This window comes from Panicum virgatum, chromosome 4N (genome assembly GCF_016808335.1).
Source record: "Panicum virgatum strain AP13 chromosome 4N, P.virgatum_v5, whole genome shotgun sequence".
NCBI classification, from domain to species: Eukaryota; Viridiplantae; Streptophyta; class Magnoliopsida; order Poales; family Poaceae; genus Panicum; species Panicum virgatum.
Genome location: NC_053148.1, coordinates 30,110,523 through 30,181,301, shown reverse-complemented (window position 1 = coordinate 30,181,301; position 70,779 = coordinate 30,110,523). Strand labels below are relative to the sequence as shown.

Genomic DNA, 70,779 nt, shown 5'->3' with positions numbered 1-70,779 from the left:
ATTAAACAAGTAACTAATGCAGAAAGTAAAGCTAGCGAGATATTAAAGTTGAGACGAGGAACTTACTCAAGATATATTCCTCCAAGGTGGATACAAAAGATGGAGTAAGACCCGAGAGAACTCGAGCCCGCTCCTTTAAGCCCGGTTTGCACCAAAGCTTCTCACCTCGCTCTCTCCCTATTCTAATACAAAGAGAGCTTAAAGAGTGAACACTTCTCTCAAATGATGGTGTGTGTTACAAGTGGGAGAGTGAGCTCCATTTATAGTGCTCTGAGGTCGGTTCAGCATGTGGCGTCAGTTGTAAGCCGGTAAGGCGGTTATGCTTAACTTCAACGCCAAGGGGGACCTCCGAAGGCTGCCATGTGGGGCCGGCCAGCCTCCCCTAGGCTGGCTGGCCTGGGGATCGTGCCATCTGGCACCAACCTTCCTCTGGATGGCTTGGATTCTCTCCTGGAGTTGGTTGTGAGCTACTCGGCATTTTCCACGTGGTTCCTAGGCCGGCCGGCCTCACCTTGGCCGGTCGGCCTGGCTCTGGCGCATCTCGGCCCTCCGTTGCCGTGTCACGTTGATCCAGGGCATGTTCCTCAAGTCGGTTGGGTGTTGGTAAAGTAGTTCGTCACTGAATTGTGGATCCGAATAGACTTGGTTCATGCCTTTCGATCTTGATTGATTGCAATCATATTGAATACTTGATCTTTGCTTGATATCTTGCTCAGGACCATCTCCGAGAAGTCACACAACAAAACGGTGCAGGGGTAGGCCGGCCGGCCTGGCATTTCTCCCATTTCGGCTCAAATTTGTACAATGTGTTCCTGAAATCAAATAATCACCAAAACTTGTGGAACTCATTAATGTTAGTGAAATTCGATGTGTTGTGGTCCTGAGAGCCTGAAATCCAAAGGAATGTTGGCATTAGAAATCACTGAAAACAACCGCCAACACTCCTCCTGGTCTTCGTCTACAGCAGAGGAAACCTCAGTAAGTTGTTGTGGGATTCGAGATGGCCTACATCAGAATTAACACTGTCTACCTCAGTAAGGGAAAATTCTTGGAGTAATAATAAAATATGATAAAAGGTTTCCCTGCTGGTTTACATGTCCCATCCAGAGCCATAATGATATTTCATGCATGAACTACCATAGGCTATCTTGATTTACTTTGAGCTTTGTCGAATGGTGAGTTTGCTTGAGAAAGGAACTTGTCATCTACCGGTCTTTCTCCTTTACGTACCCATTTCATTGCTAGCTTCAAAATGTCTGGTGTTGGTGGAGAGTGTCTCCGGAACGGACGAAAACGACAACAGTAAAGGACAACACGGAAATCAAGTGATACAGTGCTCTTTTTCTATTTTTTCCAAAATCCCCCATCAATGAACATTACACAGGGTATTTATAGGTGCCGTTACACCTTCAATGTACAATTACCCTTCTGCACCCCAACAACGATCATATTCTTGGAATATTCCTAGGCGCAAGCGTAAATTGCCCGTTACAGTTTGAGTGCGCCACATCTCATCAGCGGGACCCGCGCTGACCCAAGTCGCTTCGGCGCATACGACGAAGCTCCAGGACACGCCGCTAAGTACTCCCCGGGACTTACGTCGTTGTGTCTTCGCACCTCTTCGTCTTCTAGTCCAAGGAACGGCGAAGACGGAATACCTCCGCGGTCACTCCAGGCGTCGGCTCCAAAGTTCCAGTTGCCCCATCTTCGCTTTCTGATCCGAAGACGAGCGAAGATGCTTCAGCCTGCCCTTGCAGTTGGCGTCAGCTTGTCCGTGGCTCCACGCCTTCACGTACCATCAAGGAGGCGTCCTGACTGAAGGTGGTGGCCCCAACAGTAGCCCCTCGGAGCCTCGGCCCGATCTTCATTAGGGGCGTGGCTTCGAACCTGTGGGCGCCGTCGGCGTCCCGAAGCGCCACCCTTCGGTCTGGGCGCCGCGATGGTGGTCGTCGAAGCGTAGCCCGTGTTCACCTGTAAAAAGTTGTGCTCCCACCGAAGAAGCAAAAATTTTCATCTTCATGACTATTATTTGGCGCGCAAATTGCTGGGTTTAAAATTTGGCGGGAGAGGTTGCGTTGGCGCGAAGAATAGAAAGGACAATAATACCCTCGGTGTTCCGTAATCTTGAAAACGCTGCGCGGGGCTTTGGCGTCTTTTCATCTTGCGCATAGTGAATTTATGCGCTCGCCACTTGCCTATATATAGTGGCCCTGTTACTCTTCATTTTACTTTTCACCGCCCCTGCTTCCTTGCCTCTTCGCTTCTTGCTTCGTGAAGGTCATCTCAGAGCTCAAAAGTGGCGCTCTCAGAACCCTCGGCATCTTCGGGAATGGCGCCGAAGAGAAATCAACCGGGAGATCCGACAACCACAGTCCTCGGTCTGTCCAAGATGACTTCCTCCCTCCTCAATGACCTGGCACGTCGGGGTTTCGTCTCTACTGACGATGTCCGTGGTCCACTGACGGGTGAGACTTCTGCACGTCCCCGCGCCAATGAGGTGGTGGTCTTCCGCGATTTGTTTACCGCTAGCCTTCGGATGCCCTTGGACCCTGTGGTAGTGGATATTTTTCGTTTGTTCAGAGTGTATTTGCATCAGATGACACCTACTTCGGTCGTTTGCCTAAATCTGTATATGTGGCTGGCGAAGACCTGCCGCCTAGCTCCGAGCGCAGAAGGCTTCGCTCGTGCCTTCCGAGTGCGTTACCAGCCGAAGAAGATTTATGTGGAATTGACCGGAGGTGCGGAGATATCAGCTGTTCCTCAGTACGGGTGTTATACCTTCGCATTTCACAAAAATCTTCCCAGCCCGGTCCCGGCGAGCAAGAACAAATGGGCCAACGACTGGTCCTCGTACTGGTTCTACCATAATGTTACTTTGGACTCCGTCACGAGGACCCATCCTCTCGTTGTCGACCATATCTCTGATCTTGGCGATGTTCCGAAGGCCTCCTCCAACGTCCGCACCGAAGATGAAGCTCTTCTCGCCCTTCTTCGGAAACTGTCGAAGACCTTTAGCACCCGCGACCTCGTCGAAGAATTCGTCGCATGTGGCCGTTTTCCCGTCAGGGCCGGCTGGAGCATCTCCTCCTGGTTAGCCGAAGACCGCTGGATCGAGGGTATTCCGGTACCTACCTTCGCGACCGTTTTCAACCTTCGGAGCGACCGTGAGTTTTCGAACATGATCTCATTAAGGAGGTGCAATGCTTCGTGTTTTTGCTTACAGTTCTTGCTACCTCGGCGATGCAGGGGTGGACCTTGCTGTCATCGAGACTTGGGCCGATGAGTTGATCGGGTCAGTGTCGAAGGACGAGTACAAAGCCCTCGCCGGCCATCTTGGTGGGGCCCGACGGAACCGGGTGTTCCACGCGTTGGGCCTCTCGGCTCCTCCTCGATCGGCAGAGTTGAAGGTTGGCGAGGGTCATGGCGGCCTGCAGAAGGCAAAGGCTCTTGAGAAAGCAAAGCGAAAAAAAACTTCTTCGTCCGCGGATCCGAGAAAGAGAAACCGGCTGCTCGATACCATTCTGCAACAATCTCCTCTGCGGAGCAAGGGGGCATCCGAAGATGGCGGAAGCGCGGACAGCAATCGTCCTCCTCCGGAGGCGACGCCTCTTGACATCCCTCAGGTGGCGGTACCCCTGAGGGCGGTCCGTCCCGCCTGGATCTCGAGTTCAGCACTGCCCAGCAGAGCGACAATGAGGGGCACGTTGAGGAGGTCAACATCGTGGCTGACTCCCCCCGCCGCTTGTCCCCCCCCTTGCGTAGCACCTACCACCGGCGAAGAAGCCGAAGTGTCTTCTGGAAAAAGAGGGGAAGCTGCATCCTCATCCCGGAATACCGCTTCCCCCTCCGAGGCGAAGAAAAGCAGCAGCGAAGGTTCATCCAGCTCGTTGGACGGCAGTAGTTTCTTCGTCAGTGATGCTGATCCCGAAGCTACTTCTGTGGAGCTCGGTGCGAAACCCACCGCTGTGCTTCTTGGTGGGAAAATTGTGAAATCTCTTTGTTTTGAGAGCCGGGACTGCGAACGTGAGCTTCTGGCCGCGGCAGGCGACTCCTTCTGCTTTCCCCTCATGGAAAAGGACTTGATGGGGAGCGGGCTAAACAACATCCTGGAGAGTGCCCAAGATTTATCGCTGAAGGCCTTCGTGGCTACGCAGTGTGCTGCTCGGCAATTGGCGGCCGAAAACAGTTCAAAAACTGCTGTTGCCTACCTGGAGGCGAAGGTGGCGTCTCTGGAGAAAGAGAAAGCAGAGCTGGAGACGCGCCTCGCCAGATCTGCCGAGGAGAAAGCAACCCTCACCACAGAGCTCCTCGCGTCCGCTGATCGAGCGGTGAGAGCCGAGGACGCCGCCAAGGCCGCGAAGTTGCTTGCGGAAGATGCCGCGAAGCGCCGAGATACAATGCAACAGCGGCTTCGCACCTTCAAGGAGGCAATAAAGACTGGGTCAGAAAAGCTGCAGGAAGAACTGCCTGACCTCCTCGCCCGTTATGGGCTTGTGGCTCTGGATATGTTCCCGGAGGGTGCCGACTCCATTGGCCTGGGCTCCTTCTTCTAGTGGCTTCGAGCATGCGTCGCCATGCTGGATGCTGGGGCTCACTTTCACGAAGCCATCAGCGCCATGGTCGCCTTCCGTACGCTCAGCGCCGCCGTGTACAACCTCTTCCCCTCTGAAGCTGGTCAGGCTAGCGTTGTGACGAAGGCTCAACTTCGTTCCCTTCACGACCCCTCATTCCGCTGGCCAGGCGAGGATACTGTCAACCCGGACGCACTCCATGCTTTGGCGAAGAACATCGCTGTCAGCTTCATGGAGCGGTTTTTCAAAGGTGAAGGTCGTGCCCTTGTTCAGCGCGAGGTCGAGCGGATGAAGAACCAGGTGACTTCTGAACTGGAATCTAATATTGTGTTGATTCCTTGACGGAGAACTTGCTGACTTCTGAACTAGAATCTTTCAGCTCCAGTCTAAGGCTGATGCTATTGCGGAGCCCATTCTCCAAGAGGCTGTGCCCGCGGAAGAGAGACCTGGCGGCGAGGATACGAACGGCGACAACGGGCGCAGCGGTGCTGATGCAACCCCAGGGCTCCAAGACCAGACGAGGGCGTCCTCTTCCCGTCCTCCGGTTGGTGAGGTGCGAGGGTCGCAGTAGGCTGTTGTATAGGGTCTCAGTTGTAATGATTATTTTTGTACTCTGACACCTTCGGTGCCTGCGCAGGCGGCCGAAGATGTTGTTCCTCACCGGCTGAATCGAGGGAACTTTTATGTTGCTGGTGCGTCTTGGATGAAGTTCCATATTCGTTATCCTACGGTTTTGTTTGAAGCATTTTGGGCAAATAGGGCGCGTGTGTATGATCAACGGAACAAACAAACGAAGCATTTTTTTGCCGATTTTCAGCGTGATCCGGCGAAACATGTGAGGACCCTTGCTAACCGCAGGCTTCGTCGTGAAATAAAACGGATTCTTGACACCGATAGGCCGTATAGTTCTCCAGCTGGTCTGCGCGAGCCGAAGCTGGAGCCAGAGCCAGTGGACGAAGAGCCCCTGGCGCCTCACGAATTTATGTGTCGACGCAAAGGCATCTTCGCCGATAGCTCTAGTTGATGTGCGTTGCCCTCGGTTTCAGGGGACGACTTTGAAAAGTTTCTTCGGCGGACGACCGAAGAGATAATAGATGTGGCGGTCCGAGACGTAATATCCGAGGTGGACCGCCTAGTCTTCGAAGAAGAGGCCTCGGATGTGAACATGTGATTTGTTTCTTCGTGCCTTCACACGAAGTGTAACTTCGCTTTGTACCAATATGTACTTTGTAATTTATTTCGTGTCTTCGGGCGACGTGTATCTTCGCGGTGTAACAACATGTACCTTGTAGTCTATTTCATGTCTTCGGGCGAAGTGTAACTTCGCGGCGTAACATGTACTTTGTAATTTTTCATATTGTCCTGTGTTTTAACCTTCGATTGTGCACAAGTGTGGTTTGCGTAGTGCCACCCCCCCTTTTGCACGGGAGAGGTTACACGTTTTTTTTTGGCTGTTCATCTTCACTGGCGTCGTGCGTCTTGTTTTGCGAAGCGCCACCCCCCCCTTCGCTCGACTGGCGGGGATGATGACCTCCGGCCTCTTATTAAATGTTGCATGCCTGCGGGGACTAGTTGCGTCGCTTCGGCGACAAGGCTTTCCACCCGTTGCTCCGGCGGCGGGATTTTTGTTAAGGGACCTTCAGCTCTTTAGCCGGAGAGGTTCGCGCCTAGCCTTCGGCTTTCGCGCAACAGGACTTTCCACCCATCGCTCCGGCGATGGGATTTTTGTTAGGGGACCTTCAGCTCTTTAGCCGGAGAGGTTCGCGCCTAGCCTTCGGCTTTCGCGCGACAGTACTTTCCACCCGTCGCTCCGGCGACGGGATTTTTGTTAGTTTTCTAGGAAGTGGAGCTAAGGGGAGCGAAGACCTCAATTGGGTTTGCTCCTCGTGCTCACTTATTTTAAGCGTTAATGGCTTGTTTTCCGCGCCAATGACTCCCCTCTTCGCGTTGAGGAAGAGGGATAGATGCTTTGGCACCTTTGTAATGCGCTCGTTTATTGGGGACTTTTTCTTTTTCTTTTTTCGGGGGCCTTGTTTATATTTCACAAGGGGTTACATAGGGTTCCGCCTCATTAAAAACCTCACACCTTCGGTGCCCGAGTGGACACTCGAAAGTTTCCCCTGTGAGGAAAAGAGTACGGGCCCTTTGGTACATTGTGCTGATTTACAGGAAAAAAGGAGAAAATTTATTCTACGAGCCCCTTCAGTTATTTCCCTCAGGTGGCTTTTACACACTTCCCTACACGTAGTATCTTTGTAGCATGTCCTTGTTCCATGAGTATGGGTCTTCGGTGCCTCCTAGCGTTCGGAGCCTGCAGGTCTCTGGTCTTGCCATCGATGCGACGATAAACGGGCCTTCCCACTTGCTGTACATCTTCCCTTTCTGCTTGGCCTTCGGTATTCTTCGAAGCACCAAGTCACCCTCTCTGATATTCCTGGGCTTCACCTTCTTATTCCTCCATCTTCGCGTTTCGTCTTGGTATTTGCCCAAGTTGATTGCTGCTTTTATCTTAACAGCTTCGATTGTGTCAATTTAGGGCTTGATGTCTTCTTCGATGTTTTCTGCCCCTTCGGCTGTTCTCCAGGATTTGAGCTTTATTTCCTCAGGTGTTACGGCATCTTCGCCGTATAGGAGCTTGAACGGTGTGAACTTTGTGGTCCTAGACTCTGTCGTGTTATGAGACCACACGACCCTCGGCAGTTCGTCCACCCATTTTCCCTTCGGCAGCTCAGTGGTGTTTTTCTTGATGCCTGCGAAGATGATGACGTTGGCCCTTTCCACCACGCCGTTGGACTGCGGGTGGTAGACCGATGCGAAGCATAAGTTTGTGCCAAGTTGTGTGGCGAATTGTCTGAAAGTTGCGCAGTCGAACTATTTGCCGTTGTCCACTGTGACCTCCTTCGGGACCCCGAAGCGACAGACGATGTTCTGCCAGAAGAATTTTTGCAGGGCTCCTGCTGTGATGTCCCTGAGTGCTTTGGCTTCGACCCATTTGGAGAAGTATTCCACTGCTACAGTGCATACTTGTAGTTTCCTGGAGCCGTGGGCAATGGTCCGACTATGTCAATTCCCCATCGCGCGAGGGGCCACACCGGAGGCAGTAACTGCACCTCATCGGGTGGGAATTTGCTGTAGGGGGCATGCTTTTGACAATTCGGGCACGTGCAAACCACCTCATGAGCATCTACCACGGCCGATGGCCAATAGAAACCTTCACGGAAAGCTTTGTCGACCAGGGCCCTCGTCGTGATGTGCGAGGAACACATCCCTGCATGTATCTCTTCAAGCAGCTGTTTTCCCTCTTCGCGTGAGATGCACCTTAAGAGTGGTGCGCAGACTCCCCCTCGATATAACTCTTCGCCTATGATTCTGTAGTTTCTCGCCCGAAAGTGCCATTCTTTTTTCTTCTTTCTCATCCTCCGGGACAAAGTGTCCGCGAAGATAGGCCATTATGGCGGCCCTCCAGTCTTCGCTGGTTATGGCATTGATGAATTTAGCTGGTTCTTCGGCACAATTTACGGAGGCCTGCTTTAATGTTTCGAAGAAAACATCTGGCGGTGGTAATGGATCAAACTGTGCTGCTGCCTTCGCCAGTTGATCAGCTTGCTTATTTTTTGTTCTGGAGAAACTACGGATGCTGAACCCGAGGAAGTGTTTCTCCATGCTTCGCACCGCTGCCAAGTACTTTGCCAGCTCTGGCTTGAGAGCCCTGTTGGATTTGTTTATTTGACCTGTGATCAACTCTGAATCAGACCTGATAGTCAGTCTTCATGCGCCCAGTGCCCTTGCTTTGCAAAGACCCAGGAGAAGGCCTTCGTATTCTGCTACATTTTTTGTGCACCCAGTGAAGTCAAGACTGACTGCGTACTTCAGTTGTGTACCCGAGGGTGCTGTAAGAACTGCCGAAGCCCCTGCTCCGTCTCTCTGGTAAGCCCCATCACACTCAAGTTGCCATATTGCATCTATCTTCGGCTGCTCTTGCGAAGGTGCGACTGGTGTCCAGTCTGCGATGAAATCTACCAAGACCTGTGACTTGATTGCTGATCTGGAGACGAAGTCAATGGTGTGCTCGGCTAGTTGCGTAGCCCATTTGCCTATCCTGCCGGAGGCTTCTCTGTTCTCAAACATATCCCGAAGTGGGAAGAGGTTGGAACCTTGATTTTGTGGCTCTGAGAAGTAGTAACGCAGCTTGCGTGATGCCATGACCACCGCATATGCCATCTTCTCCATTTCCGAGTATAGCAACTTTGACCCATTTAGGGCTTCGGAGACGAAGTATATGGGCGACTGGGTTAATGCCCCTTTGACCATACGCTCTTCGACAAGGGTGGCACTGACGGCTGCGCCTGATGTGGAGATGTATAATAACAACTCCGCCTTCTCCGAAGGGCTTCTCGATATACTGTTTGAGGTCTTCGAAGGCCTTCGCCTGTTCTTCGCCCCATTCGAGTTGCCTGATCCTTTCAGCGCCTTGAAAAATGGTAGGCACTTCTCAGCTGATTTTGATATGAATCGATTAAGCGAAGCCAACCTGCCCGTCAACTTTTGTACCACCTTTCTGGTGGTCGGTGGCTTCATCCGCCTGATCGCTTCTATCTTCTATGGATTTGCCTCTATTCCCCTTTCCCATTGTCATGCATCCCAATAATTTTTCCTCTTCGGACTCCGAAGACGCACTTCTTCCGAGTTCAGCTTCAAACCATGGGCGGCGAAGGTTCGCGAATGTTTCACAAAGATCTTGGATATGGTCCTCCCTCCTCTTGCTTCGGACAACGACATCATCAAACATACGCGGAGATATTCCTTCCCAGTTGATCTCCCAGTACCTTCTTGATCATTCTATTGAAAGTGCATCCTGCGTTGCGGAGGCCCTCCGGCATTCTCACGTAGCAATATGTCCTGAAAGGGGTGGTGAAGCTGGTCGTTTCTTCGTCCGTCTTGTTCATGAATATCTGGTGATAACCTGAGAAACAGTCCAACATACTGAGCATCTCCGAACAAGATGCTGCATCGACCAATGTGTCAATTCGCGACAGTGGGAATTCGTCGTTCGGGCACGCCTTGTTCAGGATTGTGAAGTCAATGCACATTCGCCACTTCCAGTTCTTCTTTGGTACCATTACAACGTTTGCTAGCCATTCTAGGTACTAGACTTCGCGGATGACGCCCGCGTCCAGCAACTTTTGTACCTCGGCCTGCGCTGCTTTCTGCCTTTCTTCGGACATTGATCTTTGGCCCTGCTTCACGGGTTTCGCCTTCGGATTCACCCTGAGCTCATGCTCGATGACTTCTCGACTGACCCCTCGCAGATCCAAAGAGGACCAAGCAAACACATCTTGATTGTAGCGGAGAAACTGTATAAGCCTAGCCTCTTTGGCCTCTTCAAGCCCTTTTCCGATGATCACCATTCGGTCAGGCACATCTTCGAACAAGGGCACCTTCTTCGTATGTTCCGTTTGGGATACACCCCCTAGCTTCTCAGGCTCTTCGCAATTTTCACCATCATTGACCTCATTTGGTGCTTCAATGATATGGACGTTCTTGTCTGAGGTTGATGCGTTGTCCTCGCACCTTCTTGCTTCTTCTTGGTTTCCAAAGACTGTGATAATTCCTCCAGCCGTGGGTAGCTTCATGCACAGGTACGACTGATGAATTACTACTGCGAATTTGACCAAGGTGTTGCGACCGAAGATGGGCGTTGTAGGGATAGTTAATGTCAACCACATTCGAATGTGATTGCTTCAGATTCTCTGTCCTTGCACCTTCGCCATAACGTTACGTTGAGCTCTATCTTTCCAAGAGCTTCGATTCTCTTGCCTCCGAACCCAATAGTGGATACTGTGACTTCTTCAGCGCTGCTGCTTCAGTGAACCCCATTTTGACGAAGCACTGCCAGACGAGGATATCTGTAGAACTCCCGTGTCCACCAAGATCTCCCTACATCATTCCCCGCGAAGTGCACTGAATTCTTGCCAATGTTCGCCCTTATGACGAGGGGGTCATTATGTGGGTAGTAGTGCTGCAGCCGAAGGTCTGCCTGGGTGAAAGTTATTGGGACATGCGACCAAGTTGTCCGGAAGCATCTTGCCCTCGCTGACGTGGGAGACCGTTCTGAAATATTCTTTCCACTGCTTCTTCGTCTCATGAACTGGTTCGTTGGATCCTCCGGAGATGGCATTGATGATGTTGAAACCTGCTGACCGAAGGTGTGTCGATTGCTCGCTCAGGGATCTGCCCACGGCTCTAGTTTTGGAGGTGGAGGTAAATTTGTTGTGTCGCAAGAGAGCGGTGTTGAGCTTCTGGACCATGTCTGATTGTACTGTGGAGGTGGGTAGCATTGGAATTGATTGTTGCGGAGGTGGTGCATATGACAGTGGGTTATAATTGAAGACCGGGTACGACACCGGCCAATTTGGTGTAGGAGCCCAAGTATTTGCCGTTGTCGAAGACTAAGGCGGCATCTGCGAGGTATGATTGACTGGTTTTGCTGGCTGGGAATTCTGCTGATCAAACTCCTCTTTCCTTTCAATGGCGAAAGGGCACTCATTTGTCCAGTGGCCTTTGTCCTTGCCGTGGAAGAAACAGAATGGAATTTTCTCCCTTCGACCACCGCTTGTCCCTTCGGCCTTTGTTTTGTCGATCTTCGCGATGGTGACGATCATCGCGGATGGATCTTTCTTCGTGTCGGTCCCTTTCGCCTTTGCCCTTGTGACGGTGTCTATCCTCTCGGGGTCCCTCTTCGGATATGTTGTTCACTGTTCTTTTCTGCCTCGGCTCATCGACGTGCCATGGTTTCGAATGGGACCTCTCGCTGCTTCGCGATTTCTTCTGCTCGTTCTTCTCCTCGAGCCTTCTCCTCTTCGCCCGGTCGGATATGCAATATTCTTGCATTATCTCGAACAGCTTCGTGACTGTCTTTGGCTTACGCCGGGATATGTATTCCCCGCATGGTCCCAGATTGATCCCCTTCAACACCGAATCGATGATGCTCTGGTCGGCAACATTGGGTGCTCTTGTGCGAAGCTTCATGACACTCTGGAGATATTCTTGCAAGGTCATGTTTCCTTGCCTTAGATCGTGGAAGTCGCGAGATGTGACCTCGTAGGGCCTTACGGCGCGGAAGCTTGAACATAACTCAATGTGAAGCTGCTTCCAAGACAGAATGGTTCCCGGGGGGATGTTTGCATACCAGCGCTGCGCCAAGCCCTTCAATGCGAGGATGAGCGCCTTCGCCTTACATGCGGTGCCTCCTCCTGATGCTTTCGATGGTGGCTTCGTACTTGAGGAGGAACTTTTCGGGGTCTGACTCTCCATCGAACTGAGGCAATATTGCTAGGTTAAGACTGTGAGGCCACTGTACCTCCTCCAGCTCTTCGGACAATGGTGATATCCTGTGATGGCTTCTTCGGTAACACTCTTCGCCGTCTGACTCAGAATGGTCAGAGATCTCTTCGACCGGCATGAACTTCTGGCGGGACCTCGGTGGTTCTTGCTGTCGCGGGTTGGCCACGACTGCCTCCCTCTGGGGTGGTTTTGGTGGAGCCTGCAATTGCTCCAGCTGTAGCCTATGGGCGCGGAGCTTCTCCTGCATCGCCTTGCAACGAAGCTCCTCCTCCCTCAACTTGTTGTACTGCTCTTGACGCTCTACTTCGGTGAGCATGGTCTGCTTCCCCTTTGCCCTTGTCATCACTTGGGGCTCCGATGGTCCTGATTCCAATGCCTGCTGAACCCTTCGTGTCTCTTCGATGCGAGCGTCGATGCGACGCATCGCAGCGATGCCTTCGGTTGTGACACCAATGTCCAGAAGGTTGACTTCAAGCTGGCCATCTGCGAGGGCCTCGACGGAGACACCGTCACTGCTGGCCCCGTTCACCTGTGTTGCTGCCGCTTCGCCCTGCGAGGGCATTGTCGTCGTCGTCATCGTCGTCGTCGTGTCCTCCGAAGTGGCTCCGGTGGTCCCTTCTTCTTCGTTGCCGCCATGTAGTGTATCGAACTGACGGGTGGGCGCCAAACTGTTGGTGGAGAGTGTCTCCGGAACGGACGAACGACAACAGTAAAGGACAGCCCCATCCATTATGTCGTCGCCGTGTTGTCCACCATCCCCGTCTCGCCGCGATACCATCTTGTTGTCCGCCGTCGCTAGAGTTCCCGTCCGCACCTCGTGAGGAGGCGCGGGTCCACGGTGGCCCCTCGGCACTCGCCTACTCCGCCGCAGCGGCAACCCCTCCTCCTTAGAAATGCTGGGGCGCGAGGTGCGGGAAGCCTCTCCCATGCATCACCGCGCCGTGGCCTCCAGCACCCCGCCCGCTGCACCCCTCTGAACCCCCCCCCTCCCTCCATCGCTAGCTGTGGCCCCCCCTCTTCCACCATGCGATATTGGTTTGTAATCATGCAGTTCATTCATTAGTAAGAAATAGAGCGATGTGCTGGGGGATTTAGCCTTATTGTAGAATTTTCAAGAATAAATGGTAGTATAACATTTCTTACACGGTTCAATTTTGTGGGGTTACCTACTTTGCTGAAATGGCAGGATTCAGATTTAAGTTCTGCGAAAATTGCCTGAATCCTGATATAGTTAGCTCCTATGTAAATAAGTTGCTTGGATCCTGGTACATCCACTGTCACTACTACGGAAAATTATTGGAGGCGGGCAAAATGCATGGCATAACCGAGGCGGGCAGGCAAACTGCCTCGGACGCAAGGTCACAGTTAATCGAGGCATTTACCGATGCGGTCCTCCAACCGCCTTGGTTAATCATTTAACCGAGGCGGCTGACCTAACTTGCCCACCTTCGTTAACGTTGTTTAACCGACACGTCACTTGCTATGTGACAGCCTCAGTTAAGGTTTTGCAGAATGAAAAATAAAGCTTACTTGTCTGGAAACAACTTATGTGGATGGGTATCGCAATATTTTTTAATCACAAGTGCATTAGTATTAGAAGTAATTGTAATAGTTAAAGTGTGTATAAATATAACATATACAGTCGTTGCTTTGCTAGATACAAATACAATACGCAAATGACTACGAATATGAATAAGAATCAACTAAACTAAAAAGGAAAAGAAAAAGAAACATAGGGAATTAAAAATATAAAAAACAACTTAGTACTAAACTGCCGCACCAGAGGCCCTACGTGGCAAGCCATTTAGTACCGGACGCCATTTAGTGCAAGGCATTTTCACCCGAGTGCACGTGCACGTAGTATGGACCAGGCAGTACTGGGCAGGGCCGTTACTAACTAGGGTCCCCCAGTACTAATGACCATATCTCTAGCATTGTACATTCCTAATATGTATAATTCTTAATCTCCAACCTGGAAATAATATGATTCCTCATTTTGTAGTCTTCAATACAATTTATTTCGAACGTCATAATAGTGCCATGCATGTATATGTATCCCGAATCATAAAATTTCAGAAAATACGGTGGGAGCATGAACATTTGGATGGAACGTTTTTTAATTAGGCAGGAAATTAATGTAATTAAAACCTAGATTAATTCGCACATATTTATGACAAAGGTTTGAACATAATTCAGCAGAATCAATGCGCATTTAAACAATATATTCCAATAGCACTGCCATACACGGCCGGCACTGGCCTATAAATGGAGCCATGCATCGTTTGTGTCCTATCCCATCCGATCAAGCTCGATCATTTGATATATATATACTCCTGCTTGTTACCGATTCCAATCAGCACTCATGGCCAAGCACACAAATTCTCCTCCTCATCCTTCGTGGCTTCCATTCACCATATTGCTTATCGCCGCAGCAGCCGCTACAACTTCAGCAAATTTGACTGGCAGACTGCAACTACGATCAGCCTACGACATTCTAGAGAAGGAACAACTTCACGCGTGTTGGACCTCCTCCCCAAGGGTGTTGACGGTCGTACTATCCTCACCCAGATGGCCAATTGGAGGGACCTCTCACGCGCTGTGCAGGTTCCCTGTTAACCTCGGTGGCAAGAGATTCAACCTTGCAGTTCGCCAGCACCTTCGGCCGGAGTTCATCCATGCTGGGTCCATCACCGAAGTTGTACGGCTCGATCTGATGTGCAGGTCCAAGTACTGCTTGGCTCGGGTTCAGCCAAGTCGACGTGGCCGGTTGACCAGCTCACGTTTCCATGTTCAACGTTCACGCAGTCCTTCCCGTAAGCGGGTTTGCTGAGAGCCCCTCCTGCACCTAGGCACCACTATAGAACGTAGGGCCACGGCCACATGTTATGCATGGCATGGCATTTGTGTTGGTTTTTGTTTCACTTTAATTTCTGCATGAGTTAATAATGTAAAGAACACACCTGCTGTATTCAGGGTGAATAATTGACAGAATTAATGACAAGACAGAACATCTGACGTTCCATGGAAATTTGCATTCAATCAGTCAAGCCGCTGAGTGTGTGAATGTTTTGGTTAATTTTGATGGAGGTATATATTGTTTAGAAAATAGACAAGCCATTCATTGATCAAATGGTGCTTCATTAGGCTTAAAAAAATACTGTTAAATATGACCGCAGCCAAACATGGCTGGCCGTACGGCCGCGATGCTTCCATGTGTGCTTGTGTTTATTTCATGTTATCTGATAATCTAAAGAACACTTCTGCTTATTCGTGGAGAATAATTTGGATCAAATTGGAGTCAGGGTGTATTACATTCGTTTGATAGAAATGTGACCCCATGGTCAAAAACCATAGATGCTCGATAGAAACTTTAGTACAGCGCGCAGTCAGCAGTCACGAACAGTCGTCATTGAATTGAAAATTAAATTATAATAAATGTGTCAAGGCTAAAATATGCTACTGCTAGAATTTTTAATCTATTAAATTGGCCAGCTTACCTTCAAAAAAAACTTTTAATCTCGCTGTATATATGGATTGTCTATAACCTAAATACAATACATATATTTTTTGAAAAAGTATACACTCTGTTAACATCTCGTGAGTTTTTTAAACTCAAAAGGAACCAGATATGTTGTGCTATTTAAACTTTGATTTCTTCACAACAAACTGGTACAATTTTTTAAATACTCTTACATTATTTCATAATTTTAAAAGTGCATTTGAAGCCACATATTATTTGCAAAGTGTATGCTCTTCTATTCTTTAAATAGTTAACGAATTTGGACAATCTAAAAATATAAACAGTTAGGTTACACATAGATTATCCAGAAACTCAATCCCTTTGATATACAGAACTAAGGTCTAATCGGCAAGAGAAAAATGGTGTAAATTTACATTGGTTTCAAGTACTCTTTAATATTAGTGGGGGGGTTGTTTTAATGGATAACCATTTTGAATTCATCAATTGGCGAAGTTGCAAAACAAGTATGTTAAAAGCGAAAATGACCCTTAAAATATGAGGGAAATGGATGGTTTTAATTGTCCGTGGTTGAAATCAGAATATTGGCTTAAATTTTTAATTAAAAACTAGATACATAGAAATGAAATTAATTTATAACCATTGAAATCTAATTGTCCAAATTGTTCTTTGTTATGGAACCGTGAACATCAGCAAACATGTATCACGAATGTTAGATTGCTAATAACGTTACAAATGGGGTAAAGTACACTGTGGGTCCTCAAAGTTAACGGAGTGTGCAGTCCCAGACCAGGAATCAAGATCCTCGAACTTGTCAGGGAGTGTCATCCGGGTCCCTAAACATAAAAAACATCCATGCAATAATTTCAAATGGTTCTGAACCATGTTTTTAGTTCAAAAACAAATCCAACAAATCAATACCATAAAGAACGAATAGAAAACAAATTAGCATGTACTAGGGAAAGCACCGTGTAGCCCCATGGCAACCCTAATTGTGAGAACGTGGCCGATCAGTTTCGAGGTGCAGACCCATCAAAAATGACCTTTCTAAAATGTTTCCGCCAATTCCCTTAATCTTTTTTTCACCATGCCTCTCGCTTAACCGCCAGCAGGTACCCACCTCATCAGTCACGCCTCCCTTCTCCTTCCCTACCGCAACGCCTGCTCCCAATCCCCTCCCCTCCGTAGACCCCATCCATTATGGAGCGTCGCCGTGTTGTCCAGCCATCCCCGACTCGTCGCGCGATACCGTCTTGTTGTCCGCCGTCGCTAGAGTTCCCGTCCACACTCGTGAGGAGGCACGGGTCCACACGGTGGCCCCTCGGCACTCGCCTACTCCGCCGCAAGCGGCAACCCCTCCTCCTTAGAATGCTGGGGCGCGAGGTGCGGGAGCCTCTCCCATGCATCACCGCGTGCCGTGGCCTCTCAGCACCCCCGCCGCCGCTGCAACCCCTCTGAACCCCCTCCTCCATCGCTAGCTGTGGCCCCCCCCTCTTCCACCATGCGATATTGGTTTGTAATCATGCAGTTCATTCATTAGTAAGAAATAGAGCGATGTGCTGGGGGATTTGGCCTTATTGTAGAATTTTCAAGAATAAATGGTAGTATAACATTTCTTACACGGTTCAATTTTGTGTGGTTACCTGCTTTGCTGAAATGGCAGGATTCAGATTAAGTTCTGCAAGAAAATTGCCTGAATCCTGATATAGTTAGCTCCTATGTAAATAAAGTTGCTTGGATCCTGGTACATCCACTGTCACTACTACGGAAAACTTATTGGAGGCGGGCAAAATGCATGGCATAACCGAGGCGGGCAGGCAAACTGCCTCGGACGCAAGGTCACAGTTAATCGAGGCATTTACCGATGCGGTCCTCCAACCGCCTTGGTTAATCATTTAACCGAGGCGGCTGACCTAACTTGCCCACCTTCGTTAACGTTGTTTAACCGACACGGTCACTTGCTATGTGACAGCCTCAGTTAAGGTTTTGCAGAATGAAAAAATAAAGCTTACTTGTCTGGAAACAACTTATGTGGATGGGTACTCGCAATATTTTTTAATCACAAGTGCATTAGTATTAGAAGTAAGTTGTAATAGTTCAAGTGTGTATAAATATAACATATACAGTCGTTGCTTTGCTAGATACAAATACAAATACGCAAATGACTACGAATATGAATAAGAATCAACTAAAACTAAAAAGGAAAAGAAAAGAAACATAGGGAATTAAAAACCAAAAAAACAACTTAGTACTAAACTGCCGCACCAGGAGGCCCTACGTGGCAAGCCATTTAGTACCGGACGCCATTTAGTGCAAGGCATTTTCACCGAGTGCACGTGCACATAGTATGGACCAGGCAGTACTCGGGCAGGGGCCGTTACTAACTAGGGTCCCCCAGTACTAATGACCATATCTCTTAGCATTGTACATTCCTAATATGTATAATTCTTAATCTCCGAACCTGGAAATAATATATGATTCCTCATTTTGTAGTCTTCAATACAATTTATTTTGAACGTCATAATAGTGCCTTGCATGTATATGTATCCGAATCATAAAATTTCAGAAAATACGGTGGGAGCATGAACATTTGGATGGAACGTTTTTTAATTAGGCAGGAAATTAATGTAATTAAAACCTAGATTAATTCGTACATATTTATGACAAAGGTTTTGAGAACATAATTCAGCAGAATCAATGCGCATTTAAACAATATATTCCAATAGCACTGCCATACACGGCCGGCACTGGCCTATAAAATGGAGCCATGCATCGTTTGTGTCCTATCCCATCCGATCAAGCTCGATCATTTGATATATATATACTCCTGCTTGTTACCGATTCCAATCAGCACTCATGGCCAAGCAACAAATTCTCCTCCTCATCCTTGTGGCTTCCATTCACCATATTGCTTATGCCGCAGCCGCTACAACTTCAGCAAATTTGACGGCAGATGCAACTACGACAGCCTACGACATTCTAGAGAAGAACAACTTCCCGCGTGGCCTCCTCCCCAAGGGTGTGCGGTCGTACATCCTCAACCCAGATGGCAAATTGGAGGTGACCCTCTCACGCGAGTGCAGGTTCCCTGTTAACCTCGGTGGCCAGAGATTCAACCTGCAGTTCGCCAGCACCTTCGGCGGAGTCATCCATGCTGGGTCCATCACCGAAGTGTACGGCGTCGATGTGCAGGTCAAGTACGCTTGGCTCGGGTTCAGCCAAGTCGACCGTGCCGGTGACCAGCTCACGTTCCATGTTCAACAGTTCACGCAGTCCTTCCCCGTAAGCGGGTTTGCTGAGAGCCCCTCCTGCACCTAAGGCACCACTATAGGAACGTAGGGCCACGGCCACATGTTATGCATGGCATGGCATTTGTGTTGGTTTTTGTTTCACTTTAATTTCTGCATGAGTTAATAATGTAAAGAACACACCTGCTGTATTCAGGGTGAATAATTGACAGAATTAATGACAAGACAGAACATCTGACGTTCCATGGAAATTTGCATTCAATCAGTCAAGCCGCTGAGTGTGTGAATGTTTTGGTTAATTTTGATGGAGGTATATATTGTTTAGAAAATAGACAAGCCATTCATTGATCAAATGGTGCTTCATTAGGCTTAAAAAAATACTGTTAAATATGACCGCAGCCAAACATGGCTGGCCGTACGGCCGCGATGCTTCCATGTGTGCTTGTGTTTATTTCATGTTATCTGATAATCTAAAGAACACTTCTGCTTATTCGTGGAGAATAATTTGGATCAAATTGGAGTCAGGGTGTATTACATTCGTTTGATAGAAATGTGACCCCATGGTCAAAAACCATAGATGCTCGATAGAAACTTTAGTACAGCGCGCAGTCAGCAGTCACGAACAGTCGTCATTGAATTGAAAATTAAATTATAATAAATGTGTCAAGGCTAAAATATGCTACTGCTAGAATTTTTAATCTATTAAATTGGCCAGCTTACCTTCAAAAAAACTTTTAATCTCGCTGTATATATGGATTGTCTATAACCTAAATACAATACATATATTTTTTGAAAAAGTATACACTCTGTTAACATCTCGTGAGTTTTTTAAACTCAAAAGGAACCAGATATGTTGTGCTATTTAAACTTTGATTTCTTCACAACAAACTGGTACAATTTTTTTAAATACTCTTACATTATTTCATAATTTTAAAAGTGCATTTGAAGCCACATATTATTTGCAAAGTGTATGCTCTTCTATTCTTTGAAACTAGTTAACGAATTTGGACAATCTAAAAATATAAACAGTTAGGTTACACATAGATTATCCAGAAACTCAATCCCTTTGATATACAGAACTAAGGTCTAATCGGCAAGAGAAAAATGGTGTAAATTTACATTGGTTTCAAGTACTCTTTAATATTATTGGGGGGTTGTTTTAATGGATAACCATTTTGAATTCATCAATTGGCGAAGTTGCAAAACAAGTATGTTAAAGCGAAAATGACCCTTAAAATATGAGGGAAATGGATGGTTTTAATTGTCCGTGGTTGAAATCAGAATATTGGCTTAAATTTTTAACTAAAAACTAGATACATAGAAATGAAATTAATTTATAACCATTTGAAATCTAGTTGTCCAAATTGTTCTTTGTTATGGAACCGTGAACATCAGCAAACATGTATCACGAATGTTAGATTGCTAATAACGTTACAAATGGGGTAAAGTACACTGTGGGTCCTCAAAGTTAACGGAGTGTGCAGTCCCAGACCAGGAATCAAGATCCTCGAACTTGTCAGGGAGTGTCATCTGGGTCCCTAAACGTAAAAAACATCCATGCAATAATTTCAAATGGTTCTGAACCATGTTTTTATTTCAAAAACAAATCCAACAAATCAATACCATAAAGAACGAATAGAAACAAATTAGCATGTACCTAGGGAAAGCACCGTGTAGCCCACATGGCAACCCTAATTGTGAGAACGTGGCCGATCAGTTTCGAGGTGCAGACCCATCAAAAATGACCTTTCTAAAATGTTTCCGCCAATTCCCTTAATCTTTTTTCACCATGCCTCTCCGCTTAACCGCCCGCAGTACCCACCTCATCAGTCACGCCTCCCTTCTCCTTCCCTACCGCACGCCTGCTCCCAATCCCCTCCCCTCCGTAGACCCCATCCATTATGGAGCGTCGCCGTGTTGTCCAGCCATCCCCGACTCGTCGCGATACCGTCTTGTTGTCCGCCGTCGCTAGAGTTCCCGTCCACACTCGTGAGGAGGCACGGGTCCACGGTGGCCCCTCGGCACTCGCCTACTCCGCCGCAAGCGGCAACCCCTCCTCCTTAGAAATGCTGGGGCGCGAGGTGCGGGAGCCTCTCCCATGCATCACCGCTCGCCGTGGCCTCTCAGCACCCCCGCCGCCGCTGCAACCCCTCTGAACCCCCTCCTCCATCGCTAGCTGTGGCCCCCCCTCTTCCACCATGCGATATTGGTTTGTAATCATGCAGTTCATTCATTAGTAAGAAATAGAGCGATGTGCTGGGGGATTTGGCCTTATTGTAGAATTTTCAAGAATAAATGGTAGTATAACATTTCTTACACGGTTCAATTTTGTGTGGTTACCTGCTTTGCTGAAATGGCAGGATTCAGATTAAGTTCTGCAAGAAAATTGCCTGAATCCTGATATAGTTAGCTCCTATGTAAATAAAGTTGCTTGGATCCTGGTACATCCACTGTCACTACTACGGAAAACTTATTGGAGGCGGGCAAAATGCATGGCATAACCGAGGCGGGCAGGCAAACTGCCTCGGACGCAAGGTCACAGTTAATCGAGGCATTTACCGATGCGGTCCTCCAACCGCCTTGGTTAATCATTTAACCGAGGCGGCTGACCTAACTTGCCCACCTTCGTTAACGTTGTTTAACCTGACACGGTCACTTGCTATGTGACAGCCTCAGTTAAGGTTTTGCAGAATGAAAAAATAAAGCTTACTTGTCTGGAAACAACTTATGTGGATGGGTACTTGCAATATTTTTTAATCACAAGTGCATTAGTATTAGAAGTAGTTGTAATAGTTCAAGTGTGTATAAATATAACATATACAGTCGTTGCTTTGCTAGATACAAATACAAATACGCAAATGACTACGAATATGAATAAGAATCAACTAAAACTAAAAAGGAAAAGAAAAGAAACATAGGGAATTAAAAACCAAAAAAACAACTTAGTACTAAACTGCCGCACCAGGAGGCCCTACGTGGCAAGCCATTTAGTACCGGACGCCATTTAGTGCAAGGCATTTTCACCGAGTGCACGTGCACATAGTATGGACCAGGCAGTATCGGGCAGGGGCCGTTACTAACTAGGGTCCCCCAGTACTAATGACCATATCTCTTGCATTGTACATTCCTAATATGTATAATTCTTAATCTCGAACCTGGAAATAATATATGATTCCTCATTTTGTAGTCTTCAATACAATTTATTTTGAATGTCATAATAGTGCCTTGCATGTATATGTATCCGAATCATAAAATTTCAGAAAATACGGTGGGAGCATGAACATTTGGATGGAACGTTTTTTAATTAGGCAGGAAATTAATGTAATTAAAACCTAGATTAATTCGTACATATTTATGACAAAGGTTTTGAGAACATAATTCAGCAGAATCAATGCGCATTTAAACAATACATTCCAATAGCACTGCCATACACGGCCGGCACTGGCCTATAAAATGGAGCCATGCATCGTTTGTGTCCTATCCCATCCGATCAAGCTCGATCATTTGATATATATATACTCCTGCTTGTTACCGATTCCAATCAGCATTCATGGCCAAGCAACAAATTCTCCTCCTCATCCTTGTGGCTTCCATTCACCATATTGCTTATGCCGCAGCCGCTACAACTTCAGCAAATTTGACGGCAGATGCAACTACGACAGCCTACGACATTCTAGAGAAGAACAACTTCCCGCGTGGCCTCCTCCCCAAGGGTGTGCGGTCGTATATCCTCAACCCAGATGGCAAATTGGAGGTGACCCTCTCACGCGAGTGCAGGTTCCCTGTTAACCTCGGTGGCCAGAGATTCAACCTGCAGTTCGCCAGCACCTTCGGCGGAGTCATCCATGCTGGGTCCATCACCGAAGTGTACGGCGTCGATGTGCAGGTCAAGTACGCTTGGCTCGGGTTCAGCCAAGTCGACCGTGCCGGTGACCAGCTCACGTTCCATGTTCAACAGTTCACGCAGTCCTTCCCCGTAAGCGGGTTTGCTGAGAGCCCCTCCTGCACCTAAGGCACCACTATAGGAACGTAGGACCACGGCCACATGTTATGCATGGCATGGCATTTGTGTTGGTTTTTGTTTCACTTTAATTTCTGCATGAGTTAATAATGTAAAGAACACACCTGCTGTATTCAGGGTGAATAATTGACAGAATTAATGACAAGACAGAACATCTGACGTTCCATGGAAATTTGCATTCAATCAGTCAAGCCGCTGAGTGTGTGAATGTTTTGGTTAATTTTGATGGAGGTATATATTGTTTAGAAAATAGACAAGCCATTCATTGATCAAATGGTGCTTCATTAGGCTTAAAAAAATACTGTTAAATATGACCGCAGCCAAACATGGCTGGCCGTACGGCCGCGATGCTTCCATGTGTGCTTGTGTTTATTTCATGTTATCTGATAATCTAAAGAACACTTCTGCTTATTCGTGGAGAATAATTTGGATCAAATTGGAGTCAGGGTGTATTACATTCGTTTGATAGAAATGTGACCCCATGGTCAAAAACCATAGATGCTCGATAGAAACTTTAGTACAGCGCGCAGTCAGCAGTCACGAACAGTCGTCATTGAATTGAAAATTAAATTATAATAAATGTGTCAAGGCTAAAATATGCTACTGCTAGAATTTTTAATCTATTAAATTGGCCAGCTTACCTTCAAAAAAACTTTTAATCTCGCTGTATATATGGATTGTCTATAACCTAAATACAATACATATATTTTTTGAAAAAGTATACACTCTGTTAACATCTCGTGAGTTTTTTAAACTCAAAAGGAACCAGATATGTTGTGCTATTTAAACTTTGATTTCTTCACAACAAACTGGTACAATTTTTTTAAATACTCTTACATTATTTCATAATTTTAAAAGTGCATTTGAAGCCACATATTATTTGCAAAGTGTATGCTCTTCTATTCTTTGAAATAGTTAACGAATTTGGACAATCTAAAAATATAAACAGTTAGGTTACACATAGATTATCCAGAAACTCAATCCCTTTGATATACAGAACTAAGGTCTAATCGGCAAGAGAAAAATGGTGTAAATTTACATTGGTTTCAAGTACTCTTTAATATTATTGGGGGGTTGTTTTAATGGATAACCATTTTGAATTCATCAATTGGCGAAGTTGCAAAACAAGTATGTTAAAGCGAAAATGACCCTTAAAATATGAGGGAAATGGATGGTTTTAATTGTCCGTGGTTGAAATCAGAATATTGGCTTAAATTTTTAATTAAAAACTAGATACATAGAAATGAAATTAATTTATAACCATTTGAAATCTAGTTGTCCAAATTGTTCTTTGTTATGGAACCGTGAACATCAGCAAACATGTATCACGAATGTTAGATTGCTAATAACGTTACAAATGGGGTAAAGTACACTGTGGGTCCTCAAAGTTAACGGAGTGTGCAGTCCCAGACCAGGAATCAAGATCCTCGAACTTGTCAGGGAGTGTCATCCGGGTCCCTAAACATAAAAAACATCCATGCAATAATTTCAAATGGTTCTGAACCATGTTTTTATTTCAAAAACAAATCCAACAAATCAATACCATAAAGAACGAATAGAAACAAATTAGCATGTACCTAGGGAAAGCACCGTGTAGCCCTCATGGCAACCCTAATTGTGAGAACGTGGCCGATCAGTTTCGAGGTGCAGACCCATCAAAAATGACCTTTCTAAAATGTTTCCGCCAATTCCCTTAATCTTTTTTCACCATGCCTCTCCGCTTAACCGCCCGCAGTACCCACCTCATCAGTCACGCCTCCCTTCTCCTTCCCTACCGCACGCCTGCTCCCAATCCCCTCCCCTCCGTAGACCCCATCCATTATGGAGCGTCGCCGTGTTGTCCAGCCATCCCCGTACTCGTCGCGATACCGTCTTGTTGTCCGCCGTCGCTAGAGTTCCCGTCCACACTCGTGAGGAGGCACGGGTCCACGGTGGCCCCTCGGCACTCGCCTACTCCGCCGCAAGCGGCAACCCCTCCTCCTTAGAAATGCTGGGGCGCGAGGTGCGGGAGCCTCTCCCATGCATCACCGCTCGCCGTGGCCTCTCAGCACCCCCGCCGCCGCTGCAACCCCTCTGAACCCCCTCCTCCATCGCTAGCTGTGGCCCCCCCTCTTCCACCATGCGATATTGGTTTGTAATCATGCAGTTCATTCATTAGTAAGAAATAGAGCGATGTGCTGGGGGATTTGGCCTTATTGTAGAATTTTCAAGAATAAATGGTAGTATAACATTTCTTACACGGTTCAATTTTGTGTGGTTACCTACTTTGCTGAAATGGCAGGATTCAGATTAAGTTCTGCAAGAAAATTGCCTGAATCCTGATATAGTTAGCTCCTATGTAAATAAAGTTGCTTGGATCCTGGTACATCCACTGTCACTACTACGGAAAACTTATTGGAGGCGGGCAAAATGCATGGCATAACCGAGGCGGGCAGGCAAACTGCCTCGGACGCAAGGTCACAGTTAATCGAGGCATTTACCGATGCGGTCCTCCAACCGCCTTGGTTAATCATTTAACCGAGGCGGCTGACCTAACTTGCCCACCTTCGTTAACGTTGTTTAACCGACACGGTCACTTGCTATGTGACAGCCTCAGTTAAGGTTTTGCAGAATGAAAAAATAAAGCTTACTTGTCTGGAAACAACTTATGTGGATGGGTACTTGCAATATTTTTTAATCACAAGTGCATTAGTATTAGAAGTAGTTGTAATAGTTCAAGTGTGTATAAATATAACATATACAGTCGTTGCTTTGCTAGATACAAATACAAATACGCAAATGACTACGAATATGAATAAGAATCAACTAAAACTAAAAAGGAAAAGAAAAGAAACATAGGGAATTAAAAACCAAAAAAACAACTTAGTACTAAACTGCCGCACCAGGAGGCCCTACGTGGCAAGCCATTTAGTACCGGACGCCATTTAGTGCAAGGCATTTTCACCGAGTGCACGTGCACATAGTATGGACCAGGCAGTATCGGGCAGGGGCCGTTACTAACTAGGGTCCCCCAGTACTAATGACCATATCTCTAGCATTGTACATTCCTAATATGTATAATTCTTAATCTCCGAACCTGGAAATAATATATGATTCCTCATTTTGTAGTCTTCAATACAATTTATTTTGAACTGTCATAATAGTGCCTTGCATGTATATGTATCCGAATCATAAAATTTCAGAAAATACGGTGGGAGCATGAACATTTGGATGGAACGTTTTTTAATTAGGCAGGAAATTAATGTAATTAAAACCTAGATTAATTCGTACATATTTATGACAAAGGTTTTGAGAACATAATTCAGCAGAATCAATGCGCATTTAAACAATATATTCCAATAGCACTGCCATACACGGCCGGCACTGGCCTATAAAATGGAGCCATGCATCGTTTGTGTCCTATCCCATCCGATCAAGCTCGATCATTTGATATATATATACTCCTGCTTGTTACCGATTCCAATCAGCACTCATGGCCAAGCAACAAATTCTCCTCCTCATCCTTGTGGCTTCCATTCACCATATTGCTTATGCCGCAGCCGCTACAACTTCAGCAAATTTGACGGCAGATGCAACTACGACAGCCTACGACATTCTAGAGAAGAACAACTTCCCGCGTGGCCTCCTCCCCAAGGGTGTGCGGTCGTATATCCTCAACCCAGATGGCAAATTGGAGGTGACCCTCTCACGCGAGTGCAGGTTCCCTGTTAACCTCGGTGGCCAGAGATTCAACCTGCAGTTCGCCAGCACCTTCGGCGGAGTCATCCATGCTGGGTCCATCACCGAAGTGTACGGCGTCGATGTGCAGGTCAAGTACGCTTGGCTCGGGTTCAGCCAAGTCGACCGTGCCGGTGACCAGCTCACGTTCCATGTTCAACAGTTCACGCAGTCCTTCCCCGTAAGCGGGTTTGCTGAGAGCCCCTCCTGCACCTAAGGCACCACTATAGGAACGTAGGGACCACGGCCACATGTTATGCATGGCATGGCATTTGTGTTGGTTTTTGTTTCACTTTAATTTCTGCATGAGTTAATAATGTAAAGAACACACCTGCTGTATTCAGGGTGAATAATTGACAGAATTAATGACAAGACAGAACATCTGACGTTCCATGGAAATTTGCATTCAATCAGTCAAGCCGCTGAGTGTGTGAATGTTTTGGTTAATTTTGATGGAGGTATATATTGTTTAGAAAATAGACAAGCCATTCATTGATCAAATGGTGCTTCATTAGGCTTAAAAAAATACTGTTAAATATGACCGCAGCCAAACATGGCTGGCCGTACGGCCGCGATGCTTCCATGTGTGCTTGTGTTTATTTCATGTTATCTGATAATCTAAAGAACACTTCTGCTTATTCGTGGAGAATAATTTGGATCAAATTGGAGTCAGGGTGTATTACATTCGTTTGATAGAAATGTGACCCCATGGTCAAAAACCATAGATGCTCGATAGAAACTTTAGTACAGCGCGCAGTCAGCAGTCACGAACAGTCGTCATTGAATTGAAAATTAAATTATAATAAATGTGTCAAGGCTAAAATATGCTACTGCTAGAATTTTTAATCTATTAAATTGGCCAGCTTACCTTCAAAAAAACTTTTAATCTCGCTGTATATATGGATTGTCTATAACCTAAATACAATACATATATTTTTTGAAAAAGTATACACTCTAGTTAACATCTCGTGAGTTTTTTAAACTCAAAAGGAACCAGATATGTTGTGCTATTTAAACTTTGATTTCTTCACAACAAACTGGTACAATTTTTTTAAATACTCTTACATTATTTCATAATTTTAAAAGTGCATTTGAAGCCACATATTATTTGCAAAGTGTATGCTCTTCTATTCTTTGAAATAGTTAACGAATTTGGACAATCTAAAAATATAAACAGTTAGGTTACACATAGATTATCCAGAAACTCAATCCCTTTGATATACAGAACTAAGGTCTAATCGGCAAGAGAAAAATGGTGTAAATTTACATTGGTTTCAAGTACTCTTTAATATTATTGGGGGGTTGTTTTAATGGATAACCATTTTGAATTCATCAATTGGCGAAGTTGCAAAACAAGTATGTTAAAGCGAAAATGACCCTTAAAATATGAGGGAAATGGATGGTTTTAATTGTCCGTGGTTGAAATCAGAATATTGGCTTAAATTTTTAATTAAAAACTAGATACATAGAAATGAAATTAATTTATAACCATTTGAAATCTAATTGTCCAAATTGTTCTTTGTTATGGAACCGTGAACATCAGCAAACATGTATCACGAATGTTAGATTGCTAATAACGTTACAAATGGGGTAAAGTACACTGTGGGTCCTCAAAGTTAACGGAGTGTGCAGTCCCAGACCAGGAATTAAGATCCTCGAACTTGTCAGGGAGTGTCATCCGGGTCCCTAAACATAAAAAACATCCATGCAATAATTTCAAATGGTTCTGAACCATGTTTTTAGTTCAAAAACAAATCCAACAAATCAATACCATAAAGAACGAATAGAAACAAATTAGCATGTACCTAGGGAAAGCACCGTGTAGCCCTCATGGCAACCCTAATTGTGAGAACGTGGCCGATCAGTTTCGAGGTGCAGACCCATCAAAAATGACCTTTCTAAAATGTTTCCGCCAATTCCCTTAATCTTTTTTCACCATGCCTCTCCGCTTACCCACCTGTAGGTACCCACCTCATCAGTCACGCCTCCCTTCTCCTTCCCAACCGCACGCCTGCTCCCAATCCCCTCCCCTCCGTAGACCCCATCCATTATGGAGCGTCGCCGTGTTGTCCAGCCATCCCCGTCTCGCCGCGATACCGTCTTGTTGTCCGCCGTCGCTAGAGTTCCCGTCCGCACTCGTGAGGAGGCACTGGTCCACGGTGGCCACTCGGCACTCGCCTACTCCGCCGCAAGCGGCAACCCCTCATCCTTAGAAATGCTGGGGCGCGAGGTGCGGGAGCCTCTCCCATGCATCACCGCAGTGCCAGTGGCCTCTCAGCACCCCCTGCCGCCGCTGCAACCCCTCTGAACCCCCTCCTCCATCGCTAGCTGTGGCCCCCCCTCTTCCACCATGCGATATTGGTTTGTAATCATGCAGTTCATTCATTAGTAAGAAATAGAGCGATGTGCTGGGGGATTTGGCCTTATTGTAGAATTTTCAAGAATAAATGGTAGTATAACATTTCTTACACGGTTCAATTTTGTGTGGTTACCTACTTTGCTGAAATGGCAGGATTCAGATTAAGTTCTGCAAGAAAATTGCCTGAATCCTGATATAGTTAGCTCCTATGTAAATAAAGTTGCTTGGATCCTGGTACATCCACTGTCACTACTACGGAAAACTTATTGGAGGCGGGCAAAATGCATGGCATAACCGAGGCGGGCAGGCAAACCTGCCTCGGACGCAAGGTCACAGTTAATCGAGGCATTTACCGATGCGGTCCTCCAACCGCCTTGGTTAATCATTTAACCGAGGCGGTTGACCTAACTTGCCCACCTTCGTTAACGTTGTTTAACCGAACGCGGTCACTTGCTATGTGACAGCCTCAGTTAAGGTTTTGCAGAATGAAAAAATAAAGCTTACTTGTCTGGAAACAACTTATGTGGATGGGTACTCGCAATATTTTTTAATCACAAGTGCATTAGTATTAGAAGTAATTGTAATAGTTCAAGTGTGTATAAATATAACATATACAGTCGTTGCTTTGCTAGATACAAATACAAATACGCAAATGACTACGAATATGAATAAGAATCAACTAAAACTAAAAGGAAAAGAAAAGAAACATAGGGAATTAAAAATAAAAAAAAACAACTTAGTACTAAACTGCCGCACCAGGAGGCCCTACGTGGCAAGCCATTTAGTACCGGACGCCATTTAGTACAAGGCATTTTCACCGAGTGCACGTGCACATAGTATGGACCAGGCAGTACCGGGCAGGGGCCGTTACTAACTAGGGTCCCCCAGTACTAATGACCATATCTCTAGCATTGTACATTCCTAATATGTATAATTCTTAATCTCCAACCTGGAAATAATATATGATTCCTCATTTTGTAGTCTTCAATACAATTTATTTTGAACGTCATAATAGTGCCTTGCATGTATATGTATCCGAATCATAAAATTTCAGAAAATACGGTGGGAGCATGAACATTTGGATGGAACGTTTTTTAATTAGGCAGGAAATTAATGTAATTAAAACCTAGATTAATTCGTACATATTTATGACAAAGGTTTTGAGAACATAATTCAGCAGAATCAATGCGCATTTAAACAATATATTCCAATAGCACTGCCATACACGGCCGGCACTGGCCTATAAAATGGAGCCATGCATCGTTTGTGTCCTATCCCATCCGATCAAGCTCGATCATTTGATATATATATACTCCTGCTTGTTACCGATTCCAATCAGCACTCATGGCCAAGCAACAAATTCTCCTCCTCATCCTTGTGGCTTCCATTCACCATATTGCTTATGCCGCAGCCGCTACAACTTCAGCAAATTTGACGGCAGATGCAACTACGACAGCCTACGACATTCTAGAGAAGAACAACTTCCCGCGTGGCCTCCTCCCCAAGGGTGTGCGGTCGTACATCCTCAACCCAGATGGCAAATTGGAGGTGACCCTCTCACGCGAGTGCAGGTTCCCTGTTAACCTTGGTGGCCAGAGATTCAACCTGCAGTTCGCCAGCACCTTCGGCGGAGTCATCCATGCTGGGTCCATCACCGAAGTGTACGGCGTCGATGTGCAGGTCAAGTACGCTTGGCTCGGGTTCAGCCAAGTCGAACCGTGCCGGTGACCAGCTCACGTTCCATGTTCAACAGTTCACGCAGTCCTTCCCCGTAAGCGGGTTTGCTGAGAGCCCCTCCTGCACCTAAGGCACCACTATAGGAACGTAGGGCCACGGCCACATGTTATGCATGGCATGGCATTTGTGTTGGTTTTTGTTTCACTTTAATTTCTGCATGAGTTAATAATGTAAAGAACACACCTGCTGTATTCAGGGTGAATAATTGACAGAATTAATGACAAGACAGAACATCTGACGTTCCATGGAAATTTGCATTCAATCAGTCAAGCCGCTGAGTGTGTGAATGTTTTGGTTAATTTTGATGGAGGTATATATTGTTTAGAAAATAGACAAGCCATTCATTGATCAAATGGTGCTTCATTAGGCTTAAAAAATACTGTTAAATATGACCGCAGCCAAACATGGCTGGCCGTACGGCCGCGATGCTTCCATGTGTGCTTGTGTTTATTTCATGTTATCTGATAATCTAAAGAACACTTCTGCTTATTCGTGGAGAATAATTTGGATCGAATTGGAGTCAGGGTGTATTACATTCGTTTGATAGAAATGTGACCCCATGGTCAAAAACCATAGATGCTCGATAGAAACTTTAGTACAGCGTGCAGTCAGCAGTCACGAACAGTCGTCATTGAATTGAAAATTAAATTATAATAAATGTGTCAAGGCTAAAATATGCTACTGCTAGAATTTTTAATCTATTAAATTGGCCTAGCTTACCTTCAAAAAAACTTTTAATCTCGCTGTATATATGGATTGTCTATAACCTAAATACAATACATATATTTTTTGAAAAAGTATACACTCTGTTAACATCTCGTGAGTTTTTTAAACTCAAAAGGAACCAGATATGTTGTGCTATTTAAACTTTGATTTCTTCACAACAAACTGGTACAATTTTTTTAAATACTCTTACATTATTTCATAATTTTAAAAGTGCATTTGAAGCCACATATTATTTGCAAAGTGTATGCTCTTCTATTCTTTAAACTAGTTAACGAATTTGGACAATCTAAAAATATAAACAGTTAGGTTACACATAGATTATCCAGAAACTCAATCCCTTTGATATACAGAACTAAGGTCTAATCGGCAAGAGAAAAATGGTGTAAATTTACATTGGTTTCAAGTACTCTTTAATATTAGTGGGGGGGTTGTTTTAATGGATAACCATTTTGAATTCATCAATTGGCGAAGTTGCAAAACAAGTATGTTAAAGCGAAAATGACCCTTAAAATATGAGGGAAATGGATGGTTTTAATTGTCCGTGGTTGAAATCAGAATATTGGCTTAAATTTTTAATTAAAAACTAGATACATAGAAATGAAATTAATTTATAACCATTTGAAATCTAATTGTCCAAATTGTTCTTTGTTATGGAACCGTGACCATCAGCAAACATGTATCACGAATGTTAGATTGCTAATAACGTTACAAATGGAGTAAAGTACACTGTGGGTCCTCAAAGTTAACGGAGTGTGCAGTCCCAGACCAGGAATCAAGATCCTCGAACTTGTCAGGGAGTGTCATCCGGGTCCCTAAACATAAAAAACATCCATGCAATAATTTCAAATGGTTCTGAACCATGTTTTTAGTTCAAAAACAAATCCAACAAATCAATACCATAAAGAACAAATAGAAACAAATTAGCATGTACCTAGGGAAAGCACCGTGTAGCCCTCATGGCAACCCTAATTGTGGGAACGTGGCCGATCAGTTTCGAGGTGCAGACCCATCAAAAATGACCTTTCTAAAATGTTTCCGCCAATTCCCTTAATCTTTTTTCACCATGCCTCTCCGCTTACCCGCCCGCGGTACCCACCTCATCAGTCACGCCTCCCTTCTCCTTCCCTACCGCACGCCTACTCCCAATCCCCTCCCCTCCGTAGACCCCATCCATTATGGTGCGTCGCCGTGTTGTCCAGCCATTATTTGTGTGGTTACCTACTTTGCTGAAATGGCAGGATTCAGATTAAGTTCTGCAAGAAAATTGCCTGAATCCTGATATAGTTAGCTCCTATGTAAATAAAGTTGCTTGGATCCTGGTACATCCACTGTCACTACTACGGAAAATTATTGGAGGCGGGCAAAATGCATGGCATAACCGAGCGGGCAGGCAAACTGCCTCGGACGCAAGGTCACAGTTAATCGAGGCATTTACCGAGGCGGCTGACCTAACTTGCCCACCTTCGTTAACGTTGTTTAACCGACACGGTCACTTGCTATGTGACAGCCTCAGTTAAGGTTTTGCAGAATGAAAAAATAAAGCTTACTTGTCTGGAAACAACTTATGTGGATGGGTACTCGCAATATTTTTTAATCACAAGTGCATTAGTATTAGAAGTAATTGTAATAGTTCAAGTGTGTATAAATATAACATATACAGTCGTTGCTTTGCTAGATACAAATACAAATACGCAAATGACCACGAAAATGAATAAGAATCAACTAAAACTAAAAAGGAAAAGAAAAGAAACATAGGGAATTAAAAACCAAAAAAACAACTTAGTACTAAACTGCCGCACCAGGAGGCCCTACGTGGCAAGCCATTTAGTACCGGACGCCATTTAGTGCAAGGCATTTTCACCGAGTGCACGTGCACGTAGTATGGAAAAGGCAGTACCGGGCAGGGGCCGTTACTAACTAGGGTCCCCCAGTACTAATGACCATATCTTTAGCATTGTACATTCCTAATATGTATAATTCTTAATCTCCAACCTGGAAATAATATATGATTCCTCATTTTGTAGTCTTCAATACAATTTATTTTGAACGTCATAATAGTGCCTTGCATGTATATGTATCCGAATCATAAAATTTCAGAAAATACGGTGGGAGCATGAACATTTGGATGGAATGTTTTTTAATTAGGCAGGAAATTAATGTAATTAAAACCTAGATTAATTCGTACATATTTATGACAAAGGTTTTGAGAACATAATTCAGCAGAATCAATGCGCATTTAAACAATATATTCCAATAGCACTGCCATACACGGCCGGCACTGGCCTATAAAATGGAGCCATGCATCGTTTGTGTCCTATCCCATCCGATCAAGCTCGATCATTTGATATATATATACTCCTGCTTGTTACCGATTCCAATCAGCACTCATGGCCAAGCAACAAATTCTCCTCCTCATCCTTGTGGCTTCCATTCACCATATTGCTTATGCCGCAGCCGCTACAACTTCAGCAAATTTGACGGCAGATGCAACTACGACAGCCTACGACATTCTAGAGAAGAACAACTTCCCGCGTGGCCTCCTCCCCAAGGGTGTGCGGTCGTACATCCTCAACCCAGATGGCAAATTGGAGGTGACCCTCTCACGCGAGTGTAGGTTCCCTGTTAACCTCGGTGGCCAGAGATTCAACCTGCAGTTCGCCAGCACCTTCGGCGGAGTCATCCATGCTGGGTCCATCACCGAAGTGTACGGCGTCGATGTGCAGGTCAAGTACGCTTGGCTCGGGTTCAGCCAAGTCGACCGTGCCGGTGACCAGCTCACGTTCCATGTTCAACAGTTCACGCAGTCCTTCCCCGTAAGCGGGTTTGCTGAGAGCCCCTCCTGCACCTAAGGCACCACTATAGGAACGTAGGGCCACGGCCACATGTTATGCATGGCATGGCATTTGTGTTGGTTTTTGTTTCACTTTAATTTCTGCATGAGTTAATAATGTAAAGAACACACCTGCTGTATTCAGGGTGAATAATTGACAGAATTAATGAAAAGACAGAACATCTGACGTTCCATGGAAATTTGCATTCAATCAGTCAAGCCGCTGAGGGTATATATTGTTCAGAAAATAGGCAAGCCATTCATTGATCAAATGGTGCTTCAATAGGCTTAAAAAATACTATTAAATATGACCGCAGCCAAACATGGCTGGCCGTACGGCCGCGATGCTTCCATGTGTGCTTGTGTTTATTTCATGTTATCTGATAATCTAAAGAACACTTCTGCTTATTCGTGGAGAATAATTTGGATCAAATTGGAGTCAGGGTGTATTACATTCGTTTGATAGAAATGTGACCCCATGGTCAAAAACCATAGATCCTCGATAGAAACTTTAGTACAGCGCGCAGTCAGCAGTCACGAACAGTCGTCATTGAATTGAAAATTAAATTATAATAAATGTGTCAAGGATAAAATATGCTACTGCTAGAATTTTTAATCTATTAAATTGGCCAGCTTACCTTCAAAAAAACTTTTAATCTCGCTGTATATATGGATTGTCTATAACCTAAATACAATACATATATTTTTTGAAAAAGTATACACTCTGTTAACATCTCGTGAGTTTTTTAAACTCAAAAGGAACCAGATATGTTGTGCTATTTAAACTTTGATTTCTTCACAACAAACTGGTACAATTTTTTTAAATACTCTTACATTATTTCATAATTTTAAAAGTGCATTTGAAGCCACATATTATTTGCAAAGTGTATGCTCTTCTATTCTTTAAACTAGTTAACGAATTTGGACAATCTAAAAATATAAACAGTTAGGTTACACATAGATTATCCAGAAACTCAATCCCTTTGATATACAGAACTATACAGAACTAAGGTCTAATCGGCAAGAGAAAAATGGTGTAAATTTACATTGGTTTCAAGTACTATTTAATATTAGTGGGGGGGTTGTTTTAATGGATAACAATTTTGAATTCATCAATTGGCGAAGTTGCAAAACAAGTATGTCAAAGCGAAAATGACCGTTAAAATATGAGGGAAATGGATGGTTTTAATTGTCCGTGGTTGAAATCAGAATATTGGCTTAAATTTTTAATTAAAAACTAGATACATAGAAATGAAATTAATTTATAACCTTTTGAAATCTAATTGTCCAAATTGTTCTTTGTTATGGAACCGTGACCATCAGCAAACATGTATCACGAATGTTAGATTGCTAATAACGTTACAAATGGGGTAAAGTACACTGTGGGTCCTCAAAGTTAACGGAGTGTGCAGTCCCAGACCAGGAATCAAGATCCTCGAACTTGTCAGGGAGTGTCATCCGGGTCCCTAAACATAAAAAACATCCATGCAATAATTTCAAATGGTTCTGAACCATGTTTTTAGTTCAAAAACAAATCCAACAAATCAATACCATAAAGAACAAATAGAAACAAATTAGCATGTACCTAGGGAAAGCACCGTGTAGCCCTCATGGCAACCCTAATTGTGGGAACGTGGCCGATCAGTTTCGAGGTGCAGACCCATCAAAAATGACCTTTCTAAAATGTTTCCGCCAATTCCCTTAATCTTTTTTCACCATGCCTCTCCGCTTACCCGCCCGCGGTACCCACCTCATCAGTCACGCCTCCCTTCTCCTTCCCGACCGCACGCCTACTCCCAATCCCCTCCCCTCCGTAGACCCCATCCATTATGGTGCGTCGCCGTGTTGTCCAGCCATCCCCGTCTCGCCGCGATACCATCTTGTTGTCCGCCGTCGCTAGAGTTCCCGTCCGCACTCGTGAGGAGGCGCGGGTCCACGGTGGCCCCTCGGCACTCGCCTACTCCGCCGCAAGCGGCAACCCCTCCTCCTTAGAAATGCTGGGGCGCGAGCTGCGGGAGCCTCTCCCATGCATCACCGCGTGCCGTGGCCACTCAGCACCCCGCCACCGCTGCAACCCCTCTGAACCCCCTCCTCCATCGCTAGCTGTGGCCCCCCCTCTTCCACCATGCGATATTGGTTTGTAATCATGCAGTTCATTCATTAGTAAGAAATAGAGCGATGTGCTGGGGGATTTAGCCTTATTGTAGAATTTTCAAGAATAAATGGTAGTATAACATTTCTTACACGGTTCAATTTTGTGGGGTTACCTACTTTGCTGAAATGGCAGGATTCAGATTAAGTTCTGCAGGAAAATTGCCTGAATCCTGATATAGTTAGCTCCTATGTAAATAAAGTTGCTTGGATCCTGGTACATCCACTGTCACTACTACGGAAAATTATTGGAGGCGGGCAAAATGCATGGCATAACCGAGGCGGGCAGGCAAACTGCCTCGGACGCAAGGTCACAGTTAATCGAGGCATTTACCGATGCGGTCCTCCAACCGCCTTGGTTAATCATTTAACCGAGGCGGCTGACCTAACTTGCCCACCTTCGTTAACGTTGTTTAACCGACACAGGTCACTTGCTATGTGACAGCCTCAGTTAAGGTTTTGCAGAATGAAAAAATAAAGCTTACTTGTCTGGAAACAACTTATGTGGATGGGTACTCGCAATATTTTTTAATCACAAGTGCATTAGTATTAGAAGTAATTGTAATAGTTAAAGTGTGTATAAATATAACATATACAGTCGTTGCTTTGCTAGATACAAATACAAATACGCAAATGACTACGAATATGAATAAGAATCAACTAAAACTAAAAAGGAAAAGAAAAGAAACATAGGGAATTAAAAATATAAAAAACAACTTAGTACTAAACTGCCGCACCAGGAGGCCCTACGTGGCAAGCCATTTAGTACCGGACGCCATTTAGTGCAAGGCATTTTCACCGAGTGCACGTGCACGTAGTATGGACCAGGCAGTACTGGGCAGGGGCCGTTACTAACTAGGGTCCCCCAGTACTAATGACCATATCTCTAGCATTGTACATTCCTAATATGTATAATTCTTAATCTCCAACCTGGAAATAATATATGATTCCTCATTTTGTAGTCTTCAATACAATTTATTTCGAACGTCATAATAGTGCCATGCATGTATATGTATCCGAATCATAAAATTTCAGAAAATACGGTGGGAGCATGAACATTTGGATGGAACGTTTTTTAATTAGGCAGGAAATTAATGTAATTAAAACCTAGATTAATTCGCACATATTTATGACAAAGGTTTTGAGAACATAATTCAGCAGAATCAATGCGCATTTAAACAATATATTCCAATAGCACTGCCATACACGGCCGGCACTGGCCTATAAAATGGAGCCATGCATCGTTTGTGTCCTATCCCATCCGATCAAGCTCGATCATTTGATATATATATACTCCTGCTTGTTACCGATTCCAATCAGCACTCATGGCCAAGCAACAAATTCTCCTCCTCATCCTTGTGGCTTCCATTCACCATATTGCTTATGCCGCAGCCGCTACAACTTCAGCAAATTTGATGGCAGATGCAACTACGACAGCCTACGACATTCTAGAGAAGAACAACTTCCCGCGTGGCCTCCTCCCCAAGGGTGTGCGGTCGTACATCCTCAACCCAGATGGCAAATTGGAGGTGACCCTCTCACGCGAGTGCAGGTTCCCTGTTAACCTCGGTGGCCAGAGATTCAACCTGCAGTTCGCCAGCACCTTCGGCGGAGTCATCCATGCTGGGTCCATCACCGAAGTGTACGGCGTCGATGTGCAGGTCAAATATGCTTGGCTCGGGTTCAGCCAAGTCGACCGTGCCGGTGACCAGCTCACGTTCCATGTTCAACAGTTCACGCAGTCCTTCCCCGTAAGCGGGTTTGCTGAGAGCCCCTCCTGCACCTAAGGCACCACTATAGGAACGTAGGGCCACGGCCACATGTTATGCATGGCATGGCATTTGTGTTGGTTTTTGTTTCACTTTAATTTCTGCATGAGTTAATAATGTAAAGAACACACCTGCTGTATTCAGGGTGAATAATTGACAGAATTAATGAAAAGACAGAACATCTGACGTTCCATGGAAATTTGCATTCAATCAGTCAAGCCGCTGAGTGTGTGAATGTTTTCGTTAATTTTGATGGAGGTATATATTGTTTAGAAAATAGACAAGCCATTCATAGATCAAATGGTGCTTCATTAGGCTTAAAAAAATACTGTTAAATATGACCGCAGCCAAACATGGCTGGCCGTACGGCTACGATGCTTCCATGTGTGCTTGTGTTTATTTCATGTTATCTGATAATCTAAAGAACACTTCTGCTTATTCGTGGAGAATAATTTGGATCAAATTGGAGTCAGGGTGTATTACATTCGTTTGATAGAAATGTGACCCCATGGTCAAAAACCATAGATGCTCGATAGAAACTTTAGTACAGCGCGCAGTCAGCAGTCACGAACAGTCGTCATTGAATTGAAAATTAAATTATAATAAATGTGTCAAGGCTAAAATATGCTACTGCTAGAATTTTTAATCTATTAAATTGGCCAGCTTACCTTCAAAAAAACTTTTAATCTCGCTGTATATATGGATTGTCTATAACCTAAATACAATACATATATTTTTTGAAAAAAGTATACACTCTGTTAACATCTCGTGAGTTTTTTAAACTCAAAAGGAACCAGATATGTTGTGCTATTTAAACTTTGATTTCTTCACAACAAACTGGTACAATTTTTTTAAATACTCTTACATTATTTCATAATTTTAAAAGTGCATTTGAAGCCACATATTATTTGCAAAGTGTATGCTCTTCTATTCTTTAAACTAGTTAACGAATTTGGACAATCTAAAAATATAAACAGTTAGGTTACACATAGATTATCCAGAAACTCAATCCCTTTGATATACAGAACTAAGGTCTAATCGGCAAGAGAAAAATGGTGTAAATTTACATTGGTTTCAAGTACTCTTTAATATTAGTGGGGGGGTTGTTTTAATGGATAACCATTTTGAATTCATGAATTGGCGAAGTTGCAAAACAAGTATGTTAAAGCGAAAATGACCCTTAAAATATGAGGGAAATGGATGGTTTTAATTGTCCGTTGTTGAAATCAGAATATTGGCTTAAATTTTTAATTAAAAACTAGATACATAGAAATGAAATTAATTTATAACCATTTGAAATCTAATTGTCCAAATTGTTCTTTGTTATGGAACCGTGAACATCAGCAAACATGTATCACGAATGTTAGATTGCTAATAACGTTACAAATGGGGTAAAGTACACTGTGGGTCCTCAAAGTTAACGGAGTGTGCAGTCCCAGACCAGGAATCAAGATCCTCGAACTTGTCAGGGAGTGTCATCCGGGTCCCTAAACATAAAAAACATCCATGCAATAATTTCAAATGGTTCAGAACCATGTTTTTAGTTCAAAAACAAATCCAACAAATCAATACCATAAAGAACGAATAGAAACAAATTAGCATGTACCTAGGGAAAGCACCGTGTAGCCCTCATGGCAACCCTAATTGTGAGAACGTGGCCGATCAGTTTCGAGGTGCAGACCCATCAAAAATGACCTTTCTAAAATGTTTCCGCCAATTCCCTTAATCTTTTTTCACCATGCCTCTCTGCTTACCCGCCCGCGGTACCCACCTCATCAGTCACGCCTCCCTTTTCCTTCCCCACCGCACGCCTGCTCCCAATCCCCTCCCCTCCGTAGACCCCATCCATTATGGAGCGTCGCCGTGTTGTCCAGCCATCCCCGTCTCGCCGCGATACCGTCTTGTTGTCCACCATCGCTAGAGTTCCCGTCCGCACTCGTGAGGAGGCACGGGTCCACGGTGGCCCCTCGGCACTCGCCTACTCCGCCGCAAGCGGCAACCCCTCCTCGTTAGAAATGCTGGGGCGCGAGGTGCGGGAACCTCTCCCATGCATCACCGCGTGCCGTGGCCTCTCAGCACCCCCGCCGCCGCTGCAACCCCTCGGAACCCCCTCCTCCATCGCTAGCTGTGCCCCCCCCCCCTCTTCCACCATGCGATATTGGTTTGTAATCATGCAGTTCAATCATTAGTAAGAAATAGAGCGATGTGCTGGGGGATTTGGCCTTATTGTAGAATTTTCAAGAATAAATGGTAGTATAACATTTCTTACACGGTTCAATTTTGTGTGGTTACCTGCTTTGCTGAAATGGCATGATTCAGATTAAGTTCTGCAAGAAAATTGCCTGAATCCTGATATAGTTAGCTCCTATGTAAATAAAGTTGCTTGGATCCCGGTACATCCACTGTCACTACAACGGAAAACTTATTGGAGGCGGGCAAAATGCATGGCATAACCGAGGCGGGCAGGCAAACCGCCTCGGACGCAAGGTCACAGTTAATCGAGGCATTTACCGATGCGGTCCTCCAACCGCCTTGGTTAATCATTTAACCGAGGCGGTTGACCTAACTTGCCCACCTTCGTTAACGTGGTTTAACCAACGCGGTCACTTGCTATGTGACAGCCTCAGTTAAGGTTTTGCAGAATGAAAAAATAAAGCTTACTTGTCTGGAAACAACTTATGTGGATGGGTACTCGCAATATTTTTTAATCACAAGTGCATTAGTATTAGAAGTAATTGTAATAGTTAAAGTGTGTATAAATATAACATATACAGTCGTTGCTTTACTAGATACAAATACAAATACGCAAATGACTACGAATATGAATAAGAATCAACTAAAACTAAAAAGGAAAAGAAAAGAAACATAGGGAATTAAAAATATAAAAAACAACTTAGTACTAAACTGCCGCACCAGGAGGCCCTACGTGGCAAGCCATTTAGTACCGGACGCCATTTAGTGCAAGGCATTTTCACCGAGTGCACGTGCACGTAGTATGGACCAGGCAGTACTGGGCAGGGGCCGTTACTAACTAGGGTCCCCCAGTACTAATGACCATATCTCTAGCATTGTACATTCCTAATATGTATAATTCTTAATCTCCAACCTGGAAATAATATATGATTCCTCATTTTGTAGTCTTCAATACAATTTATTTCGAACGTCATAATAGTGCCATGCATGTATATGTATCCGAATCATAAAATTTCAGAAAATACGGTGGGAGCATGAACATTTGGATGGAACGTTTTTTAATTAGGCAGGAAATTAATGTAATTAAAACCTAGATTAATTCGCACATATTTATGACAAAGGTTTTGAGAACATAATTCAGCAGAATCAATGCGCATTTAAACAATATATTCCAATAGCACTGCCATACACGGCCGGCACTGGCCTATAAAATGGAGCCATGCATCGTTTGTGTCCTATCCCATCCGATCAAGCTCGATCATTTGATATATATATACTCCTGCTTGTTACCGATTCCAATCAGCACTCATGGCCAAGCAACAAATTCTCCTCCTCATCCTTGTGGCTTCCATTCACCATATTGCTTATGCCGCAGCCGCTACAACTTCAGCAAATTTGATGGCAGATGCAACTACGACAGCCTACGACATTCTAGAGAAGAACAACTTCCCGCGTGGCCTCCTCCCCAAGGGTGTGCGGTCGTACATCCTCAACCCAGATGGCAAATTGGAGGTGACCCTCTCACGCGAGTGCAGGTTCCCTGTTAACCTCGGTGGCCAGAGATTCAACCTGCAGTTCGCCAGCACCTTCGGCGGAGTCATCCATGCTGGGTCCATCACCGAAGTGTACGGCGTCGATGTGCAGGTCAAGTATGCTTGGCTCGGGTTCAGCCAAGTCGACCGTGCCGGTGACCAGCTCACGTTCCATGTTCAACAGTTCACGCAGTCCTTCCCCGTAAGCGGGTTTGCTGAGAGCCCCTCCTGCACCTAAGGCACCACTATAGGAACGTAGGGCCACGGCCACATGTTATGCATGGCATGGCATTTGTGTTGGTTTTTGTTTCACTTTAATTTCTGCATGAGTTAATAATGTAAAGAACACACCTGCTGTATTCAGGGTGAATAATTGACAGAATTAATGAAAAGACAGAACATCTGACGTTCCATGGAAATTTGCATTCAATCAGTCAAGCCGCTGAGTGTGTGAATGTTTTCGTTAATTTTGATGGAGGTATATATTGTTTAGAAAATAGACAAGCCATTCATAGATCAAATGGTGCTTCATTAGGCTTAAAAAAATACTGTTAAATATGACCGCAGCCAAACATGGCTGGCCGTACGGCTGCGATGCTTCCATGTGTGCTTGTGTTTATTTCATGTTATCTGATAATCTAAAGAACACTTCTGCTTATTCGTGGAGAATAATTTGGATCAAATTGGAGTCAGGGTGTATTACATTCGTTTGATAGAAATGTGACCCCATGGTCAAAAACCATAGATGCTCGATAGAAACTTTAGTACAGCGCGCAGTCAGCAGTCACGAACAGTCGTCATTGAATTGAAAATTAAATTATAATAAATGTGTCAAGGCTAAAATATGCTACTGCTAGAATTTTTAATCTATTAAATTGGCCAGCTTACCTTCAAAAAAACTTTTAATCTCGCTGTATATATGGATTGTCTATAACCTAAATACAATACATATATTTTTTGAAAAAAGTATACACTCTGTTAACATCTCGTGAGTTTTTTAAACTCAAAAGGAACCAGATATGTTGTGCTATTTAAACTTTGATTTCTTCACAACAAACTGGTACAATTTTTTTAAATACTCTTACATTATTTCATAATTTTAAAAGTGCATTTGAAGCCACATATTATTTGCAAAGTGTATGCTCTTCTATTCTTTAAACTAGTTAACGAATTTGGACAATCTAAAAATATAAACAGTTAGGTTACACATAGATTATCCAGAAACTCAATCCCTTTGATATACAGAACTAAGGTCTAATCGGCAAGAGAAAAATGGTGTAAATTTACATTGGTTTCAAGTACTCTTTAATATTAGTGGGGGGGCTGTTTTAATGGATAACCATTTTGAATTCATCAATTGGCGAAGTTGCAAAACAAGTATGTTAAAGCGAAAATGACCCTTAAAATATGAGGGAAATGGATGGTTTTAATTGTCCGTTGTTGAAATCAGAATATTGGCTTAAATTTTTAATTAAAAACTAGATACATAGAAATGAAATTAATTTATAACTATTTGAAATCTAATTGTCCAAATTGTTCTTTGTTATGGAACCGTGAACATCAGCAAACATGTATCACGAATGTTAGATTGCTAATAACGTTACAAATGGGGTAAAGTACACTGTGGGTCCTCAAAGTTAACGGAGTGTGCAGTCCCAGACCAGGAATCAAGATCCTCGAACTTGTCAGGGAGTGTCATCCGGGTCCCTAAACATAAAAAACATCCATGCAATAATTTCAAATGGTTCAGAACCATGTTTTTAGTTCAAAAACAAATCCAACAAATCAATACCATAAAGAACGAATAGAAACAAATTAGCATGTACCTAGGGAAAGCACCGTGTAGCCCTCATGGCAACCCTAATTGTGAGAACGTGGCCGATCAGTTTCGAGGTGCAGACCCATCAAAAATGACCTTTCTAAAATGTTTCCGCCAATTCCCTTAATCTTTTTTCACCATGCCTCTCTGCTTACCCGCCCGCGGTACCCACCTCATCAGTCACGCCTCCCTTCTCCTTCCCCACCGCACGCCTGCTCCCAATCCCCTCCCCTCCGTAGACCCCATCCATTATGGAGCGTCGCCGTGTTGTCCAGCCATCCCCGTCTCGCCGCGATACCGTCTTGTTGTCCACCGTCGCTAGAGTTCCCGTCCGCACTCGTGAGGAGGCACGGGTCCACGGTGGCCCCTCGGCACTCGCCTACTCCGCCGCAAGCGGCAACCCCTCCTCGTTAGAAATGCTGGGGCGCGAGGTGCGGGAACCTCTCCCATGCATCACCGCGTGCCGTGGCCTCTCAGCACCCCCGCCGCCGCTGCAACCCCTCGGAACCCCCTCCTCCATCGCTAGCTGTGCCCCCCCCCCCTCTTCCACCATGCGATATTGGTTTGTAATCATGCAGTTCAATCATTAGTAAGAAATAGAGCGATGTGCTGGGGGATTTGGCCTTATTGTAGAATTTTCAAGAATAAATGGTAGTATAACATTTCTTACACGGTTCAATTTTGTGTGGTTACCTGCTTTGCTGAAATGGCATGATTCAGATTAAGTTCTGCAAGAAAATTGCCTGAATCCTGATATAGTTAGCTCCTATGTAAATAAAGTTGCTTGGATCCCGGTACATCCACTGTCACTACAACGGAAAACTTATTGGAGGCGGGCAAAATGCATGGCATAACCGAGGCGGGCATGCAAACCGCCTCGGACGCAAGGTCACAGTTAATCGAGGCATTTACCGATGCGGTCCTCCAACCGCCTTGGTTAATCATTTAACCGAGGCGGTTGACCTAACTTGCCCACCTTCGTTAACGTGGTTTAACCAACGCGGTCACTTGCTATGTGACAGCCTCAGTTAAGGTTTTGCAGAATGAAAAAATAAAGCTTACTTGTCTGGAAACAACTTATGTGGATGGGTACTCGCAATATTTTTTAATCACAAGTGCATTAGTATTAGAAGTAATTGTAATAGTTAAAGTGTGTATAAATATAACATATACAGTCGTTGCTTTGCTAGATACAAATACAAATACGCAAATGACTACGAATATGAATAAGAATCAACTAAAACTAAAAAGGAAAAGAAAAGAAACATAGGGAATTAAAAATATAAAAAACAACTTAGTACTAAACTGCCGCACCAGGAGGCCCTACGTGGCAAGCCATTTAGTACCGGACGCCATTTAGTGCAAGGCATTTTCACCGAGTGCACATGCACGTAGTATGGACCAGGCAGTACTGGGCAGGGGCCGTTACTAACTAGGGTCCCCCAGTACTAATGACCATATCTCTAGCATTGTACATTCCTAATATGTATAATTCTTAATCTCCAACCTGGAAATAATATATGATTCCTCATTTTGTAGTCTTCAATACAATTTATTTCGAACGTCATAATAGTGTCATGCATGTATATGTATCCGAATCATAAAATTTCAGAAAATACGGTGGGAGCATGAACATTTGGATGGAACGTTTTTTAATTAGGCAGGAAATTAATGTAATTAAAACCTAGATTAATTCGCACATATTTATGACAAAGGTTTTGAGAACATAATTCAGCAGAATCAATGCGCATTTAAACAATATATTCCAATAGCACTGCCATACACGGCCGGCACTGGCCTATAAAATGGAGCCATGCATCGTTTGTGTCCTATCCCATCCGATCAAGCTCGATCATTTGATATATATATACTCCTGCTTGTTACCGATTCCAATCAGCACTCATGGCCAAGCAACAAATTCTCCTCCTCATCCTTGTGGCTTCCATTCACCATATTGCTTATGCCGCAGCCGCTACAACTTCAGCAAATTTGATGGCAGATGCAACTACGACAGCCTACGACATTCTAGAGAAGAACAACTTCCCGCGTGGCCTCCTCCCCAAGGGTGTGCGGTCGTACATCCTCAACCCAGATGGCAAATTGGAGGTGACCCTCTCACGCGAGTGCAGGTTCCCTGTTAACCTCGGTGGCCAGAGATTCAACCTGCAGTTCGCCAGCACCTTCGGCGGAGTCATCCATGCTGGGTCCATCACCGAAGTGTACGGCGTCGATGTGCAGGTCAAGTATGCTTGGCTCGGGTTCAGCCAAGTCGACCGTGCCGGTGACCAGCTCACGTTCCATGTTCAACAGTTCACGCAGTCCTTCCCCGTAAGCGGGTTTGCTGAGAGCCCCTCCTGCACCTAAGGCACCACTATAGGAACGTAGGGCCACGGCCACATGTTATGCATGGCATGGCATTTGTGTTGGTTTTTGTTTCACTTTAATTTCTGCATGAGTTAATAATGTAAAGAACACACCTGCTGTATTCAGGGTGAATAATTGACAGAATTAATGAAAAGACAGAACATCTGACGTTCCATGGAAATTTGCATTCAATCAGTCAAGCCGCTGAGTGTGTGAATGTTTTCGTTAATTTTGATGGAGGTATATATTGTTTAGAAAATAGACAAGCCATTCATAGATCAAATGGTGCTTCATTAGGCTTAAAAAAATACTGTTAAATATGACCGCAGCCAAACATGGCTGGCCGTACGGCTGCGATGCTTCCATGTGTGCTTGTGTTTATTTCATGTTATCTGATAATCTAAAGAACACTTCTGCTTATTCGTGGAGAATAATTTGGATCAAATTGGAGTCAGGGTGTATTACATTCGTTTGATAGAAATGTGACCCCATGGTCAAAAACCATAGATGCTCGATAGAAACTTTAGTACAGCGCGCAGTCAGCAGTCACGAACAGTCGTCATTGAATTGAAAATTAAATTATAATAAATGTGTCAAGGCTAAAATATGCTACTGCTAGAATTTTTAATCTATTAAATTGGCCAGCTTACCTTCAAAAAAACTTTTAATCTCGCTGTATATATGGATTGTCTATAACCTAAATACAATACATATATTTTTTGAAAAAAGTATACACTCTGTTAACATCTCGTGAGTTTTTTAAACTCAAAAGGAACCAGATATGTTGTGCTATTTAAACTTTGATTTCTTCACAACAAACTGGTACAATTTTTTTAAATACTCTTACATTATTTCATAATTTTAAAAGTGCATTTGAAGCCACATATTATTTGCAAAGTGTATGCTCTTCTATTCTTTAAACTAGTTAACGAATTTGGACAATCTAAAAATATAAACAGTTAGGTTACACATAGATTATCCAGAAACTCAATCCCTTTGATATACAGAACTAAGGTCTAATCGGCAAGAGAAAAATGGTGTAAATTTACATTGGTTTCAAGTACTCTTTAATATTAGTGGGGGGTTGTTTTAATGGATAACCATTTTGAATTCATCAATTGGCGAAGTTGCAAAACAAGTATGTTAAAGCGAAAATGACCCTTAAAATATGAGGGAAATGGATGGTTTTAATTGTCCGTTGTTGAAATCAGAATATTGGCTTAAATTTTTAATTAAAAACTAGATACATAGAAATGAAATTAATTTATAACCATTTGAAATCTAATTGTCCAAATTGTTCTTTGTTATGGAACCGTGAACATCAGCAAACATGTATCACGAATGTTAGATTGCTAATAACGTTACAAATGGGGTAAAGTACACTGTGGGTCCTCAAAGTTAACGGAGTGTGCAGTCCCAGACCAGGAATCAAGATCCTCGAACTTGTCAGGGAGTGTCATCCGGGTCCCTAAACATAAAAAACATCCATGCAATAATTTCAAATGGTTCAGAACCATGTTTTTAGTTCAAAAACAAATCCAACAAATCAATACCATAAAGAACGAATAGAAACAAATTAGCATGTACCTAGGGAAAGCACCGTGTAGCCCTCATGGCAACCCTAATTGTGAGAACGTGGCCGATCAGTTTCGAGGTGCAGACCCATCAAAAATGACCTTTCTAAAATGTTTCCGCCAATTCCCTTAATCTTTTTTCACCATGCCTCTCTGCTTACCCGCCCGCGGTACCCACCTCATCAGTCACGCCTCCCTTCTCCTTCCCCACCGCACGCCTGCTCCCAATCCCCTCCCCTCCGTAGACCCCATCCATTATGGAGCGTCGCCGTGTTGTCCAGCCATCCCCGTCTCGCCGCGATACCGTCTTGTTGTCCACCGTCGCTAGAGTTCCCGTCCGCACTCGTGAGGAGGCACGGGTCCACGGTGGCCCCTCGGCACTCGCCTACTCCGCCGCAAGCGGCAACCCCTCCTCGTTAGAAATGCTGGGGCGCGAGGTGCGGGAACCTCTCCCATGCATCACCGCGTGCCGTGGCCTCTCAGCACCCCCGCCGCCGCTGCAACCCCTCGGAACCCCCTCCTCCATCGCTAGCTGTGCCCCCCCCCCCTCTTCCACCATGCGATATTGGTTTGTAATCATGCAGTTCAATCATTAGTAAGAAATAGAGTGATGTGCTGGGGGATTTGGCCTTATTGTAGAATTTTCAAGAATAAATGGTAGTATAACATTTCTTACACGGTTCAATTTTGTGTGGTTACCTGCTTTGCTGAAATGGCATGATTCAGATTAAGTTCTGCAAGAAAATTGCCTGAATCCTGATATAGTTAGCTCCTATGTAAATAAAGTTGCTTGGATCCCGGTACATCCACTGTCACTACAACGGAAAACTTATTGGAGGCGGGCAAAATGCATGGCATAACCGAGGCGGGCAGGCAAACCGCCTCGGACGCAAGGTCACAGTTAATCGAGGCATTTACCGATGCGGTCCTCCAACCGCCTTGGTTAATCATTTAACCGAGGCGGTTGACCTAACTTGCCCACCTTCGTTAACGTGGTTTAACCAACGCGGTCACTTGCTATGTGACAGCCTCAGTTAAGGTTTTGCAGAATGAAAAAATAAAGCTTACTTGTCTGGAAACAACTTATGTGGATGGGTACTCGCAATATTTTTTAATCACAAGTGCATTAGTATTAGAAGTAATTGTAATAGTTAAAGTGTGTATAAATATAACATATACAGTCGTTGCTTTGCTAGATACAAATACAAATACGCAAATGACTATGGATATGAATATGAATCAATTAAAACTAAAAAGGAAAAGAAAAGAAACATAGGGAATTAAAAAACAAAAAAACAACTTAGTACTAAACTGCCGCACCAGGAGGCCCTACGTGGCAAGCCAATTAGTACCGGACGCCATTTAGTGCAAGGCATTTTCACCGAGTGCACGTGCACATAGTACGGACAGGCAGTACCGGGCAGGGGCCGTTACTAACCAGGGGTCCCCCAGTACTAATGACCATATCTCTAGCATTGTATATTCCTAATATGTATAATTCTTAATCTCCAACCTGGAAATAATATATGATTCCTCATTTTGTAGTCTTCAATACAATTTATTTTGAACATCATAATAGTGCCTTGCATGTATATGTATCTGAATCATAAATTTCAGAAAATACGGTGGGAGCATGAACATTTGGATGGAATGTTTTTCAATTAGGCCGGAAATTAGTGTAATTAAAACCTAGACTAATTCGTACATATTTATGACAAAGGTTTTGAGAACATAATTCAGCAGGAATCAATGTGCATTTAAACAATATATTCCAATAGCACTGGCATACACGACCGGCACTGGCCTATAAAATGGAGCCATGCACTTCTGCTTGTTACCGATTCCAATCAGCACTCATGGCCAAGCAACGATTCTCCTCCTCATCCTTGTGGCTTCCATTCACCATATTGCTTATGCCGCAGCTTCTACGACTTCAGCAAATTTGACGTCAGATGCAACTACGACAGCCTACGACATTCTAGAGAAGAACAACTTCCCGCGTGGCCTCCTCCCCAAGGGCGTGCAGTCGTACGTCCTCAACCCAGATGGCAAATTGGAGGTGACCCACTCACGCGAGTGCAGGTTCCCTGTTACATCGGTGGCCAGAGATTCAACATGCAGTTCGCCAGCACCTTCGGCGGAGTCATCCATGCTGGGTCCATCACCGAAGTATACGGCGTCGATGTGCAGGTCAAGTACACTTGGCTCGGGTTCAGCCAAGTCGACCGTGCCGGTGACAAGCTCACATTCCATGTTCAACAGTTCACGCAGTCCTTCCCCGTAAGCGGGTTTGCTGAGAGCCCCTCCTGCACCTAAAGCACCACTATAGGAATGTAGGGCCACGGCCACATGTTATGCATGGCATGGCATTTGTGTTGGTTTTTGTTTCACTTTAATTTCTGCATGAGTTAATAATGTAAAGAACACACCTGCTGTATTCAGGGTGAATAATTGACAGAATTAATGAAAAGACAGAACATCTGACGTTCCATGGAAATTTGCATTCAATCAGTCAAGCCGCTGAGTGTGTGAATGTTTTGGTTAATTTTGATGGAGGTATATATTGTTTAGAAAATAGACAAGCCATTCATTGATCAAATGGTGCTTCATTAGGCTTAAAAAATACTGTTAAATATGACCGCAGCCAAACATGGCTGGCCGTACGGCCGCGATGCTTCCTTGTGTGCTCGTGTTTATTTCATGTTAGCTGATAATCTAAAGAACACTTCTGCTTATTCGTGGAGAATAATTTGGATCAAATTGGAGTCAGGGTGTATTACATTCGTTTGATAGAAATGTGACCCCATGGTCAAAAACCATAGATGCTCGATAGAAACTTTAGTACAGCGCGCAGTCAGCAGTCACGAACAGTCATCATTGAATTGAAAATTAAATTATAATAAATGTGTCAAGGCTAAAATATGCTACTGCTAGAATTTTTAGGTTGCTAATAGGTACCGGTTGAGTACGTCCGGGCTCGTCCGATCGGCAATGGACGCGCCAGATTAGACCCAGCGTAACGCTTCGCCGGTCTTTTTGCTAAATAGCCCTTGGGTTTTTCCCGAATTAACCCGCGGTCCACACTGCCGTTCAAAAATTCCAAAGAGGCCCTTTTTCTTCTGTTTAGGACCCTAAGCTTTCTAGGTTTTGAACCCGCCGTCTAGCCCTCTTTTTTTTCAATCTAGTCATCAAATCTAAGGTTTAATTATGATCTAGCCCCTGGTTTCTTGCAAATAAGCCCTTAGAACCTTGTTTTAGCCATATCTTTAACATTTTGACTCATGTATTTAGTTATTAGAGAGACTTTATTAGAGAGACTTGTATTTAGCCATATTGTAGAATTTTCAACCGGTACCAATTAATTTATACCCTTGGCCAAGGGTACCGGGTCAAAAACTCAACCGGTACCTATGTAGGCTAAATAGAGCGATGTGCTGGGGGATTTGGCCTTATTGTAGAATTTTCAAGAATAAATGGTAGTATAACATTTCTTACACGGTTCAATTTTGTGTGGTTACACTACTAGAAAACGGGCCTTGGGCACCGGTTTGGTACCGGTTGGTATTTCCAACCGGTACCAATGACATTTTCTCTTTTTTTCCCAAATCTAGTTTTGTTTGTTATATTTATTTCTGTTTATTCTTTTATAATTGCTAAACGCACTCAAGCTCCACAGTACTATACGTTCATTGGTCGTTCGTGTTCATTTTCAGAGAATATTTGAAACTAACTAAAAGTGAAATGCGAGCATATAATTAAGCTAATTAGATGAACTAATATATTTACAAATTTACAAACATCAAGGCATAATGTTTAAAAATATTTACAAATGTACAAGTCATGTTAGCAGTCCAACTACTAGTCCCCTCAGGAGGTCGATGGAAGTCCTCTATAGATGTGACCGTCGTGGTAGAACTAGCCTCTAGGATCCAAGATCTCGTTCAAAATGAATCCGGCGAGCTGCTCGCACACGGCATTGATCTGATCAGTAGAGTAACATTCATCCCCCATTTGAGACATCTATCATTTAGGAAAAAAGGATTAACATCATGTGCGTTAGTACAATTATGAAAATATACTAGTGAACGGTTTGGACGTACTCTCGTTTTTTTCATTAGTAGCCTTCCTGCATGGAGTCATGATGTGCAAGTAGTCGCATACGTAGTACCCGCACCAATCAGTTCCTTGTTGTTGTCTCGCACACTTAAGGAGAAACGAATAAATTACTCAATTTAGAACAATTTGGGATTATATACTTAACTAGACAAATCTTTATGAATGAACATACCGGATAATCCATGTTAACGTTCAGTTCGGGCCTCCATTGACCACGTCCTTTGTTATTTTTCACAAATTTTTTCCAAACCCTGTGCTCAAAGTTAAGTTTGATATTCAGGAATTGTTATTAACAGAAAAAGGATTTGATTGTGCAAACTGAACTTACCTGTTCAAGGGGTCTATGATATGTTGGATTGCGGACTTTGGATTTCTCATTGACTCAAAGACTATAAGATTGCCGGTCTCTACGGAAAGTATGAGTAAAATCCAATGATAACTGCAGATATAGATAGGATATATACATAAATATATTAGACAACTTAGTATTTATTTAGTAATGTAACAGAGGATTGAGTCGACCAAGGCTTATCCAAAGTTGTATGGTATGAATATATAGGATTTGTAATTTTGCCTAGTCAATGAATCTTACATGTTTTGGCACGTTTCCTTGTAACTTTCGTTGATCAATTTCTGGATCACTAGCAAAGGAGACATGAAGCCGATCTGATGGTGCCATCCATGTTTTCAGCTTCTTTGGGTCTCCTGTCTAAACGATGCAATAGAAATTTTATAATGCACACATATAATTATGTTCTTGTTAACAAAAAGTATTAATGTAGAGGTAAGTGATACTTACAAAACCCAAATGGTGATGATGGAGGCGTCGAGGGCTTGTCGATGGTAAATGTGATATAAATTTTGGAAGTACACCCAGAAGTCGTCCTCCCCGCGGAGGAAATCATGGTCACGATACTTGCCTCCAAACATTTTCCCTTCGTCATTCGCCATTCGCAAGTACCATCTATGCAAATTGAACATCTGCGTGCCTAAACTTTTCTCCTCTTTCTCAGTGACAAAAGGTTTTCTATGCTGGAATGGAGTAATAGCGCGAGCGACAGGGATTTTTGCCTCCACATGCCTCGTTGCCTCCTCTAGCATTAATCCAGTTTCAGAAAGAAATATTGCAGCCTGTAGGTCCACCTGGAGTTGTACGTCCGTCGGGTGTAGGAGTGGCAACCCTGGCACCCGGAGGGGCTCGAGTTCTTTTTGTTGTGTGCCAAGCTGAGGAATGGTCTTGCCACATTTTTTCTTCAGATTTCTCACCTTGTGTGCCTTTGTCAGAGTACGATCATAGTCCGAGGGTAAGCTTTTCGGTTTTGGTAGGTTATCTAGGTTTGCGAGAAGCTTTTTCCCTAGTTCTAGAGGTACCTTTTCCCTCGGCGGGGGGACTTTAGGCTTCAATTGTTCTTTTATATATCGAGCAGTCTCCTCTTCCAACTCCTCAGCGGTTTTCTCGTAGGTTAATTGTCTTTCGACCGTTTTCTGCTTCTTCTTTGAGGGTCTAGCCGCTGGGAGGGATGCTGTCTTTTTCTTTCCCTTTTCTGGTGCAGGAGGAGTTGGAGTACTCGTGGCCCTTTGCGCCGGCAGAGACGGTGGTGAAGGATGTGGTAGTGGGGACGGCGGTGAGGTAGGCCGCGGAGATGGGCGATCGGTCTGCACTTCTGCTTGTTACCGATTCCAATCAGCACTGATGGCCAAGCAACAAATCTCCTCCTCATCCTTGTGGCTTCCATTCACCATATTGCTTATGCCGCAGCCGCTACAACTTCAGCAAATTTGACGGCAGATGCAACTACGACAGCCTACGACATTCTAGAGAAGAACAACTTCCCGCGTGGCCTCCTCCCCAAGGGTGTGCAGTCGTACATCCTCAACCCAGATGGCAAATTGGAGGTGACCCTCTCACGCGAGTGCAGGTTCCCTGATAACCTCGGTGGCCAGAGATTCAACCTGCAGTTCGCCAGCACCTTCGGCGGAGTCATCCATGCTGGGTCCATCACCGAAGTGTACGGCGTCGATGTGCAGGTCAAGTACGCTTGGCTCGGGTTCAGCCAAGTCGACCGTGCCGGTGACCAGCTCACGTTCCATGTTCAACAGTTCACGCAGTCCTTCCCCGTAAGCGGGTTTGCTGAGAGCCCCTCCTGCACCTAAGGCACCACTATAGGAACGTAGGGCCACGGCCACATGTTATGCATGGCATGGCATTTGTGTTGGTTTTTGTTTCACTTTAATTTCTGCATGAGTTAATAATGTAAAGAACACACCTGCTGTATTCAGGGTGAATAATTGACAGAATTAATGAAAAGACAGAACATCTGACGTTCCATGGAAATTTGCATTCAATCAGTCAAGCCGCTGAGTGTGTGAATGTTTTGGTTAATTTTGATGGAGGTATATATTGTTCAGAAAATAGGCAAGCCATTCATTGATCAAATGGTGCTTCATTAGGCTTAAAAAATACTGTTAAATATGACCGCAGCCAAACATGGCTGGCCGTACGGCCGCGATGCTTCCATGTGTGCTTGTGTTTATTTCATGTTATCTGATAATCTAAAGAACACTTCTGCTTATTCGTGGAGAATAATTTGGATCAAATTGGAGTCAGGGTGTATTACATTCGTTTGATAGAAATGTGACCCCATGGTCAAAAACCATAGATCCTCGATAGAAACTTTAGTACAGCGCGCAGTCAGCAGTCACGAAAAGTCGTCTTTGAATTGAAAATTAAATTATAATAAATGTGTCAAGGCTAAAATATGCTACTGCTAGAATTTTTAATCTATTAAATTGGCCAGCTTACCTTCAAAAAAACTTTTAATCTCGCTGTATATATGGATTGTCTATAACCTAAATACAATACATATATTTTTTGAAAAAGTATACACTCTGTTAACATCTCGTGAGTTTTTTAAACTCAAAAGGAACCAGATATGTTGTGCTATTTAAACTTTGATTTCTTCACAACAAACTGGTACAATTTTTTTAAATACTCTTACATTATTTCATAATTTTAAAAGTGCATTTGAAGCCACATATTATTTGCAAAGTGTATGCTCTTTTATTCTTTAAACTAGTTAACGAATTTGGACAATCTAAAAATATAAACAGTTAGGTTACACATAGATTATCCAGAAACTCAATCCCTTTGATATACAGAACTAAGGTCTAATCGGCAAGAGAAAAATGGCGTAAATTTACATTGGTTTCAAGTACTATTTAATATTAGTGGGGGGGTTGTTTTAATGGATAACAATTTTGAATTCATCAGTTGGCAAAGTTGCAAAACAAGTATGTTAAAGCGAAAATGACCCTTAAAATATGAGGGAAATGGATGGTTTTAATTGTCCGTGGTTGAAATCAGAATATTGGCTTAAATTTTTAATTAAAAACTAGATACATAGAAATGAAATTAATTTATAACCATTTGAAATCTAATTGTCCAAATTGTTCTTTGTTATGGAACCGTGACCATCAGCAAACATGTATCACGAATGTTAGATTGCTAATAACGTTACAAATGGAGTAAAGTACACTGTGGGTCCTCAAAGTTAACGGAGTGTGCAGTCCCAGACCAGGAATCAAGATCCTCGAACTTGTCAGGGAGTGTCATCCGGGTCCCTAAACATAAAAAACATCCATGCAATAATTTCAAATGGTTCTGAACCATGTTTTTAGTTCAAAAACAAATCCAACAAATCAATACCATAAAGAACAAATAGAAACAAATTAGCATGTACCTAGGGAAAGCACCGTGTAGCCCTCATGGCAACCCTAATTGTGGGAACGTGGCCGATCAGTTTCGAGGTGCAGACCCATCAAAAATGACCTTTCTAAAATGTTTCCGCCAATTCCCTTAATCTTTTTTCACCATGCCTCTCCACTTACCCGCCCGCGGTACCCACCTCATCAGTCACGCCTCCTTCTCCTTCCCGACCGCACGCCTACTCCCAATCCCCTCCCCTCCGTAGACCCCATCCATTATGGTGCGTCGCCGTGTTGTCCAGCCATCCCCGTCTCGCCGCGATACCATCTTGTTGTCCGCCGTCGCTAGAGTTCCCGTCCGCACTCGTGAGGAGGCGCGGGTCCACGGTGGCCCCTCGGCACTCGCCTACTCCGCCGCAAGCGGCAACCCCTCCTCCTTAGAAATGCTGGGGCGCGAGCTGCGGGAGCCTCTCCCATGCATCACCGCGTGCCGTGGCCTCTCAGCACCCCGCCACCGCTGCAACCCCTCTGAACCCCCTCCTCCATCGCTAGCTGTGGCCCCCCCTCTTCCACCATGCGATATTGGTTTGTAATCATGCAGTTCATTCATTAGTAAGAAATAGAGCGATGTGCTGGGGGATTTAGCCTTATTGTAGAATTTTCAAGAATAAATGGTAGTATAACATTTCTTACACGGTTCAATTTTGTGGGGTTACCTACTTTGCTGAAATGGCAGGATTCAGATTAAGTTCTGCAGGAAAATTGCCTGAATCCTGATATAGTTAGCTCCTATGTAAATAAAGTTGCTTGGATCCTGGTACATCCACTGTCACTACTACGGAAAATTATTGGAGGCGGGCAAAATGCATGGCATAACCGAGGCGGGCAGGCAAACTGCCTCGGACGCAAGGTCACAGTTAATCGAGGCATTTACCGATGCGGTCCTCCAACCGCCTTGGTTAATCATTTAACCGAGGCGGCTGACCTAACTTGCCCACCTTCGTTAACGTTGTTTAACCGACACAGGTCACTTGCTATGTGACAGCCTCAGTTAAGGTTTTGCAGAATGAAAAAATAAAGCTTACTTGTCTGGAAACAACTTATGTGGATGGGTACTCGCAATATTTTTTAATCACAAGTGCATTAGTATTAGAAGTAATTGTAATAGTTAAAGTGTGTATAAATATAACATATACAGTCGTTGCTTTGCTAGATACAAATACAAATACGCAAATGACTACGAATATGAATAAGAATCAACTAAAACTAAAAAGGAAAAGAAAAGAAACATAGGGAATTAAAAATATAAAAAACAACTTAGTACTAAACTGCCGCACCAGGAGGCCCTACGTGGCAAGCCATTTAGTACCGGACGCCATTTAGTGCAAGGCATTTTCACCGAGTGCACGTGCACGTAGTATGGACCAGGCAGTACTGGGCAGGGGCCGTTACTAACTAGGGTCCCCCAGTACTAATGACCATATCTCTAGCATTGTACATTCCTAATATGTATAATTCTTAATCTCCAACCTGGAAATAATATATGATTCCTCATTTTGTAGTCTTCAATACAATTTATTTCGAACGTCATAATAGTGCCATGCATGTATATGTATCCGAATCATAAAATTTCAGAAAATACGGTGGGAGCATGAACATTTGGATGGAACATTTTTTAATTAGGCAGGAAATTAATGTAATTAAAACCTAGATTAATTCGCACATATTTATGACAAAGGTTTTGAGAACATAATTCAGCAGAATCAATGCGCATTTAAACAATATATTCCAATAGCACTGCCATACACGGCCGGCACTGGCCTATAAAATGGAGCCATGCATCGTTTGTGTCCTATCCCATCCGATCAAGCTCGATCATTTGATATATATATACTCCTGCTTGTTACCGATTCCAATCAGCACTCATGGCCAAGCAACAAATTCTCCTCCTCATCCTTGTGGCTTCCATTCACCATATTGCTTATGCCGCAGCCGCTACAACTTCAGCAAATTTGATGGCAGATGCAACTACGACAGCCTACGACATTCTAGAGAAGAACAACTTCCCGCGTGGCCTCCTCCCCAAGGGTGTGCGGTCGTACATCCTCAACCCAGATGGCAAATTGGAGGTGACCCTCTCACGCGAGTGCAGGTTCCCTGTTAACCTCGGTGGCCAGAGATTCAACCTGCAGTTCGCCAGCACCTTCGGCGGAGTCATCCATGCTGGGTCCATCACCGAAGTGTACGGCGTCGATGTGCAGGTCAAGTATGCTTGGCTCGGGTTCAGCCAAGTCGACCGTGCCGGTGACCAGCTCACGTTCCATGTTCAACAGTTCACGCAGTCCTTCCCCGTAAGCGGGTTTGCTGAGAGCCCCTCCTGCACCTAAGGCACCACTATAGGAACGTAGGGCCACGGCCACATGTTATGCATGGCATGGCATTTGTGTTGGTTTTTGTTTCACTTTAATTTCTGCATGAGTTAATAATGTAAAGAACACACCTGCTGTATTCAGGGTGAATAATTGACAGAATTAATGAAAAGACAGAACATCTGACGTTCCATGGAAATTTGCATTCAATCAGTCAAGCCGCTGAGTGTGTGAATGTTTTCGTTAATTTTGATGGAGGTATATATTGTTTAGAAAATAGACAAGCCATTCATAGATCAAATGGTGCTTCATTAGGCTTAAAAAAATACTGTTAAATATGACCGCAGCCAAACATGGCTGGCCGTACGGCTACGATGCTTCCATGTGTGCTTGTGTTTATTTCATGTTATCTGATAATCTAAAGAACACTTCTGCTTATTCGTGGAGAATAATTTGGATCAAATTGGAGTCAGGGTGTATTACATTCGTTTGATAGAAATGTGACCCCATGGTCAAAAACCATAGATGCTCGATAGAAACTTTAGTACAGCGCGCAGTCAGCAGTCACGAACAGTCGTCATTGAATTGAAAATTAAATTATAATAAATGTGTCAAGGCTAAAATATGCTACTGCTAGAATTTTTAATCTATTAAATTGGCCAGCTTACCTTCAAAAAAACTTTTAATCTCGCTGTATATATGGATTGTCTATAACCTAAATACAATACATATATTTTTTGAAAAAAGTATACACTCTGTTAACATCTCGTGAGTTTTTTAAACTCAAAAGGAACCAGATATGTTGTGCTATTTAAACTTTGATTTCTTCACAACAAACTGGTACAATTTTTTTAAATACTCTTACATTATTTCATAATTTTAAAAGTGCATTTGAAGCCACATATTATTTGCAAAGTGTATGCTCTTCTATTCTTTAAACTAGTTAACGAATTTGGACAATCTAAAAATATAAACAGTTAGGTTACACATAGATTATCCAGAAACTCAATCCCTTTGATATACAGAACTAAGGTCTAATCGGCAAGAGAAAAATGGTGTAAATTTACATTGGTTTCAAGTACTCTTTAATATTAGTGGGGGGGTTGTTTTAATGGATAACCATTTTGAATTCATGAATTGGCGAAGTTGCAAAACAAGTATGTTAAAGCGAAAATGACCCTTAAAATATGAGGGAAATGGATGGTTTTAATTGTCCGTTGTTGAAATCAGAATATTGGCTTAAATTTTTAATTAAAAACTAGATACATAGAAATGAAATTAATTTATAACCATTTGAAATCTAATTGTCCAAATTGTTCTTTGTTATGGAACCGTGAACATCAGCAAACATGTATCACGAATGTTAGATTGCTAATAACGTTACAAATGGGGTAAAGTACACTGTGGGTCCTCAAAGTTAACGGAGTGTGCAGTCCCAGACCAGGAATCAAGATCCTCGAACTTGTCAGGGAGTGTCATCCGGGTCCCTAAACATAAAAAACATCCATGCAATAATTTCAAATGGTTCAGAACCATGTTTTTAGTTCAAAAACAAATCCAACAAATCAATACCATAAAGAACGAATAGAAACAAATTAGCATGTACCTAGGGAAAGCACCGTGTAGCCCTCATGGCAACCCTAATTGTGAGAACGTGGCCGATCAGTTTCGAGGTGCAGACCCATCAAAAATGACCTTTCTAAAATGTTTCCGCCAATTCCCTTAATCTTTTTTCACCATGCCTCTCTGCTTACCCGCCCGCGGTACCCACCTCATCAGTCACGCCTCCCTTTTCCTTCCCCACCGCACGCCTGCTCCCAATCCCCTCCCCTCCGTAGACCCCATCCATTATGGAGCGTCGCCGTGTTGTCCAGCCATCCCCGTCTCGCCGCGATACCGTCTTGTTGTCCACCATCGCTAGAGTTCCCGTCCGCACTCGTGAGGAGGCACGGGTCCACGGTGGCCCCTCGGCACTCGCCTACTCCGCCGCAAGCGGCAACCCCTCCTCGTTAGAAATGCTGGGGCGCGAGGTGCGGGAACCTCTCCCATGCATCACCGCGTGCCGTGGCCTCTCAGCACCCCCGCCGCCACTGCAACCCCTCGGAACCCCCTCCTCCATCGCTAGCTGTGCCCCCCCCCCTCTTCCACCATGCGATATTGGTTTGTAATCATGCAGTTCAATCATTAGTAAGAAATAGAGCGATGTGCTGGGGGATTTGGCCTTATTGTAGAATTTTCAAGAATAAATGGTAGTATAACATTTCTTACACGGTTCAATTTTGTGTGGTTACCTGCTTTGCTGAAATGGCATGATTCAGATTAAGTTCTGCAAGAAAATTGCCTGAATCCTGATATAGTTAGCTCCTATGTAAATAAAGTTGCTTGGATCCCGGTACATCCACTGTCACTACAACGGAAAACTTATTGGAGGCGGGCAAAATGCATGGCATAACCGAGGCGGGCAGGCAAACCGCCTCGGACGCAAGGTCACAGTTAATCGAGGCATTTACCGATGCGGTCCTCCAACCGCCTTGGTTAATCATTTAACCGAGGCGGTTGACCTAACTTGCCCACCTTCGTTAACGTGGTTTAACCAACGCGGTCACTTGCTATGTGACAGCCTCAGTTAAGGTTTTGCAGAATGAAAAAATAAAGCTTACTTGTCTGGAAACAACTTATGTGGATGGGTACTCGCAATATTTTTTAATCACAAGTGCATTAGTATTAGAAGTAATTGTAATAGTTAAAGTGTGTATAAATATAACATATACAGTCGTTGCTTTACTAGATACAAATACAAATACGCAAATGACTACGAATATGAATAAGAATCAACTAAAACTAAAAAGGAAAAGAAAAGAAACATAGGGAATTAAAAATATAAAAAACAACTTAGTACTAAACTGCCGCACCAGGAGGCCCTACGTGGCAAGCCATTTAGTACCGGACGCCATTTAGTGCAAGGCATTTTCACCGAGTGCACGTGCACGTAGTATGGACCAGGCAGTACTGGGCAGGGGCCGTTACTAACTAGGGTCCCCCAGTACTAATGACCATATCTCTAGCATTGTACATTCCTAATATGTATAATTCTTAATCTCCAACCTGGAAATAATATATGATTCCTCATTTTGTAGTCTTCAATACAATTTATTTCGAACGTCATAATAGTGCCATGCATGTATATGTATCCGAATCATAAAATTTCAGAAAATACGGTGGGAGCATGAACATTTGGATGGAACGTTTTTTAATTAGGCAGGAAATTAATGTAATTAAAACCTAGATTAATTCGCACATATTTATGACAAAGGTTTTGAGAACATAATTCAGCAGAATCAATGCGCATTTAAACAATATATTCCAATAGCACTGCCATACACGGCCGGCACTGGCCTATAAAATGGAGCCATGCATCGTTTGTGTCCTATCCCATCCGATCAAGCTCGATCATTTGATATATATATACTCCTGCTTGTTACCGATTCCAATCAGCACTCATGGCCAAGCAACAAATTCTCCTCCTCATCCTTGTGGCTTCCATTCACCATATTGCTTATGCCGCAGCCGCTACAACTTCAGCAAATTTGATGGCAGATGCAACTACGACAGCCTACGACATTCTAGAGAAGAACAACTTCCCGCGTGGCCTCCTCCCCAAGGGTGTGCGGTCGTACATCCTCAACCCAGATGGCAAATTGGAGGTGACCCTCTCACGCGAGTGCAGGTTCCCTGTTAACCTCGGTGGCCAGAGATTCAACCTGCAGTTCGCCAGCACCTTCGGCGGAGTCATCCATGCTGGGTCCATCACCGAAGTGTACGGCGTCGATGTGCAGGTCAAGTATGCTTGGCTCGGGTTCAGCCAAGTCGACCGTGCCGGTGACCAGCTCACGTTCCATGTTCAACAGTTCACGCAGTCCTTCCCCGTAAGCGGGTTTGCTGAGAGCCCCTCCTGCACCTAAGGCACCACTATAGGAACGTAGGGCCACGGCCACATGTTATGCATGGCATGGCATTTGTGTTGGTTTTTGTTTCACTTTAATTTCTGCATGAGTTAATAATGTAAAGAACACACCTGCTGTATTCAGGGTGAATAATTGACAGAATTAATGAAAAGACAGAACATCTGACGTTCCATGGAAATTTGCATTCAATCAGTCAAGCCGCTGAGTGTGTGAATGTTTTCGTTAATTTTGATGGAGGTATATATTGTTTAGAAAATAGACAAGCCATTCATAGATCAAATGGTGCTTCATTAGGCTTAAAAAAATACTGTTAAATATGACCGCAGCCAAACATGGCTGGCCGTACGGCTGCGATGCTTCCATGTGTGCTTGTGTTTATTTCATGTTATCTGATAATCTAAAGAACACTTCTGCTTATTCGTGGAGAATAATTTGGATCAAATTGGAGTCAGGGTGTATTACATTCGTTTGATAGAAATGTGACCCCATGGTCAAAAACCATAGATGCTCGATAGAAACTTTAGTACAGCGCGCAGTCAGCAGTCACGAACAGTCGTCATTGAATTGAAAATTAAATTATAATAAATGTGTCAAGGCTAAAATATGCTACTGCTAGAATTTTTAATCTATTAAATTGGCCAGCTTACCTTCAAAAAAACTTTTAATCTCGCTGTATATATGGATTGTCTATAACCTAAATACAATACATATATTTTTTGAAAAAAGTATACACTCTGTTAACATCTCGTGAGTTTTTTAAACTCAAAAGGAACCAGATATGTTGTGCTATTTAAACTTTGATTTCTTCACAACAAACTGGTACAATTTTTTTAAATACTCTTACATTATTTCATAATTTTAAAAGTGCATTTGAAGCCACATATTATTTGCAAAGTGTATGCTCTTCTATTCTTTAAACTAGTTAACGAATTTGGACAATCTAAAAATATAAACAGTTAGGTTACACATAGATTATCCAGAAACTCAATCCCTTTGATATACAGAACTAAGGTCTAATCGGCAAGAGAAAAATGGTGTAAATTTACATTGGTTTCAAGTACTCTTTAATATTAGTGGGGGGGCTGTTTTAATGGATAACCATTTTGAATTCATCAATTGGCGAAGTTGCAAAACAAGTATGTTAAAGCGAAAATGACCCTTAAAATATGAGGGAAATGGATGGTTTTAATTGTCCGTTGTTGAAATCAGAATATTGGCTTAAATTTTTAATTAAAAACTAGATACATAGAAATGAAATTAATTTATAACCTATTTGAAATCTAATTGTCCAAATTGTTCTTTGTTATGGAACCGTGAACATCAGCAAACATGTATCACGAATGTTAGATTGCTAATAACGTTACAAATGGGGTAAAGTACACTGTGGGTCCTCAAAGTTAACGGAGTGTGCAGTCCCAGACCAGGAATCAAGATCCTCGAACTTGTCAGGGAGTGTCATCCGGGTCCCTAAACATAAAAAACATCCATGCAATAATTTCAAATGGTTCAGAACCATGTTTTTAGTTCAAAAACAAATCCAACAAATCAATACCATAAAGAACGAATAGAAACAAATTAGCATGTACCTAGGGAAAGCACCGTGTAGCCCTCATGGCAACCCTAATTGTGAGAACGTGGCCGATCAGTTTCGAGGTGCAGACCCATCAAAAATGACCTTTCTAAAATGTTTCCGCCAATTCCCTTAATCTTTTTTCACCATGCCTCTCTGCTTACCCGCCCGCGGTACCCACCTCATCAGTCACGCCTCCCTTCTCCTTCCCCACCGCACGCCTGCTCCCAATCCCCTCCCCTCCGTAGACCCCATCCATTATGGAGCGTCGCCGTGTTGTCCAGCCATCCCCGTCTCGCCGCGATACCGTCTTGTTGTCCACCGTCGCTAGAGTTCCCGTCCGCACTCGTGAGGAGGCACGGGTCCACGGTGGCCCCTCGGCACTCGCCTACTCCGCCGCAAGCGGCAACCCCTCCTCGTTAGAAATGCTGGGGCGCGAGGTGCGGGAACCTCTCCCATGCATCACCGCGTGCCGTGGCCTCTCAGCACCCCCGCCGCCGCTGCAACCCCTCGGAACCCCCTCCTCCATCGCTAGCTGTGCCCCCCCCCCCCTCTTCCACCATGCGATATTGGTTTGTAATCATGCAGTTCAATCATTAGTAAGAAATAGAGCGATGTGCTGGGGGATTTGGCCTTATTGTAGAATTTTCAAGAATAAATGGTAGTATAACATTTCTTACACGGTTCAATTTTGTGTGGTTACCTGCTTTGCTGAAATGGCATGATTCAGATTAAGTTCTGCAAGAAAATTGCCTGAATCCTGATATAGTTAGCTCCTATGTAAATAAAGTTGCTTGGATCCCGGTACATCCACTGTCACTACAACGGAAAACTTATTGGAGGCGGGCAAAATGCATGGCATAACCGAGGCGGGCATGCAAACCGCCTCGGACGCAAGGTCACAGTTAATCGAGGCATTTACCGATGCGGTCCTCCAACCGCCTTGGTTAATCATTTAACCGAGGCGGTTGACCTAACTTGCCCACCTTCGTTAACGTGGTTTAACCAACGCGGTCACTTGCTATGTGACAGCCTCAGTTAAGGTTTTGCAGAATGAAAAAATAAAGCTTACTTGTCTGGAAACAACTTATGTGGATGGGTACTCGCAATATTTTTTAATCACAAGTGCATTAGTATTAGAAGTAATTGTAATAGTTAAAGTGTGTATAAATATAACATATACAGTCGTTGCTTTGCTAGATACAAATACAAATACGCAAATGACTACGAATATGAATAAGAATCAACTAAAACTAAAAAGGAAAAGAAAAGAAACATAGGGAATTAAAAATATAAAAAACAACTTAGTACTAAACTGCCGCACCAGGAGGCCCTACGTGGCAAGCCATTTAGTACCGGACGCCATTTAGTGCAAGGCATTTTCACCGAGTGCACATGCACGTAGTATGGACCAGGCAGTACTGGGCAGGGGCCGTTACTAACTAGGGTCCCCCAGTACTAATGACCATATCTCTAGCATTGTACATTCCTAATATGTATAATTCTTAATCTCCAACCTGGAAATAATATATGATTCCTCATTTTGTAGTCTTCAATACAATTTATTTCGAACGTCATAATAGTGGCATGCATGTATATGTATCCGAATCATAAAATTTCAGAAAATACGGTGGGAGCATGAACATTTGGATGGAACGTTTTTTAATTAGGCAGGAAATTAATGTAATTAAAACCTAGATTAATTCGCACATATTTATGACAAAGGTTTTGAGAACATAATTCAGCAGAATCAATGCGCATTTAAACAATATATTCCAATAGCACTGCCATACACGGCCGGCACTGGCCTATAAAATGGAGCCATGCATCGTTTGTGTCCTATCCCATCCGATCAAGCTCGATCATTTGATATATATATACTCCTGCTTGTTACCGATTCCAATCAGCACTCATGGCCAAGCAACAAATTCTCCTCCTCATCCTTGTGGCTTCCATTCACCATATTGCTTATGCCGCAGCCGCTACAACTTCAGCAAATTTGATGGCAGATGCAACTACGACAGCCTACGACATTCTAGAGAAGAACAACTTCCCGCGTGGCCTCCTCCCCAAGGGTGTGCGGTCGTACATCCTCAACCCAGATGGCAAATTGGAGGTGACCCTCTCACGCGAGTGCAGGTTCCCTGTTAACCTCGGTGGCCAGAGATTCAACCTGCAGTTCGCCAGCACCTTCGGCGGAGTCATCCATGCTGGGTCCATCACCGAAGTGTACGGCGTCGATGTGCAGGTCAAGTATGCTTGGCTCGGGTTCAGCCAAGTCGACCGTGCCGGTGACCAGCTCACGTTCCATGTTCAACAGTTCACGCAGTCCTTCCCCGTAAGCGGGTTTGCTGAGAGCCCCTCCTGCACCTAAGGCACCACTATAGGAACGTAGGGCCACGGCCACATGTTATGCATGGCATGGCATTTGTGTTGGTTTTTGTTTCACTTTAATTTCTGCATGAGTTAATAATGTAAAGAACACACCTGCTGTATTCAGGGTGAATAATTGACAGAATTAATGAAAAGACAGAACATCTGACGTTCCATGGAAATTTGCATTCAATCAGTCAAGCCGCTGAGTGTGTGAATGTTTTCGTTAATTTTGATGGAGGTATATATTGTTTAGAAAATAGACAAGCCATTCATAGATCAAATGGTGCTTCATTAGGCTTAAAAAAATACTGTTAAATATGACCGCAGCCAAACATGGCTGGCCGTACGGCTGCGATGCTTCCATGTGTGCTTGTGTTTATTTCATGTTATCTGATAATCTAAAGAACACTTCTGCTTATTCGTGGAGAATAATTTGGATCAAATTGGAGTCAGGGTGTATTACATTCGTTTGATAGAAATGTGACCCCATGGTCAAAAACCATAGATGCTCGATAGAAACTTTAGTACAGCGCGCAGTCAGCAGTCACGAACAGTCGTCATTGAATTGAAAATTAAATTATAATAAATGTGTCAAGGCTAAAATATGCTACTGCTAGAATTTTTAATCTATTAAATTGGCCAGCTTACCTTCAAAAAAACTTTTAATCTCGCTGTATATATGGATTGTCTATAACCTAAATACAATACATATATTTTTTGAAAAAAGTATACACTCTGTTAACATCTCGTGAGTTTTTTAAACTCAAAAGGAACCAGATATGTTGTGCTATTTAAACTTTGATTTCTTCACAACAAACTGGTACAATTTTTTTAAATACTCTTACATTATTTCATAATTTTAAAAGTGCATTTGAAGCCACATATTATTTGCAAAGTGTATGCTCTTCTATTCTTTAAACTAGTTAACGAATTTGGACAATCTAAAAATATAAACAGTTAGGTTACACATAGATTATCCAGAAACTCAATCCCTTTGATATACAGAACTAAGGTCTAATCGGCAAGAGAAAAATGGTGTAAATTTACATTGGTTTCAAGTACTCTTTAATATTAGTGGGGGGTTGTTTTAATGGATAACCATTTTGAATTCATCAATTGGCGAAGTTGCAAAACAAGTATGTTAAAGCGAAAATGACCCTTAAAATATGAGGGAAATGGATGGTTTTAATTGTCCGTTGTTGAAATCAGAATATTGGCTTAAATTTTTAATTAAAAACTAGATACATAGAAATGAAATTAATTTATAACCATTTGAAATCTAATTGTCCAAATTGTTCTTTGTTATGGAACCGTGAACATCAGCAAACATGTATCACGAATGTTAGATTGCTAATAACGTTACAAATGGGGTAAAGTACACTGTGGGTCCTCAAAGTTAACGGAGTGTGCAGTCCCAGACCAGGAATCAAGATCCTCGAACTTGTCAGGGAGTGTCATCCGGGTCCCTAAACATAAAAAACATCCATGCAATAATTTCAAATGGTTCAGAACCATGTTTTTAGTTCAAAAACAAATCCAACAAATCAATACCATAAAGAACGAATAGAAACAAATTAGCATGTACCTAGGGAAAGCACCGTGTAGCCCTCATGGCAACCCTAATTGTGAGAACGTGGCCGATCAGTTTCGAGGTGCAGACCCATCAAAAATGACCTTTCTAAAATGTTTCCGCCAATTCCCTTAATCTTTTTTCACCATGCCTCTCTGCTTACCCGCCCGCGGTACCCACCTCATCAGTCACGCCTCCCTTCTCCTTCCCCACCGCACGCCTGCTCCCAATCCCCTCCCCTCCGTAGACCCCATCCATTATGGAGCGTCGCCGTGTTGTCCAGCCATCCCCGTCTCGCCTGCGATACCGTCTTGTTGTCCACCGTCGCTAGAGTTCCCGTCCGCACTCGTGAGGAGGCACGGGTCCACGGTGGCCCCTCGGCACTCGCCTACTCCGCCGCAAGCGGCAACCCCTCCTCGTTAGAAATGCTGGGGCGCGAGGTGCGGGAACCTCTCCCATGCATCACCGCGTGCCGTGGCCTCTCAGCACCCCCGCCGCCGCTGCAACCCCTCGGAACCCCCTCCTCCATCGCTAGCTGTGCCCCCCCCCCCTCTTCCACCATGCGATATTGGTTTGTAATCATGCAGTTCAATCATTAGTAAGAAATAGAGTGATGTGCTGGGGGATTTGGCCTTATTGTAGAATTTTCAAGAATAAATGGTAGTATAACATTTCTTACACGGTTCAATTTTGTGTGGTTACCTGCTTTGCTGAAATGGCATGATTCAGATTAAGTTCTGCAAGAAAATTGCCTGAATCCTGATATAGTTAGCTCCTATGTAAATAAAGTTGCTTGGATCCCGGTACATCCACTGTCACTACAACGGAAAACTTATTGGAGGCGGGCAAAATGCATGGCATAACCGAGGCGGGCAGGCAAACCGCCTCGGACGCAAGGTCATAGTTAATCGAGGCATTTACCGATGCGGTCCTCCAACCGCCTTGGTTAATCATTTAACCGAGGCGGTTGACCTAACTTGCCCACCTTCGTTAACGTGGTTTAACCAACGCGGTCACTTGCTATGTGACAGCCTCAGTTAAGGTTTTGCAGAATGAAAAAATAAAGCTTACTTGTCTGGAAACAACTTATGTGGATGGGTACTCGCAATATTTTTTAATCACAAGTGCATTAGTATTAGAAGTAATTGTAATAGTTAAAGTGTGTATAAATATAACATATACAGTCGTTGCTTTGCTAGATACAAATACAAATACGCAAATGACTATGGATATGAATATGAATCAATTAAAACTAAAAAGGAAAAGAAAAGAAACATAGGGAATTAAAAAACAAAAAAACAACTTAGTACTAAACTGCCGCACCAGGAGGCCCTACGTGGCAAGCCAATTAGTACCGGACGCCATTTAGTGCAAGGCATTTTCACCGAGTGCACGTGCACATAGTACGGACAGGCAGTACCGGGCAGGGGCCGTTACTAACCAGGGGTCCCCCAGTACTAATGACCATATCTCTAGCATTGTATATTCCTAATATGTATAATTCTTAATCTCCAACCTGGAAATAATATATGATTCCTCATTTTGTAGTCTTCAATACAATTTATTTTGAACATCATAATAGTGCCTTGCATGTATATGTATCTGAATCATAAATTTCAGAAAATACGGTGGGAGCATGAACATTTGGATGGAATGTTTTTCAATTAGGCCGGAATCAATGTGCATTTAAACAATATATTCCAATAGCACTGGCATACACGACCGGCACTGGCCTATAAAATGGAGCCATGCACTTCTGCTTGTTACCGATTCCAATCAGCACTCATGGCCAAGCAACGATTCTCCTCCTCATCCTTGTGGCTTCCATTCACCATATTGCTTATGCCGCAGCTTCTACGACTTCAGCAAATTTGACGTCAGATGCAACTACGACAGCCTACGACATTCTAGAGAAGAACAACTTCCCGCGTGGCCTCCTCCCCAAGGGCGTGCAGTCGTACGTCCTCAACCCAGATGGCAAATTGGAGGTGACCCACTCACGCGAGTGCAGGTTCCCTGTTACATCGGTGGCCAGAGATTCAACATGCAGTTCGCCAGCACCTTCGGCGGAGTCATCCATGCTGGGTCCATCACCGAAGTATACGGCGTCGATGTGCAGGTCAAGTACACTTGGCTCGGGTTCAGCCAAGTCGACCGTGCCGGTGACAAGCTCACATTCCATGTTCAACAGTTCACGCAGTCCTTCCCCGTAAGCGGGTTTGCTGAGAGCCCCTCCTGCACCTAAAGCACCACTATAGGAATGTAGGGCCACGGCCACATGTTATGCATGGCATGGCATTTGTGTTGGTTTTTGTTTCACTTTAATTTCTGCATGAGTTAATAATGTAAAGAACACACCTGCTGTATTCAGGGTGAATAATTGACAGAATTAATGAAAAGACAGAACATCTGACGTTCCATGGAAATTTGCATTCAATCAGTCAAGCCGCTGAGTGTGTGAATGTTTTGGTTAATTTTGATGGAGGTATATATTGTTTAGAAAATAGACAAGCCATTCATTGATCAAATGGTGCTTCATTAGGCTTAAAAAATACTGTTAAATATGACCGCAGCCAAACATGGCTGGCCGTACGGCCGCGATGCTTCCTTGTGTGCTCGTGTTTATTTCATGTTAGCTGATAATCTAAAGAACACTTCTGCTTATTCGTGGAGAATAATTTGGATCAAATTGGAGTCAGGGTGTATTACATTCGTTTGATAGAAATGTGACCCCATGGTCAAAAACCATAGATGCTCGATAGAAACTTTAGTACAGCGCGCAGTCAGCAGTCACGAACAGTCGTCATTGAATTGAAAATTAAATTATAATAAATGTGTCAAGGCTAAAATATGCTACTGCTAGAATTTTTAGGTTGCTAATAGGTACCGGTTGAGTACGTCCGGGCTCGTCCGATCGGCAATGGACGCGCCAGATTAGACCCAGCGTAACGCTTCGCCGGTCTTTTTGCTAAATAGCCCTTGGGTTTTTCCCGAATTAACCCGCGGTCCACACTGCCGTTCAAAAATTCCAAAGAGGCCCTTTTTCTTCTGTTTAGGACCCTAAGCTTTCTAGGTTTTGAACCCGCCGTCTAGCCCTCTTTTTTTTCAATCTAGTCATCAAATCTAAGGTTTAATTATGATCTAGCCCCTGGTTTCTTGCAAATAAGCCCTTAGAACCTTGTTTTAGCCATATCTTTAACATTTTGACTCATGTATTTAGTTATTAGAGAGACTTTATTAGAGAGACTTGTATTTAGCCATATTGTAGAATTTTCAACCGGTACCAATTAATTTATACCCTTGGCCAAGGGTACCGGGTCAAAAACTCAACCGGTACCTATGTAGGCTAAATAGAGCGATGTGCTGGGGGATTTGGCCTTATTGTAGAATTTTCAAGAATAAATGGTAGTATAACATTTCTTACACGGTTCAATTTTGTGTGGTTACACTACTAGAAAACGGGCCTTGGGCACCGGTTTGGTACCGGTTGGTATTTCCAACCGGTACCAATGACATTTTCCCTTTTTTTCCCAAATCTAGTTTTGTTTGTTATATTTATTTCTATTTATTCTTTTATAATTGCTAAATGCACTCAAGCTCCACAGTACTATACGTTCATTGGTCGTTCGTGTTCATTTTCAGAGAATATTTGAAACTAACTAAAAGTGAAATGCG

At 43.8% G+C, this 70,779-nt stretch overlaps 12 protein-coding genes across 12 annotated transcripts; all 12 read left to right on the top strand.

Annotated features, from left to right (window-relative positions):
• The first annotated feature begins 18,249 nt into the window (after positions 1–18,249).
• On the top strand, positions 18,250–18,711 carry LOC120669295. The gene has a single exon (XM_039949070.1). It carries the CDS (start codon positions 18,250–18,252, stop codon positions 18,709–18,711), a length of 462 nt encoding a protein of 153 aa, XP_039805004.1.
• A 3,480-nt stretch (positions 18,712–22,191) lies between these two features.
• On the top strand, positions 22,192–22,653 carry LOC120669294. The gene has a single exon (XM_039949069.1). It carries the CDS (start codon positions 22,192–22,194, stop codon positions 22,651–22,653), a length of 462 nt encoding a protein of 153 aa, XP_039805003.1.
• A 3,481-nt stretch (positions 22,654–26,134) lies between these two features.
• Positions 26,135–26,596, top strand: LOC120669293. Its single transcript, XM_039949068.1, has one exon. The coding sequence runs from the start codon at positions 26,135–26,137 to the stop codon at positions 26,594–26,596; it is 462 nt and encodes a 153-aa protein (XP_039805002.1).
• Positions 26,597–30,082: 3,486 nt separating this feature from the next.
• Positions 30,083–30,466, top strand: LOC120669291. Its single transcript, XM_039949067.1, has one exon. It carries the CDS (start codon positions 30,083–30,085, stop codon positions 30,464–30,466), a length of 384 nt encoding a protein of 127 aa, XP_039805001.1.
• A 3,122-nt stretch (positions 30,467–33,588) lies between these two features.
• Positions 33,589–34,050, top strand: LOC120669290. Its single transcript, XM_039949066.1, has one exon. It carries the CDS (start codon positions 33,589–33,591, stop codon positions 34,048–34,050), a length of 462 nt encoding a protein of 153 aa, XP_039805000.1.
• Positions 34,051–37,507: 3,457 nt separating this feature from the next.
• LOC120669289 lies at positions 37,508–37,969 on the top strand. Its single transcript, XM_039949065.1, has one exon. The coding sequence runs from the start codon at positions 37,508–37,510 to the stop codon at positions 37,967–37,969; it is 462 nt and encodes a 153-aa protein (XP_039804999.1).
• Positions 37,970–41,452: 3,483 nt separating this feature from the next.
• Positions 41,453–41,914, top strand: LOC120669288. Its single transcript, XM_039949064.1, has one exon. The coding sequence runs from the start codon at positions 41,453–41,455 to the stop codon at positions 41,912–41,914; it is 462 nt and encodes a 153-aa protein (XP_039804998.1).
• A 3,483-nt stretch (positions 41,915–45,397) lies between these two features.
• On the top strand, positions 45,398–45,859 carry LOC120669287. The gene has a single exon (XM_039949063.1). The coding sequence runs from the start codon at positions 45,398–45,400 to the stop codon at positions 45,857–45,859; it is 462 nt and encodes a 153-aa protein (XP_039804997.1).
• Positions 45,860–57,179: 11,320 nt separating this feature from the next.
• Positions 57,180–57,641, top strand: LOC120669286. Its single transcript, XM_039949062.1, has one exon. It carries the CDS (start codon positions 57,180–57,182, stop codon positions 57,639–57,641), a length of 462 nt encoding a protein of 153 aa, XP_039804996.1.
• Positions 57,642–61,123: 3,482 nt separating this feature from the next.
• On the top strand, positions 61,124–61,585 carry LOC120669285. Its single transcript, XM_039949061.1, has one exon. It carries the CDS (start codon positions 61,124–61,126, stop codon positions 61,583–61,585), a length of 462 nt encoding a protein of 153 aa, XP_039804995.1.
• A 3,485-nt stretch (positions 61,586–65,070) lies between these two features.
• On the top strand, positions 65,071–65,532 carry LOC120669284. The gene has a single exon (XM_039949060.1). The coding sequence runs from the start codon at positions 65,071–65,073 to the stop codon at positions 65,530–65,532; it is 462 nt and encodes a 153-aa protein (XP_039804994.1).
• Positions 65,533–68,852: 3,320 nt separating this feature from the next.
• LOC120669283 lies at positions 68,853–69,349 on the top strand. Its single transcript, XM_039949059.1, has 2 exons — positions 68,853–69,092; positions 69,155–69,349. Exons 1-2 carry the CDS (start codon positions 68,853–68,855, stop codon positions 69,347–69,349), a joined length of 435 nt encoding a protein of 144 aa, XP_039804993.1.
• Positions 69,350–70,779: the final 1,430 nt, after the last annotated feature.

What these genes read in the sequence shown, in the direction of transcription:
- LOC120669290 (XM_039949066.1), top strand. Translation starts at nt 33,589, where the DNA reads ATGGCCAAGCAACAAATTCTCCTCCTCATCCTTGTGGCTTCCATTCAC.
- LOC120669295 (XM_039949070.1), top strand. Translation starts at nt 18,250, where the DNA reads ATGGCCAAGCAACAAATTCTCCTCCTCATCCTTGTGGCTTCCATTCAC.
- LOC120669283 (XM_039949059.1), top strand. Translation starts at nt 68,853, where the DNA reads ATGCACTTCTGCTTGTTACCGATTCCAATCAGCACTCATGGCCAAGCA. An exon ending in ACCCAGATGGCAAATTGGAG is followed by an intron (nt 69,093 to 69,154) that starts GTGACCCACTCA and finishes TTCAACATGCAG; the next exon opens with TTCGCCAGCACCTTCGGCGG.
- LOC120669294 (XM_039949069.1), top strand. Translation starts at nt 22,192, where the DNA reads ATGGCCAAGCAACAAATTCTCCTCCTCATCCTTGTGGCTTCCATTCAC.
- LOC120669284 (XM_039949060.1), top strand. Translation starts at nt 65,071, where the DNA reads ATGGCCAAGCAACAAATTCTCCTCCTCATCCTTGTGGCTTCCATTCAC.
- LOC120669287 (XM_039949063.1), top strand. Translation starts at nt 45,398, where the DNA reads ATGGCCAAGCAACAAATTCTCCTCCTCATCCTTGTGGCTTCCATTCAC.
- LOC120669291 (XM_039949067.1), top strand. Translation starts at nt 30,083, where the DNA reads ATGGCCAAGCAACAAATTCTCCTCCTCATCCTTGTGGCTTCCATTCAC.
- LOC120669293 (XM_039949068.1), top strand. Translation starts at nt 26,135, where the DNA reads ATGGCCAAGCAACAAATTCTCCTCCTCATCCTTGTGGCTTCCATTCAC.
- LOC120669285 (XM_039949061.1), top strand. Translation starts at nt 61,124, where the DNA reads ATGGCCAAGCAACAAATTCTCCTCCTCATCCTTGTGGCTTCCATTCAC.
- LOC120669286 (XM_039949062.1), top strand. Translation starts at nt 57,180, where the DNA reads ATGGCCAAGCAACAAATTCTCCTCCTCATCCTTGTGGCTTCCATTCAC.
- LOC120669288 (XM_039949064.1), top strand. Translation starts at nt 41,453, where the DNA reads ATGGCCAAGCAACAAATTCTCCTCCTCATCCTTGTGGCTTCCATTCAC.
- LOC120669289 (XM_039949065.1), top strand. Translation starts at nt 37,508, where the DNA reads ATGGCCAAGCAACAAATTCTCCTCCTCATCCTTGTGGCTTCCATTCAC.